At 41.1% G+C, this 61240-nt stretch overlaps 2 protein-coding genes and 1 long non-coding RNA gene across 5 annotated transcripts; 1 reads left to right on the top strand and 2 right to left on the bottom strand.

The window, feature by feature from the left end:
* Positions 1-1010: 1010 nt before the first annotated feature.
* On the bottom strand, positions 1011-22718 carry brsk1a (BR serine/threonine kinase 1a). The gene is made up of 19 exons (XM_017482789.3): positions 21620-22718; positions 18325-18419; positions 17995-18080; positions 17762-17902; positions 17440-17556; positions 15646-15679; positions 15429-15497; positions 15090-15236; positions 12419-12450; positions 11281-11445; positions 10559-10656; positions 9035-9185; positions 8161-8221; positions 7245-7500; positions 7091-7139; positions 6866-6989; positions 6346-6553; positions 6015-6104; positions 1011-2071 (listed from the first exon to the last, which is right to left on the bottom strand). The coding sequence occupies exons 1-19, from the start codon at positions 21726-21728 to the stop codon at positions 1890-1892; spliced, it is 2214 nt and encodes a 737-aa protein (XP_017338278.1). The 5' UTR covers positions 21729-22718; the 3' UTR covers positions 1011-1889.
* A 3641-nt stretch (positions 22719-26359) lies between these two features.
* Positions 26360-28986, bottom strand: LOC108274074 (uncharacterized). 2 transcript variants are annotated; one of them, XR_001814411.3, is made up of 3 exons: positions 28768-28986; positions 26789-26900; positions 26360-26639 (listed from the first exon to the last, which is right to left on the bottom strand). It is a non-coding gene; the product is annotated as an uncharacterized LOC108274074 (long non-coding RNA). The 2 variants fall into 2 exon arrangements; XR_001814412.3 differs by having other exon boundaries at positions 26802-26900; positions 28768-28983.
* A 4983-nt stretch (positions 28987-33969) lies between these two features.
* Positions 33970-59071, top strand: kansl1a (KAT8 regulatory NSL complex subunit 1a). 2 transcript variants are annotated; one of them, XM_017483921.3, is made up of 14 exons: positions 33970-33988; positions 39055-40343; positions 48511-48652; positions 49400-49536; positions 49693-49828; positions 49979-50147; positions 51317-51499; positions 52054-52218; positions 52482-52639; positions 53950-54068; positions 54152-54209; positions 54300-54412; positions 55305-55587; positions 56425-59071. In XM_017483921.3, the coding sequence occupies exons 2-14, from the start codon at positions 39121-39123 to the stop codon at positions 56554-56556; spliced, it is 3018 nt and encodes a 1005-aa protein (XP_017339410.1). In that variant the 5' UTR covers positions 33970-33988; positions 39055-39120; the 3' UTR covers positions 56557-59071. The 2 variants fall into 2 exon arrangements, with proteins under 2 accessions (XP_017339410.1, XP_017339409.1); XM_017483920.3 differs by lacking the exon at positions 33970-33988 and adding an exon at positions 34395-34943.
* Positions 59072-61240: the final 2169 nt, after the last annotated feature.

Consider the following 61240-nt stretch of genomic DNA (forward strand, 5'->3'; position numbering starts at 1 on the left):
TGTGTAATAAAGTGGAATGAAAAAAGTATTGAACACGCTAAGAAAAAGCAGTTCTCCAAGGCAAGGTAAGGCAAGGAACCAGATGAAATCCATAAGTAATTATACCTCCTATCTGTGCAAATTAATATCAGCTGGGTTAGTAAATTGATGGTCTATAAAAAGGCTTTTCGTTAGCAAGGTGTCACACAAGAAACATCTCATGATGGGTAAAAGCAAAGAGCTCTCCCAAGACCTTCACAACCTTGTTGTTGCGAAACAAACTGATGGAATCGGATACAGAAATATTTCAAAACTTCTGAATCTTCCAGTAATCACCATTGGGGTCATTATCTGCAAGTGGAAGCAACATCACTCCGTGATCAACCGGCCACGCACAGGAGCTCCTCACAAGATTTCTGACCAGGGAGTCAGAAGAATAGTCAGAAGAGTAGCCCAAGAGCCAAGGACCACTCAGAAAGCACTCCAGAAACACTTGGAGGCAGCAGGTGACATCGTCACAGAGAAAACAATAGGGAATACACTACACTACTCCATGCTCACCCTGCAAGACTCCATTACTAAAGAAAAGGCATGTTGAAGCTCGTTTAAAGTTTGCTACAACTCATTTGGACAAGCCTATGAAATACTGGGAGAGTGTAGTCTGGTCAGACGAGAGCAAAACTGAACTTTTTTGAACAAGATTTAAAGACAATATGTTTAGAAGAACGGGCCAAAATCACACCTGAATTCTGCAACCCATTAATTTCTTCATACAGGAAGCGTCTTGAAGCGTCATTACAAACAAAGGCTTCTCCACTAAGTATTAAATAAATTTCAGTTAGTGTGTTCAATACTTTTTTCCCCCCGTGTCATTCCTCTTTATTACACATAACTTTATTTACAGAGTTTAATGTTTAGATTTCTTTATATGTGTGGATTTCGTGAGTTAATACCAAAGTCTGGTGAAAATAGCATGTGAATAGCCTCATTGGAAATATATTTACTGAAAAAAATGTTGATGCGTTCGATACTTATTTCCCCCACTGTATATTTCTGTGAAGCTGATTTGTGACAATGTCCATTTTTAAAAGTGCTATACAAATAAAACTGAATGTAATTTAATTGAATACATTAAACATTGTAATTATTGCCGAATGCTATGGTATAAGCAGAAAAACACACTCCAGACTATGCAGTTATACGAAAAATAATCCACTTCATCCAGCCGCTGTGTGTTATTCCTTATATAACTATAACTACTTCACCTAAGCCTTGGTAGTGCTAACAAGATTGCAGATGGTCACTACATAAGCTCTTCTACAAACAAAACATGCCCATTTCCTACACAATGCATTTTAATTTTCACAATTATTTAATTTTTTTCTGATCTTATGTCTGCCGCAAAAGGAACCATTTAAATAATTGAATCTTTTAATAGTTGAATCATTTATCAAACTTCTTCTTAATACCCATCACTGACATAGGCATATGAAACCATGAACATAGGTTACTGTAGTTGTTTACATTGTTACCTGCTTAGTGTTTGAGGAGGATGTTCTATTAAAACAAATTACAGGAATTGAATCACTTAAGTGAGTCGTAATGCCCATCAACAGCACATATAGAACATTATAATATTACTCAGACCCTAGGATTGAAGATGACGCATCCAGTATCGCATTGCACAGTTTTTTTTTTTGTAATCTGGCTCTTTATCTTGTTTAATTTAGGACTGTGCTAGTTATTTCTGATGAAGTGGAACTGTTTGTTTGCTCAGAATTTAGTTTAAGAAGCACCCCTAAAAAATACACAAGACTTTACCATCATGCTGTAGTGTAGCAGGAGAACAAATGAAGGTTTTTTTTATGAGTGTTGTGCCATGGTTAATGATGACTGGTGTACTCTTCTTCTCAAGGCTGTGATTGGGTCCCATTAGATGATAGCAGTCGGGTCCTCTCTTTGGCTGAACCTCTTCTTTGGAGTAAGGCTCCACCCTCGCCTCGCTCAACCCATTCGCAGCGGTCAGCTCCTCCTTCTGAGCGTCGAGAGTTCTGTCTGGTTGGTGTTCCATGAGGACGGCCGTTCTTCTCATCTGTGAGAGCGAAAACGGGTCGTGTTGCTGTGTAATGAAAATACATATGGCTATTCAATACCTATTCAAATTGTTTCTAATGATAATAATTAAGATGAAGATAACATAAACTCGTCAGGCACCTTAAAAGGAATACCTGTACATCTGCATATGCATGCAATTATCCAATCAGCCAATCAGAGAGCAGCAGCACAATGCATAAAGTCATGCAGATGCAGGTCAAGAGCGTCAGTTAATGTTCACATCAAACATCAGAATGAGGGAACAATGTGATTTTAGTGACTTTGACCATGGCATGGTTGTATTTTCAGTATTTCAGAAACTGTTGATCTCCTGGGATTTTCATGCACAATAGTCTCTAGAGTTTATAGAGAATGGTGCAAAAAAAAAAGAACTTCAAAGTGAGCATCAGTTCTGTGGGCAGAAATGCCTTGTCGGTGATAGAGGTCAGAGGAGAACAAATAGACTGGTTTGAGCTAACATGAAGGCTACGGTAACCCAGTCATTCTTTACAATCATGTTAATCAGAAAAGCATCACAAAAATGGACATAAAATGGGTGATAAAAAAAAGTCACCTGGTCTTTTTCCACCTGTGCAGTCTTAGTGTTTGATGTGAATATTAGCTGAAGCTCTAGACCTGCATCTCTATGTTTTTATACATTGCACTGCTGCCACATCATTGGTTTCTAAATATAATTTATAATACTAAAAATAAGCTCAAAATATAGGGGGTGTTTATGCAAGATTCATTTAGCACCTGCTAAATTGGTAATTGTGCGCACAAATGAATACATCCACAGAGCATTTATTAAAGGAAAACTCCATTTTGAATGACTTGCATGTCAATCTTTATAATTAATAGATGATTTTCAGTAGTGTCCAATATCTATTTTTAGTCAACGTCTAAGTTGACTTTTTTCTTTTAAACTTTTTTCATTCGCATGTTGGTCTATTTTCACTTTGTTTAATGGTTTTCTATATGATCGACAATGCCGTTCTGCTGGTGTTAGTGGTGCTAATGGAAATTAGTCATCGCCTCATATCTAAAAATAATGAAATATATATCATATGCAAAAAAAAAAAAAAGCAGCCCTTGCATCTTTCAGTCTGTCTGGTTCTCTCACCTTCTTATATACTCTGCCTCAAACACACATGGTTCCAAAGATTCAACTTTCAACACAGGTCAACTGATTTACAAAACTGGATGATATGACCTTGCGTAGAAACCCCGGTTTCAGCCAGAAGGTTGATAAGGTGCAACCCATTTGTGAAACAGATTCCCCCAGAGGGGAATGCAAGACCTATGTAAAAGGGACTCATCTCATCTACTCACAAGTGTTTTGTCAATTTGTGTCTCATTCTGATTCACCAGAACAGGGGACCTGACCAGGGATGCCAAATCTCTCCTTCCTTTTGTGATAACATCTGCACAGTGAGCAAGCCACTAGGGTGTTCTGAACACTAGCAAAAGCAGCAGTGGAAAACAAGGCCTCGCTGGCCTCTGTGGTCTAGTTGCTGAAATCTTTGCGACGTGTGCTGAAACAATGGTAGAGGGGAAAGTAGAATGTAATGGTTTTCTGGCCCCAAGTGCTGTCTGGAAGTAACCACAATTGGCACTGAGTTGACATGATATCAGCAAAGAGGACCACCTCTCTCACCGTCCAGTGGCCACTCTTAATTCAATTGGCTGAACTGGCTGAATTCAACATGCCTGTATTGAGGTGACAGTGTGGCTAGAATTCTTTGTGTTTTTTGTGTTAGGGAGCTTTTTCTGAATCCACCAAGAGGCTGAGTATTGTCAGCCTCTGGTGGAGGTGGGGGAAGTGTTTAGGGCCTGTCCCGCTCAATGGATTGTGGTTAGTTGGGCATCAGCTAAAGCTTGAGAACCACATGTCTGGGTAATTTGGGCCATTTGGCCATGCCCATTTCATAATTCTGAAACCTGTGCTCTCTTCTCCAAAGCCTCTTTCTCAGGGTTTCTAACCATACTTAGTGCAAAACCACCGGCTAAGTGTTTAACTGATAGGGGCCAGGACTCTATCACAAGAATCAACGTCTGCAAACTATAAAGTTAGCAGAAAATGGCTACAGTATTGACTATGAGTGCATGCCACACACAATTCAATATAGTAATTTCTCACTAAAATGTAATGTCTTCAATGTGTCTGCATTTAGACAACATACATCTGGACATAGTGCTTCATCTGGTAAATCCACTTGTAGTGTGATACAGGCATCAATGTCAAGAATGTAAAGCAGGCCAACCTCCTCGTCAGCCTTCGTACTAGCTAGAGCACGAGGTACAAGAAGGATGACCAGTCATTGGGCCATAAGTAGGGCACTGTTGAAAGACATGTGTTTCCATACTGCACAGGCTCAGTTCCTGAATCATCAATTTTTAGCCGAGCCATGTCTGCTACCAGGTTGTCCATATGCTTAGAAAGTGTCTCAAGTTGCTTTCGCGGCATCTTGTTTTACAGAACTTTTCAGTCAGTGATGGACGTGGACGTTTGCAGCTAACAATCAGGGACCAAATCCAGCCAGGTGCACTGTGTTGGCATTCAGACACTAACTGCATGATACATTTGCTGCATCATGAGGGAAAGAGCGGTTTGTTATATGGAGGTGGGGGGAAAATGTTAACTTAGCAAGTGCAATGGTGGGAGTGTGCAGCATGGCTAGTGAGGACCAAGCATTTCACATCCGCTACCGTCTAGCCAAGCAGTGGGAGCTGTGAGTACATGCTACTGGTGCAAATGGCATAAAGGGAGAACCAGGGATTCCAAATCTTTCCTACCTTTTGGGATAATAGATCTGCTCAGGAAGGAAGCCACTAGAGTGTTCTGATCACAAGCAAAAACAGCAGTGGAAAACAAGGCCTGTGGTTTGCTGGCCTCTGTGGTGGAGTTAGCGAATTCTGCGTGACGTGTGCTAAATCAGTGGCAGAGGAGGAAAGTCTCTTGGTAGATCATGAGGTAAGTCATGGGCCAGTGCATCCTGTCCCTGATGACTGTCTAGACGTACCACAGTTAGCACTGAGTTAACATGGTATCAGTGATTTTGACTAGAGATAATTGTGGAGCAGGTGTACACACTCCAGTCCAGTTAGATGAGTTTCTCTCAGTGAGGCTAACTCTTGATGGGCCCGCACTTCCATGAGGAGCTTCCATGAAAGGTGGCAAGAGCCACCTGACTTTGTGACGCTTTGATGATTGATATCACTTTAACAACTTAACAACACTGTCCAAGCGGACCAACACAGCACTTTTAAGAAAGACTTGAGGGCCAGGTGAATTCCGCAGAGTTTCATCAGAAAGCCCATCAGAAATTTATGAAAAATACACTCAACAAAGCAGAAGACATGATTGGAGTCTATCCAAGCTTCAGAAGACAGGTTAGCTATAGCTCTGACCATAGTCACAAGCTGTTAAGTGAATAGCTCCACACTGGTTCATCTTGTCCAACATATGTACAAGGTGATAAGTACCTAAGAACTGTTGCTTTAATCATACAGTGTCTTGATTGTCCTGTGCTCATCATAGGACTATTATTCACAATGTACTCATGCTGAACATCATTTCAGCACACAAGTTATCTTCCTTGTGTCATCTTAGGGAGTTTTGTGTCGTCACTGTTGCTCGATCATCCGGGATCTAAATCTACATCCAAATTTCTGTAAAGCCGTTTTATGACAATATCTACTGTTAAAGGTGCTTCACAAATAAAACTAAATTGAATTGAACTAGAAAGGAAATGACGGCTGTATTTATAAAACAAATACTGCACCATATGTCACTTTGTGGCCTTTGAAACAAATCATCTGTGGTTGTAACATATTGCAAACCTAGCATAATCTCTCTATATGAAGCAGTGCAATGACGGTATGATATTTTGTTCGGATTGTGCAGTCCTGATGTGCCTGCAGTCTGAGCTGTGACTCACCCACGAGAGCTTGTACTGAGGGCTGGTCATGTGTGCTAAGCAGCTGGGCTTGAATCGTCTCCACCACTCTCTTAAATCTGCGGCTTGGGCCTTTTCCGGCATGCACACACATACACGCACAGATAGATAAATATATAGTTAGATAGATATAAAATCAGGGATGAGGATCAACTGAAATTTAAATGTTATATCCGGATTTCTGTAAAGCTGCTTTGTGCCAATGTCCGTTCTTAAAAGTGCGATATAAATCAAACTGAATTGAATTGCAATCCTATTTGGAAATACAGTAGCTACTATGCAGCAGATAATATGTCATGAAAGGGCTTCTCACCTGATATGAGGGTGAAAGTGACACTGTAGATTCCATAATTCCTCTTTCCTTCTTTCTCTCTTTCCCGCTCCCTCTCCCTCTCTCCCTCAGAGAAGGCAATGTCCACCTGAAACTTCACAGGCTTCTGGAATACAGACGGACCTCCAGAAGATTTATACTCTGCCCGGAAACTCGTCTGGGAGACCACGCTGTGGCTGAGGGACGGTATCTAACATAGCGAAAAGAAGAGAGAGGAAACTGGTATGTTTAAGAGCAGTGTTAATTTACTGACCTTGATATTTGGAAGACAGTTCTAGTCGATCAAGTTACAAGTTACAGTTACAATGATCAAGTTTTTTATGTGAAATTCAGAATGATCTGAGTCGTAAAACATCTCCTGGTCTATGAATTTACTTGTTACAGTATAAAAAGCATTTCTGGTCCATAAAATAACTTTCAAGGTGCTCATATATACCCATCAGGAAATGTGAGTATAGAAAAGTTAGAAATATAGAAAATCCTACATGTGAATCAGACTCACAGAGAGAAAGGCGTGTACAATATCCGCCTTGATTGAGCTGAGCGGTTTGTCTCTGATCACCACAAAGATCTGCTCCTCCTTCTCTAAGCTGATAAAGTTGCCAAACCAGGAGCGCTTTGCTAGCCTAGAGGCAAACAAATACACCCAATCAGTGACAGGCAACAGGTAACAGATCACATGACCCTTGATGGACGTCTAAACCATACTTCATTATCTGATACATACTCAGGGCTGGACTCTGGTGTAAGGCTTGACATGTCCTCAGAAGTGGGAACTACAATAACAGAACGTGACAAACGTATGAATGCAATTCCTTATTTCATCAATGCATAGTACTTATGTCATTACACAATAAGAATGTTTTCGGGCTGACACCCACCCTGCAGCTTGCGGCGGTGGAAGCGCGGCGAGCCGAGCAGGTTGTTCTTGAATGAATTGAATCTGGTCCTCCAGTGGGCGGAGCTGCTGGCTGCCATGCCAGCCCCACTTCCTCCTGGGCTAGTGGGCGGAGTCAGCGAGAGTGAGCCAACACCTCCTCCTTCAGCACGGGAGGAAGAGGAGGAGGAAGGGGGAGGGTGGGGGTGATGGACAGGGGTTCCCAGAGGTGTGGGCAGGGGCGAACCCTGAGGGGTCACCTGGGACATCGGATAGGAGCATTTAGTGATGGATTTCAGCGCGGCTGATGGGGCATGGGAAAAGAGGAAGCGAGGGAGCGGTGAGAGGAGCGGAGATGGGGAGGGTGAGCGTGAGGAAGAGGAGCGAAGTGGGAGGGATTTCATGGAGTGGAGACGAGGTCGCTCAGGAGGAGTTTTAGATGGCAGGGTCTGAGTTTTAGACTCGTTAGAGCTCGCAGTACGGGGTTTGGTGGCAGTGGCGACTTCAGATTGGCTGAATGTGAACACCGGGCTCTGATGACATGGGGTGGACAAATGCAGCAGGCAGTGTGGAAAAGGCAGCAGAAGATGGAGAGAAGGAAAGGAGTGGAAATGAGCGATGGGTGATATGACAGATGGACAGTCAGGCAGTGTGGAGAGTGTTTTGAAAAGATGTGTGTGGGCTTTCAGAGGATGTGAGCTGTCTTTTTATGCTGAAGTGAATTATGGAATAATAAAAAAGCATGAACTTCATGTTGAGCTTTCGCAAATATAAAGTGCCAAATATAAGTCATTCTACAGTTCGCTTTTCTTTACAGATGCAACCCGTTTAAACGTGCAACCTGTAGACTTAAATACTCCAACAAAACAAAACAAAAAATAAAGTGAGATGTCAAAATGTTTTGGCCAATATTCTCTTACCCTGGGACTGCTTAAAGGACTAGAGGAGAGACCAGTAGATGCTCCACTTACTGATCGTGATCTGGGAACCGATAAAACAGAGAAGTCAGATTCCAGACCCAAACTCCCACAGCACTTCAGAGTTTAACATTCTGCCTCATTTAACACACTGATTCATTTCACTTTCACATTTAAGATGTAAACACACTCCTGTTGGTTTTTTTTAAAGCATTTGTAATCAGAATAAACAACTACAAAATGTTGAACACATTTTAATATGTGACGGCACACACATTTTTCTTTATATAATAATGTCATAAATTATGTTATAACACAGCACTGCTAAATTCTTTGAATCTGATTGGTCAGAAGCTGCTCGGACACTAGGACTGGCTATAATTCAAACACGTTATCGTTTCTATAGCAACAACTCATTCCCTGGGACATAAATAGATTGAAAAGAATGGAAAAACCAGCACTTTACAACAGTCAAAGCTAAAGCTGTATTTTTAAGCTTTCCGATACACAAAAAAAGTCTTCAGGACAAAGCACTTTTTGTTTTGTAGTTTGCGATAAATGGACAAGCTGCTTTTTTTTGTGTCTTATTAATTATTATTTGAGAGAGAAGAAAAGAGAAGCTAGTGAAGGTATGAGTGTTTATAACAATAGTGATATAACAGTAAATATAACTAGAAGCAGTTGTGGTAGCGGCTATCACTTCATACGATCGTTGATTATATTCCTATAACAGCACTGCCCTTGGTGTTTTATTCCTTACATGATAAAATATACTGCAGTAAATACATGTTGCTATGTTTTGAAAAACAAAACCTTGTCAAAGTCACAATGGGGACCTCAGTGGTACAGTTGCATGTGTATGTGTGTGTGTGTGTACCTCTGGCTGTGTGCAGAGGTGTCCAGCGCCCTGCGGGGGGGTGTAGGGGAGCCCTGCTCCGTCACACTCAGCACCTCCAGACTCTTCCTCTCTGGCCGGCAGCGACCGTGACGGGTCAGCATGGGCGAGTCCACACGCTTCCGTGGAGGATCTGCACACATAAAATACACAGAGCATCGACAAAATCAACTCAAGTCAACTTGATATCCATTTACAGCGGAGCAAAATAATAAGCCTTCAGGATAGTGGAGGAGCATTTTTAAATAATAGAGAAAGGAGCTCCACATGGAGGGCAGAGTATAAGGGCACGGTAAAATAACTACACAGGACACCTTATACACTCACTACTAGGAACAATAGGAAACGGGAAAAACCACATGATGTAAGGGTGCAAAACTGACCAGTACATCTGTTTAAACCATGAAGTAGCAGCATATAAAGTATCCGATATCATAAACATAATTTAGCATTACAGTCCTGTGTGGTAAGTGGTTGCAGGTTCCATACACTGTTTGTTAGAATGCTGGTGTGTGTCATCATGATTTGGAGATGGGATCCAACACTACACTTGAGGTGTGATAATACACTGGTAAATAAAGACAAAGCAAAACATTCTGGGAAGGCTTTCCACTAGATTTCAGAGCGTTGCTGTCAGGATTTGTCCATTCAGCCACAAGAGCATTAGTGAGGTCACTGATGTTGGGTGAGGAAGGCTGTGGTGCAGTCAGCGTTCCAGTTCATCCCAAAGGTGTTCAGTGGGATGAGGTCAGGACTCTGTTCAGGCCACTCGAGTTCTTCCACTCCAACCTTGTCAAATCATGTCTTCAAGCAGCTTGCTTTGTGCACAGGGGCATTGTCATGGTGGAACATGTTCAGTCCTCTTAACACCAGTGAAGGGAAATTGTCATTACAGCATACAAAGACATTCGAGATAATAGAGTGTTTTCAACTTTGTTGCAACAGTTTCGGGGGAAACCACATATAGGTGTGATGATCGTGTGTCCACATACTTTTGGCCATATAGTGTATGCTATAGTAAAATGGAGAAAAAAAGCAAATGTAGTAAAATGAAGCTGGCAAAGATAAAAAATATTATTCCCAAAAGAAGCAGGTATCTTGAAATTTGCTATAATGAAAAGTCTCAGAGTATCTTACTTTATGAACAGTAATCATATCATGCTAAAGTCATTCATTCATCTTCAGTAACGGCTTAATTCTGGTCCGGGATGCGGTGGATCCAGAGCCAACCCCAGAAACACTGTGAGTGAGAAGGAAATACACCCTGGATGGCACACTAGTCCATCGTAGACCACCATGCACACACTCCACACAGACAGTAACCCAAACTCAGGATCAAACCGGGTATCCTAGCGCTGTGCAGGCTGCAGTAATCACTGTAAATAGTCTTCTAGCAGACTTCATACCCCGAGGTACATGTCATGTAATTTGAAGTTTAAGTAAAGGTGAAGTTATCATGCGGTGGATTTTTCATACCATTCCACCACGAAGCCATACTGTACTGACCTACATCATGTCTGGGTGGCAGGTCTTCATCCTCGTAGCTGGGATAGCGCTCCTTACGGTCCAGTAAGAGGTAATAGATCATCTTCTCTTGGTTGTCCCTGAGATAGACATGAGTGAAAGCGAGTGAGAGAGAGAGAGAGAGAGAGAGAGAGAGAGAGAGAGAGAGAGAGAGAGATACACTAATTTTCCTGTCATGCATTATTATGGTTATGACTGATGTGTGTCAGTGTCATGCCACTAAATAATAAAGATTTTATAAAAATGTATTAACTTAAATTTATTAAGTTATATTGTGCCTTTATGAAACCCTAGGTTGTTTTCGAAGGTTGATGTAGAAGGCCAGCTTTGTTTTAAGGGATTGGCTACAGGGTTCATTTGCATATAAAATATTTGTATAATGGTCAGGCCGATCACACCACACTATGGCAGATTTACGGACAGCCTCCTGTGATATATCAGTATCACAAGGACCAATATCAATTCCCGAATGATACACCGTACAGCCCTGGATTCACCTCAACATGTTGATGACTGTCTCTGGTGTCAGATCAGAGACAAATAAATAGGGTAGAGAAGAATGAAAGCTTTACAGCTGTTAGTTTATACTTATATTCTAGTTTACTGCATACGTAAGGATGACAGAAAGGCCAATAAGGTGCATTAGGTACTAATTCGGTGATGATTGTTCTGACTGGGTTGCAAGGATTTTAAATGGTGATCACTCTTCACACTGCAGGTCTTGGGTCAGTTTGACTCGATCTCGGAAGCAGCCCAGAGAGTGCATGCTCTCCAACACATCTGGATCCAGCTCAGTCAGAGAGAGAATCCTCCTCACACACACGCGCCTCGGCGGCGGCTGCTCGGGACATGGCTCGTTACGGCCTGACCTGACACACACACACACATCAAAATTTCATATACAAACATGTCAGAATCTACCGATCCATATACAAATCCACAGAGCAGGACAGACTACCCATTTGTTTCACATAATTCCAAATGGACAAACTGCAGCCTATTAGTTAAATGCACTGTATCCCTTTCCCTTAAATAATTCTTTCAAGCCACATTCGATAATGACCCCATTACAGCAATTCACTATGTATGTGTTGTGTGTTATTGCCGCTACTGACTTCAGCCAATAAGAACACTTATACCGCAGCACTGCTGAATGCTCGCAAGTGATTGGTCAGAAGGCGTTCATTCATTTTTAAAAATAGTTATTGTTTCTATAGTAACAATTAATTCACAAATTCTTGAATGACGCACCCAATCTAAGATGAACAATAAATGCATTAATTTACGTGTTTATGAAAACGTGTTGATTAACAACAAAAGGAATCGTTTGTGATTATGGTGATGCTTTATGTAAGGAGAATTTATTTAATGTTTCCGGAAGGAGTCTACAGTGTCAGTGTTGTCTAACTAACTGTAAATACACTTTCCAGAAAGGGCAAGTCTTCAGGACAGATACGTTTGCATTTTCCAGGTTCTCGCTAACATGACATGCTGCATTCTTTGTCTTAATAACTTCACGTACAAGAATTACGAGACGCTGGTATGGGAACATAATTTATAACATAAGCGATAACTTGTGTTAAATGGATAATAAGTATGATGTAAAAAATAATCGCTGGCAAGTTGCTGTGGTATAAGAGCAATAAAACACATAATTATATACGCCTACTGTTTATATAAATGAAGAAGTATTAAATTGTTTATAAAATGGTCTTATAACACAGGAGCTCATAATTAAACATGCATTCACACATGTAGCAATGCACAAATACATGCTATGCAGCTGAAATGCTTCACTACAGATTGACCACAGTGGCTCAGACAGAAACAATCAATACTCACAGATACCAGGCGTGCTTCTGGATTTGCTCTAGCTGCAGGGGAGAGAATGAGTGATGCAGTGATTAGAGTATTGAATGTTTGCAAGCAGATGGCGCTGTAGCTGAAAGTGTGCTATAGCTGACACACACACAGGAAAACATGAGTGCTCTTCCACCTCACTGTAAATTTCTAGTCTAAAAAGCATTTTGCTGTACTATGCAGCTGTGATTAAAAGTGCATATGTGTAAAAATAATAAACTAATAATGAACTGATATTTCCTGTAATTTGTCTGAACCGCAGTGATGAACACAACTGGAAATGAATGAGCTGTTGAACTAAATAAAGTGACAATTTTAGAATCTCACTGGTCACAATATATCTCAATATAGCTATGTCATTTAGAACACATGAACTGTATGCTCACTCATTCACTCTATAAGGGAGACAAGGGGACGTATTCAGAGCTGGCGACTTCGATCCAAATGTTGCATCAGTATTTACGGTTACACATACGCATATACAATTACGGTTACGCATATTCAAAGACGAGTTATGCACATGCATATGTCCATTTTCTGGGTGCATCATTTCATTATGCAAATGCGTTGTACACACCTCTAAGGTTGCCATATTTTTCTTGGGTATAGACACAAAAATTTGTGTGGGCTACACAGGTGTGGCCTCTCTGTCTATCACCACTAATGAAGGAGGTGTGGCCTCTGTGTCTACCACCACTAGTGAAGGAGGTGTGGCCTCTGTTTCTATCACCACTAGTGAAGGAGGTGTGGCCTCTGTGTCTATCACCACTAGTGAAGGAGGTGTGGCCTCTGTTTCTATCACCACTAGTGAAGGAGGTGTGACCTCCGTGTCTATCACCGCTAGTGAAGGAGGTGTGGCCTCCGTGTCTATCACCGCTAGTGAAGGAGGTGTGACCTCCGTGTCTATCACCGCTAGTGAAGGAGGTGCGACCTCCGTGTCTATCACCACTAGTGAAGGAGGTGTAGCCTCTGTGTCTATCACCGCTAGTGAAGGAGGTGTAGCCCCTTTGTGCCAGTCAATTGAATGGAGTGTGGCCTTTGTGTGTTAGCCCTAGTGAAGGAGGTGTGGCCTCCATGTCTATCACCACTAGTGAAGTAGGTGTGGCCTCTGTGTCTATTAACACTAGTGAAGGAGGTGTAGCCCCTTTGTGCCAGTCAATTGAATGGAGTGTGGCCTTTGTGTGTTAGCCCTAGTGAAGGAGGTGTGGCCTCTGTGTCTATCAATCCTAGTAAAGCAGGCGTGGCCTCTGTGTCTATCAATCCTAGTGAAGGAGGTGTGACCTTTGTATGTCAGCCTTATTGAAGGAGGTGTGGCCTTTGTGTTTCAACCTTATTGAAGGAAGTATGGCCTTTGTGTGTCAACTGTATTCAAGAAGTTGTCAGCTCTAAGCTTTCAGTCCTAGTGAAAGAGGTGTGGCCTCTGTTTCTATCAGTCCTAGTAAGGGAGGTGTGGCCTCTGTGTCTATCAATCCTATTGAAGAAGGTGTGGCCTCTGTGTGTCAGTCCTAATAAAGGAAATATGTCCTTTCTGTGTCAACCATATTCAAGAAGTTGTTGTTTATACCATATTTAGTGGTAACTCCACAGTCAAAGTTCTGTATTAGAGGCCAGAAGGGTGCAAGATCAAATCCAAGAACAAAAGGTGGGTCCCTGTAGCAAAAGACCCTTAACCATCAATTTTCAGATGATGGAATCTGAATTTATAGTGGGCTCCTATACTGGCACAACAGACAAGTATTCGCCCTATCATTGAGAGTTTGAATCCCGACAGTGACACAGTCTTACAATGACATAGCAAAATTGTATGCGGAATGTATGCAGAAGAGTGCAGTTAGTGCTTCCCTCTGAGTGTATTCAGTTGCCCGGTGATTCAGCATGAGCAGTAGTTCAAAAAGATGCAGAAACATGTGCTAGCCTTCATCCTCCCTGGTTGGAAGTTGTTGTGTGATATGGGAGAACTAGTTATTGGGTGGGAAATCACCAAATGGAGAACAAAAAACGCTTTATAATAATTCACCTTTGGGCAAGTGTTTAAGAGCAGCAGCTAAAACCATGAATTCCTATAAACCTACACTGATCTATTAGCTCAATAAAAATCCTCCTGAATTTAATCAGAATTTCATTCAGGATGTTTTCCTCAACATTTCATAGACAGGTAACAAATTAAAGTTAAAAATAACATAAAGTGTCTTATTAAAGTTTTGGGGCCACCACGACCCACCACAGCTTCAACACTCCTCGGCACAGATCCTACAAGTCCTACCAGCCGTAGCATATGATTTACAATATTTTCATCCTCATCAAACCATTCAGTTTGTGGATGGGGGCGGAGTCATCTTGGAAGAGACCGCACCCCTCTTGAGGATGGGAGGACACATTTGATCAGTCAGAATAACTTTGTATTGATTTGCAGTGATCATTCTATCTGAGGGGACAAGTGGACCCAAGCCATGTATCCAAAAATAAATGCCCTCCAAGCCCCTCCCAAAAGCATAACAGAGCCACCAGTTTTTACTTTAATTTGTCACCCCGACTGTAGATTCACCAGAGGCTGGGCAGAAGTTATCAGGCACTACTTTAGTCCAAAACCTTAGCGTCCAACAAATTAAAAATGATTCAATAAGAGAAGCAAATAAATGGAGTGAAATCTCACCGTAAGCCTTTTTTCCGAATCCACCTCAATCATGCCGCGTAGTAGAGACTGGCAGTCAGGTGGGATGAAGTGGGGCATGTGGAATACTCCACTCTTTACCTTCTCCAGAAGCTGTCGCAGGTTGTCGTGGTCGAAAGGGAGCGCACCCTGCATAGGTATTAACAAGTAGGGTTGAAATATATGATGCAATGGGTGCGTGTTTATATATTTATTTATCAGCATGTGGAAAGGTGTAATCTATGAGCACATGAGTGTGCAATCACCATGAAATGCGCAACAAAGCTACATAACAATGCAGGAGAGCTGCTGCAAACTGAGAGAAAGAGAAAGCGTCCTCACCACAAGTAGAGCGAACAGAATCACGCCGCAGCTCCATACGTCCGCTCGCCGACCGTCATACTTCTCACCCTGAATAGAACATAAGATGATTGAGATGATTCCTGCATCGCATGTGGACTACTGATGCTATTACGTCTATGTGAACTGGAGTTCTGGTAGAGGAATAAGCAACTTCATGGTGAACGGTACAACTTAATAGGATTTAATGGTGACTTACTCTGATCACTTCAGGACAAGCGTAATGTGGAGATCTGAGAAAGAGGCAGGAAATAGAAGTGATCAAGAGTTAAGATCAAGCTCATTCCTTGCCATTTGTATACTGTAAGATGTATTTTTGGGGCAAAGTGTCTTATAATTAGGTGCATTTAAAAAAAAAGAAAGAAGAAGCTTCGTGTACATCCAAATGAAAATATGTCGTGTTTCATCCTATCAAATTTGACATCAGCATCAAGAAATGGGAGGATCTTCTGCAAGTTTAGTCGAATTAAAATTTAGAACAGAACAACACTTTTAATAGACTGCAAACAACGATACCTTATTAAGTAAAAATATATTGAATATGGGCAAATTTATCTAATGAAATCTAATATTTATATATATTATATTTAAATCTTATATCATATATATATATATATATATATATATATATATATATATATATATATATATATATATATATATATATATATATATATATATTCTTATTCTATTGGCAGGTAATTTTGCTTCTTTCCAGGAATAACTGCTTGAAATCAGAAAAATGATATGCCAATAGACCAAGACTATTTCAGGCATGAAATTAGTAAGAAATGTCAAGAAATCAGTTTAATAATTTTATTTTTGGTCCATCATAATCGTATAAGGGTCAATACTAAATAAACATGATTATATTTATAATAGTTTCACTTGCAATCATTTTTTTGCAGTGTAATTGCTACTGCTAAGGTTTGTTCCTCTAGCTAATAATTACTATGCCTATTTTATTGTATATTTTATAACTTTAACTCCAAAATTGACAGGTTTATAGGATTGTGCACCAAGATGTTAAACACTAATAAATATTCCAAATAAGATCTCATGATTATACCAGTGTTCTCATGTTTCTCGTATTTGTGCTCTCAAGAAATGTTTGGATTGTCTTAAAATATGGATTGTATTAAATGTTTTAACATTCATCCAAAGTTAATCTCTTCACATGTGTAAAAGTCATGGATGCATGCAAAATAAATCAATCTGTAAGGTAAATATGGTGTTAAATATCATGACATGACAAGTTTCGAGTATAAAAATTATATAAACCGCAGTAAATAAACTATCACAGGATTAACGGGTAGGTTGTGCTACAGTATGTCTTATGTCACAGAATATTCCAGAGTTCTTCTTCAGACCTGTCTTTAACCAAATAATCATTTTTTTTTTTTATCTGTAAAGTGTTTTATTACTTAATATATTATTTCACATATTCTTTAATTGCATACAAACATCTCTCTGAAAAAAAATTCTGTATAATTTTTTGGAATCATTTTTTGGACTTGGAAAGTTGCTTTTACTTTTTTATTTAATTCGAAAGATAAAATATCTAAGACTACATTTATATATATATACATACATATATATATATATATATATATATATATATATATATATATATATATATATATATATATATATATATATATATATATAAATCTAGGATGCGTAAGACTTAAAGACAGAACTGAATCCAGACTTAAAGACAGATCCAAAGCAACACTGCATACATGACTCGTGATTTTTCCATCTCATGTTAAGTCTTTAGAATGAAAAATCTTTGGAATGAGACGCCATGATTTAACATGAAAATGAAGTTTAAATTATAATAAGTTTTTTTTAAAGCAGTTAGTAATGTCGCTAGTTCCTCCGGAGATAAAGAAAAAAATGGCTTAAAGAAAGCCTTTTCCCCCTATGGGAGAATTCACACACACACACACACACACACACACACACACACACACACACACAGCATACTCACCCACAGCTTGTCTCTAGCAGACTGTCCCCCACCTGTAGGGAGGCCATGCCGAAGTCAGCGATTCTGATATTATTCTTTTCATCCAGCAGGAGATTCTCTGGCTTCAGATCTCGGTGACTGCAGGAACACGCCACACAAATCCACACAAACACCACACAATTACTGTGCACATAAGATGACACTTACCATGGATCTATAGGCAAAAAGGACCAAAACAATCACATCACACTGAATATTTTACTGCAGGGGTTACAATCTCCTGACTTCTTAATCTTTTCATTGTATTTCTTTCTCTATTCACGTGGACCAAACCAGGCTTTACCAGATTGAGTGATTGTGGCAGAAATCCAGAGCTGAGATGATCTGCCTGAAGAACTTTCTGGCTTCTTTGGGCGTCAATCTTCCTTTTTTCACTAAATAGTCAAAAAGCTCGCCGCCAGACACATGTTCCAACACCAGATACCTGCCGGAGTACAACCATGAATCTGTGCACATACCGAAGAGCGGTCTGGAAATTAACAGTGACATGGAGGCCTCGGGACAGTTTGAACTCACAGGTACTTGTTATTCTCATAGACGTCATGCAGCTTCAAAACATGCGGGTGCTCGATTAGTTTTAGGATGGCGATCTCTCTTTCCACCTGAATTAAAGGAAAGAGAGAGAGAGAGAGAGAGAGAGAGAGAGAGAGAGCGAAAGGGAGAGAGACTGTCACAAGCTATTAACAAAACATCTAAAGAAATTTTCACACCATTAGCCAAATGTTTAGCACATCTGGAAGAAGGTCACTCGACTTTGCATATCCCTTACTGCGGTCGGGAAAATGTTTCACAAATCTCTAGTCCAGACAGAGAACTATTCGAAAAGTAATGCACAGCATCTCGTACCTTCATGAGCACAGACTCCGAGAGCTTTTCTCGGTTCACTATTTTGATGGCCACTTTCTGGCCCGTGATGCAGTGCACCCCAAGTTTCACCAGCCCTTTCAAGAAAACAGAGAAGGTCTGTTAAGCAAGGTATGTTCCATATTATTTCTAATCATTGAATAGATGGTTTTATATACTCATTAAATAAATGAACAAAATGAAATGTTTTCACTTACTTCAAATGCCCGATATTCAACCTCATGTGGCTAATAAATAATGGAAGCTTATAAGTTATAATCAAGCCCACGGCACGCTGCCACACACTCACCTCAAACCATGTGGTCTCAAATAGAGACACTGGGTCAATTTTATCTACTGGAATAAATAAAAGAATCCACTAGGAATCTTTGGAAGTGCTCATGAAAATGTGATTTTTTGAAAAGAAGTTCTTTTTGTCTTATTCATTTAAAAAAAAGATCGTTTATGCAGTAGATGGTATAATGAAAGTGATAACAAGTACTAAGTTGTTTCATGCGCATTCTACAAATACTGTATAACTACAGAGGGATCAATATATTACATCATTCTTTAATATTTAAAAAAAAAATTGGCGGTAAATTACTGTGGTTTACGGGGAATAAATCACGTTGTTATTGGAAATGAATCAAGTCAGGGTGGTAACGAATCACACTGTGCCAATCTTTGATTGTTTTCCTAAAACAGCACATTCTGGTGTATTCTACTCTTTCATTAATGCAATTTTTAGGGGGTTCCACCAGTCAGGCAACCCAAGGAACCTAGAACAGGGGTCTTCAAGTAAAATTTCTAAAGATCTAGTCACACAAAATTCTGTTTTCCTCATCGGCTTTTTTCAAACAATCCACACTGTCACTTCGGTAATCGGAACGAGACATGTGTAGCCAGCCAACCTTTTTTTTTAATCAAACTGCTTCATCACAGAGCATTCTAACACACGGAGGAAAGCGCTTTCTACCCTCTTCCTCATACAGGAGCTCACAGACACGCATGACTGGAAAGTGTTGCTGTGATTGACAGGGGAGAGAGTAATACTATTTACTATTTACCTAAACAATATTATTTAAGTAAATAATTGACATAAATGCATTCTGCTACAGTACTTTTACAAGTACTCTGTTTGGTACTACATTACAGTCAAAGAAGCTTTTGTTTTAGCTGAAAACTACCAATATTATTAAAAACCAATATTCAGCTGTGAATATATGACATCCTAGCCTGAATTACACTATATGATACCATTTGACGGTGGTGTGAAGTGATACTGCCATGCAGTTCGCTAAATGGTGTCCATAAACGTCCATTCATTGTTAGCTATGTCAGCCTCACTAAGTAAAAGAAGCCAAATTTGGCTACAGAGGAGGGACAACAACAATTGCCCTGACAGTTGGAGTCAATGTAAGATAAGAGGAATACACTGTATGTGTACACTGATCAGCCATAACTTTAAAACCACTGACAGGTGAAGTGAACAACATTGATTATCTTCTTACAGTGGCACCTGTGAAGGGGTGGGATATATTAGGCAGCAAGTCAGTTCTCAAAGTTGATGTGTTGGAAGCAGGAAAAATATACAAGCGCAAGGTTCTGCATGACTGTGACAAGGGCCAAATTGTGAAGGCTAGACGACTGGATCAGAGCATCTCCACAACGGCAGGTCTTGTGGGGTGTCCCCAGTATCCATGGAAGGAAAACTGGTGAACCGGCGACAAGATCATGGGCACCCAAGACTCGTTGATGCATGTGGGGAGCGAAGGCTAGCCCGTCTGGTCCGAACCCGATGAAAGAACTACTGTAGCACAAATTGCTGAAAAAGTTAATGCTGGCTATGATAGAAAGGTGTCAGAACACACAGTGCATCACAGCTTGTTGCAAATGGGGCTGCGTGGTCACAGACTGGTCAGCATGCTAACCCGAGTCCACCACCGAAAGTGCTTACAATGGGAACGTGAGCATCAGAATTGGACCATGGAGCAATGGAAGAAGGTGGCCTGGTCTGATGAATCATGTTTTCTTTTACATCATATGGATGGCCTGGTGTGTGCGCATCACGTACCAGGGGAGGAGATGGTACCAGGATGCACTATTGGAAGAGGGCAGGCCGGCAAAGGCAGTGTGATGCGCTGGGCAATGTTCTGCTGGGAAACCTTGGGTCCTGGCATTCAACTGGATGTTACTTTGACACGCACCACTAACCTAAACAATATTTTTTCAGACCATGAACACCCCTTCATGGCAACGGTATTCCATAATTGCAGTGGCCTCTTTCAGCAGGATAATGCGCCCTGACACACTGCAAAAATTGTTCAGGAGCAGTTTGAGGAACATGACAAAGGGTTCATGGTGTTCCCCAGATCTCAATCTGATTAGGCATCTGTGGGATGTGCTGGACAAACAAGTCCGATCCATAGAGACCCCACCTCGCCTCTTACATGACTTAAAGGATCTGCTGCTAAAGTCTTGGTGCCAGGTACCACAGCACACCTTCAGGGATCTTGTGGAGTTCATGCCTCGACAGGTCAGAGCTGTTTTGTGACACAATGGGGACCTAATCCACAATATTAGACAGGCGGTTTTAAAGTTATGGCTGATCGGCCGCAGAAGTACATATTTAACGGTGCATTGATCAAGATCAGTCAATGTTTTTAAAGATTAGGTCTCCAACAGTTAAGTAAATGGTAAATGGTGCACTTATATAGCGCTTTTATCCAAAGCGCTTTACACTGTGTCTCGTTCACCCATTCACACACACACACACACACACGCCAATGGTAGCAGAGCTCCCATGCAAGGCACTAACTTGCCATCGGGGCAACTTGGGGTTCAGTGTCTTGCCCAAGGACACTTCGGCATGTGGAGTCACGCGGGCCGGGAATCGAACCGCCAGCCCTACGACTAGTAGACAACCCGCCCTACCACCTGATCCACAGCCACCCTAGTGGGTAGATTTGATATTTAAAATTATGTTTATTTAATGTATTTTACTCCTTGAGCCCATTTCCCAATCCGAACCCATCTTCATGAAGCTCCTCCCCCGGTATCCACAGTGGCCTGTAGAGTAAAGTGTCTATAAAATGACTGACAGGAGGCACATGTAAACACTAACGGACCGGAAGTCAGTTTTCCAAAGAGGTTTTATCAGCCACTTAATACACTTGTGCTGAAGCCACGGGTTAAACATTTATAGCAGATCACGTCTGGCATATTTCCCAGGTTATGTGTGCAAGTAAGAAATAAAATACGCAAAGACTACTGCACCTTCAAAGCACTGTCTCCTTACCTGTCTGTCCTTTCCCCAGTGTCTTTTCCAGCCTGTATGGCCCCACATACTGAGCCGTCTGGCTGCAAATCGGGTCTTTTGACATGGCGGAGAGAGGCTTTAATGACATTTAACTTGTAACCTTCTGTAGTTATATCTTCAGAACATCCCTGTGTGGTCTACAATAAGTGACAAGGCTATATAGGTTCTCACAAGGGTCCCGTAACGTTGTTGTTGAAGCTTCTGCATGTGGCCAGGCCTGTACACAAGGATGTTGTTGCACGTCCCATGTCTGTGCTGTTCATTCCGATCTTCTAAGTTTGCATAACAATCCTACTGATGATCATAATCACAATGACATGCGTGCACACAGACTAGGCTATCCTTTACGCACAGTGCATATAGTCACAGTACAGCGTGGATGAGTTGATATCGATCGCGTTTCTACACGTATGCATCAGCTCTCCTACACTCGATCACTTCAGCACCGTCCTTCCGGAAAGTCATCACCTGCTAGGACCGACCACGGAAAGGAGGCTGTTTGGAAACATAAACCGGATCCTCAATGCGCAAAAGGCCTGTGATCACAGGTGAGGGATGCAGCGTGTTCTGCTTTTTCAAAGCACACACACACACACACACACACACACACAGACACACGCGCGCGCGCGTCCTATACAGAAACACGACTCTATTGCATTGTGTCCCCAATTGAACCAGAATGAGGTTTGCTGTTGAAATCTGTGATGTGCATCGTTGTGGTGATTAGCAGGCACAAGTAAACAGCAAACATCCGTTGTCGGACAAAACAACCCTCTTTAGATGCCCTCCCTCTCCCTCCATCCCTCCCTGTATACGCGCATCACAGCATCCTTCTCTCCCTCCCTCTCCCTCTCTCTCTCCTCCGCCGTGTCCTCCTCCTTCCTTCGCTCATGCAAAGCTTTCGAGATGAAAAGAAGATCAGACCGTGCTCCGATGCTGGATTGTAGCTTCCCATTCGGATATTGCGAACTGTCTTTTAGATGTCCGTCTTTTTATTATTTTTTTCTTCTCTCCTTCCAGTAAATCGCTCTATCCAGCCTCTCTCTCCCCCTCTTCCTTCTTCTCTCTAGCATCAGTATCCGGGTCCTTCTCTCTCTCTCTCTCTCTCTCTCTCTCTCTCTCTCTCTCTGTCTATTCCTCGCTCCACAGCAACAAGCCAAATTAACAGGGCTGAAATGAACACTCTCTCTCTCTCTCTCTCTCTCTCTCTCTCTCTCTCTCTCTCTCTCTCTCTCTCTCTCTCTCTCTCTCTCTCTGTTTGGCTTTTTTTTTGTGTGTTTGTCTGATATGTTCCTTCATTATCACAGGAAGCAAATATGTTCAAATAGTGTTCGTGAAAATATGAATCATACGAAAGCAAAAATAAAGTTCTTCCTGTCTGAACATTATAGGAAAAATAATCCACAAATTGAAGCATGGTGGTGGGGGCGGCCTGATCTGAAGCTGAGTTACTGTTACCACACTAAAGTTGATTATTTTCCACATCCAAAAGTGTTTTATTCCCCTTATAGCCTACCATGGAAATTTACCAATGGTTGCGCTTTTATTCATTAAATTAATTTAAAAAATGACACGCTTTTTTTTTTTTTTTAAAAAAGGGGGGGGGGGCAGTGGTGGCTTGATGTTTAAGACTCGGGGTTGAAGGTCAGAGGTTCAAGCTTCAGCACTGCCAAGCTGCCACTGTTGGGCCCTTGAGTAAGGCCCTAACTCTCTCTGCTCCAGGGGGCGCTGTATCACGGTTGACCCTGCACTCTGACCCCAATCTCGTAACATGCTGGGGTATGCGAAAAAAAGAATTTCACTGTTCTGTGATGTATATGTGACAAATAAACACCCATTATAATTATATGTAATGTTGTGGAACGACAGTGAAACAAGTTATTTCCTGATATCACTTACATTATAGCAGCTATAAACAGTTTTTCCCTCACCAGCCCTGTTTTGTTTCTCTCTCGTCAGGGTAATAAGACAGAAAAATGCAGCCGGTCATGTTACTGAGAATCCTGAAGACTTTCCCATGGCGGAAATGCCACAGGAAAAAATGACAAGGAAAAAAGTATAGAACACACGAAGAAAAAGCAGTTCTCCAAGGCAAGGTAAGGCAAGGAACCAGCTGAAATCCGTAAGTAATTATACCTCCTATCTGTGCAAATGAATATCAGCTGGGTTAGTAAATCGATGGTCTATAAAAAGGCTTTTCGTTACCAAGGTGTCACACAAGAAATATCTCATGATGGGTAAAAGCAGAGAGCTCTCTCAAAGCCCTTCGCAACCTTATTGTTGCAAAACAATTCTATTGATAGAATCAGATACAGATGTATTTCAAAACTTCTGAATCTTCCAGTAATCACCACTGGGGTCATTATCCGCAAGTGGAAGCAACATCACTCCGTCATCAACCGGCCACGCACAGGAGCTCCTCGCAAGATTTCTGACCAGGGAGTCAGAAGAATAGTCAGAATAGTAGCCCAAGAGCCAAGGACCACTCGGAAAGAACTCCAGAAACACTTGGAGGCAGCAGGTGCCATCGTCACAGAGAACACAATAGGCAAAGCACTCCACTGCTCACGCTTACCCCACAAGACTCCATTACTAAAGAAAAGGCATGTCGAAGCTCATTTAAAGTTTGTTACAACTCATTTGGACAAGCCTATGAAATACTGGGAGAGTGTAGTCTGGTCAGACGAGAGCAAAATTGAACTTTTTGGCTGTGATACTACACACCATGTTTGGAGAAGAAATGGCACTGCACATCACCCTAAAAACACTACACCAACAGTGAAGTTTGGAGGTGGACGCACCATGGTGTTCGGCTGTTTTTCATAGCATGGTACTGGCAGACTTCATATAATTGAATCTGCTGCCATGCACCAGGATGATGAAGATGAGACGTGGGTGGACTTCCAGCAGGACAACGATCCAAAGTATACAGCAAAGGAACCTCTCAATTGGTCTCAGAGAAAAAAATCAAGGCGTTAGAATGGTCCAGTCAATCACCTGACTTCAATCCAATTGAACAAGTTTTAAAGACAATATGTTTAGAAGAACGGGCCAAAATCACACCTGAATACTTCGGCCCATTCATTTCTTCATACAGGAAGTGTCTTGAAGCTGTCATTACAAACAAACGCTTCTCCACTAAGTATTAAATAAATTTCAGTTAGTGTGTTCACTACTTTTTTCCCGTGTCATTCCACTTTATTACACATAACTTCATTTATGGACTTAGACTATGTGTGTGTACGTATATGTATATATATATATATATATATATATATATAAATATATATATATATATATATATATATATATATATATATATATATATATATATATATATATATATATACATATGGGGGAGTCAAACATAAAAGCTCATCTGAATCTTGCCAAAACACACCTTGATCATCCTCAAACCTTTTGGCAGAATGTCCTGTGGACTGAGGAGTCGAAAGTTTAACTGTTTGGAAGACAGAGGTCCTGTTATATCTGGCATGAACCAAACACAGAATTCCACAAAAAGAACATCATACCTATCGAGCATGGTGGAGGAAGTGTGATGGTGTGGGGATGCTTTGCTGCTTCACGGCCTGGGCAACTTGCAATAATTGAGGGAAACATGAATTCTGCTCTCTACCAGAAAATTCTAAAGGAGAATGTCCGGTCTTCAGTCCGTAAGTTGAAACTGGTGGAAATGGTTGCACAACCAGATTTTATGTTTAAGGGGGCAATGGAAAACAAAGTTCTAGTCTAACAGCCAATCAGTTATTTGTTGCTATGCAGTGTTAAACTGGATGCGTGATACCATTGGTTGATGTCTACAGGCTCTCTGTGATTGGTCAAAATCTCACTATTTTCAAAGAATTATGCAGTTAGTCAGTGTCAAATGCTGAAGATATCCTATTATGCACAGGAAAGCTATAGCTCTTCTGCTTTATATGTGTTTGGCTCTCCAAACTAAGGGCCCTCTATTTTCATATACCATAGAAACTACTTGCCAGTGCACATATTCAATAATAGAATAAAAATCACCTAATTAAATTTGATTCTGGAAGGCTATATCTACAAACTATATAAGGTAGATATAGGCAAAATGTGGAACAAAAATTAATGATGGAATTTGTATCTGTAATCTGTAATTCAATATTTGGCTGGGTTAAACAGGGTTCAGTGAGCAGTTATGACAGGTTGTCAAACTAAGTGTGTATTGAATACCTAGACTAACAGTTGCATTTCTGTTGTTGAGACATTATTGACTGGTATTTCACAATGCACATGCCTATCCATCATGTTCCACTTTTATTTTATTTGGCCGATCTTTTATCAAAAGTGACTTACAAGTAAGACAGAATTGGTTCAGCGTTAAGGCTCTTGTACAAGAAGTCAACAGTGCTTCTCTAGCTGTTCTAAGATTACAACACTTTCAAGGCACCCGTGCTTGGATCATCCGCAACTTGTAAAAAAAAAGTTGTTTTTCCTCTTTTCCGTTCTTTTCTTCCCTCCTTCCTTGGTGTTTGTATGAATTACCACTAATAGCAAGCAAAATTGATCTTTTATATAACTTTTTTCATACGAGCTGTTGATACTGTTACCATGCATGTGTCAAGGAAGGTGAACATACCTGTAAATGTGCAAATGTACAGTGCAAAATACTGCTGACACGATCATTGCATGTCTATAAATCTATAATAAAATCCAAAAAAAAATATGGCGACCACAATAATTAAAGTATATTTTATTCAAAAATAATTTATATTGACTGCATTTTTCTTAGATAAAGAAATACTTCTTCTGACATAATGGATCTAAATCCTGTGGGCTCTTGATGCTACATTTGCGTTGGACATATGACAATAATATCAGCAGCATCTCTGATCCAGACATGGCAAATCCAGGAATTCAGCAGTACCGACACCCCTGGCCAGTCGATGTAATGGTTCAGTCAAACCCAAAAAACAGTAGGAATGCAGGTGTACTGAAGGACCCGAAGAAGGAGAACCTGTGTGATACAACATTTCCTTAAAGTTACATTTTTTGAGCACTTATCACCATCACAAATTACACTGAACGTACTATGCACCAATTATTGACATCTACGTGCCGCTGATCTCGACAATGTTTATTTAAAAAAGTGACTAGTGACTGAACCTTAGATATGAACCTGAAGCTTTCTGCTCATGAAGTTTGCACAGCGCTTTTCACACAGGCCTCGAAAGCTTCCATCAGCTCCTTACAGGCCTCGGCACCCTTCCCTTGGACACTACATAATAGATTAGACACAATTAGTACAGTGTGTACTGAAATGAAGCAAGCCCATAACAGAATGCAGTCCTGCTACTGAGCATCTATACTACAAAAACAAAAAGTGAAAAGGTTTCCATTAACTCAAGCAAAGACAATTGGAGATCAATGACCTCAGGCACTGGGACTGGTCTCTAAAACAAAAGTTCAGGGTTCAGTGAAGATACAGTAGCTATTACGTTAGCATTAGTACTAATCACTACAGATATACACTTAACCCAGGTTAGCTAAAATGCCAATGTAGGTCGTTTAAATTTTTTACATTTTGCCATTTGAACAGACGTGACTGATGCAGAATACAATCCAAGCACAGGCTTCAGCAATGAAGGGTCTTACGGTGGTCCTGTGGCAATCTCGGGATTTGAACTCTCTGATGACTAGAACAGAACCTTCATGGTGAGCTATCACTGTCCTATCATGAGTTTCCCAGTTTGCACCCTGTTTGTAAATAAATATGCTTCACTTAATAATTCTTATGTGACAAAATGCTATTCAACACATTTTTTCAGTCTTTCAGGAAGTTATATTAGTTCTACAAAGCCACTAAATTCCTCTGGGAGGGAGAACGGTCACTCCTGTAATGTAACCTCCAATGATATAATCTAGGACACAAGTCCTGACCTTTAGCATGTCCTACGTGTTCAGAATGGCTATATTTAAATTGCAGATATACATTACTTAGAGTCGCTGCTAAATACAGCATTGTGCGGGGACAGCACATTATTTAGAATGCCCGAACATCTGAGCACAGCACATACAGTAGCGCTGAAATAATGATAATACCACTGTATTTTTATGTGTGTACTGGGATAGAAAAATCCAACATACCCCCACATATAATCTCACATTAGAGACATTGTTACTGTTTTATAGATGATCTGGGAGAAATGCTGAGTTAGAAACAATTCAAAAAGCCATTATATTTCAATTGGAACCAATTGTAATCTATTTATGTCTCCTGTACTGCACCTCACTGCGCAATAAGCTCTTAAACTATTCAGTACATAATATCATGGATATAAACTGCTGACAAAAGGTAAAGCACTGAGGGTAATGTGTTTCATTATGGCTCACAGCATGAAGCTGGAGTCACAAACAAGCAACATGAACACAGTAGCTTTAAAGTAATTCAAACTCTCTAAAGCTTTCTCTAAATATCTAGAGCTTTTTAATCTACAGATGAATGTTCTGTTTGTATTACAGTGTGGATTTATATGAAGAGTTTATGCTTAAAGATGTCGTAGATGAAATAGCAGTATGGCTGCATATTGTGTTCTCTCAAGCAGGAGTAAAAGTTTTCATAGGTGTGACCTTTAACCTCGGTCCAGACAAAGGGCAAATTAGCCAGATATGGCTTATAAGGGTAATTACGACTGTAGGAGCAAAGCAAACTATGATAAATCTCTAATATACCCTTGAAGACATGTACACATGTACATGAAACTTAGCTGCAGGACATGGACGATTTTCCGCTGGCATCATCAGTTCCATATGTACCAGACGCCCTTCAGGGGGCTACTCTAACACACATTCCTAGTTAACATTCAACCCTTGCATTGCTTTGCATAAATGAATTTGTGTCCGATAGTGCACGACTGATATGGCGATGTGTATCAACTGTTGAACTTGTGCTGTTGAACACAGGAAGTCTAGAACTGCAGTGAAATACAGCACAAAGGTCCAAGTATGCATTTCTAATGCTTTTCCGTATCTGAGTAATGCGTCTGGGTAAATAACAACTAATAAAAGCACGGTTAAATATAACCTGATATAGTCAGTAACCCCATTGAATTAGCATTGTTAATCCGTATTAAAATTGTTCTCACCATTTGTCCACGTCTTCTTTGAGGACTTGGCACTGAGCAGGAATGTCTGCAGACTCAGGCATCTCTGGTTTCTATCTGTTTGTAAAAGCGAGAAAGACTGCAGGAGACTTGGTGTGATAGGAAATGTTCTTCACAAGAAAAAAAAACACGAGAGGACACATATTTATACAGGCAGTCCATGGAGTGGGAGGAGAAACGGGAGGTGGTGGGCGGTGAGAAGGAAAGATGGTAAAGGAAGAGGGCAGCAATGTGACTACACTAGCAGGGAGTTGTGCGTGAGCTGATCACATTTGTCATTTGGAAAAATGAGCCCGTTACAGAACAACTACATGGTGTCAAGCAGCAGTTGCACATGGAGCCAGCTGAGTCTGTGTCTGAGCTGGAAGAAATGCTTCATGACAGCCACTGTATTGAATGGACCAGATACTTCCATGAGAATACCCAGGACGGCACACGGGCCTAATGTCAACCTAACCAAATTTACAATCTAAACTAAAACTAAAAAAAAAAATATCTGAGCTTCAAGATTTAGTCTATTTAAGAAACATTTAAAGTGTTAGGGGCCATTAAATAATAATAATAATAATAATAATAATAATAATAATAATAATAATAATAATAATAATAATAAAGTTTAGATCATGTGTATTTTTTTTTACACTGTCGAGATTTATGTAATTTATAAAGCTCTCTTACGTGAAATAAATAAGTAGAATGTTCTTAAGAAAACTGCTAGAAAAATTTATTTATTATTATTATTATTATTATATATTTTTTAAATAACAATAATCCTTGGTGCCATGTAAAACTCACTTAAAATATTCTTGGTTAAATTTACTGGCTTTATGTGTACAAATCTTTAGCGTGCTTTTTACATTAAAAAAAAAATAAAATAAATTTCATTCCAATACTTTTTTCAGTATATGATCAATACTATCAACTGGAGCTATAGAGCTTTTTATCCCTAAAATATTCCTCTGACAGAACAATTGATGAAATTGTCAATAGATTTAAGTCAATGTTATTGATATGACTATGTGTTTTGGAGTTAATGAGGTTTCAGATTAAACCGATTTAAATGTCAACGGTCTAATTAACAGAATATAATAGTTTGATAATGGTGGCTTGTGATTTCCCCTACTTTAGTCCACCATGAGAATCTTCCACCATCATGGACACTTGTATAAGTTTGTATTAATTTGATATATTATAATAATGATCCATGATTATGTATATGTGATAGGATTGTGTGTTGTGTGTGTTTTTTTTTCATGTCCTGCATCACTATATGCCTATATGAACTCTTGTTTGTAATAATTTACGTTGATAATTTGTGCCAGTGGACAAATTTGATTTACTGTCAACTACAGAATTATTGTCATCCCTAATAAAGATGAGCAAACATTAATATATCTACATTTATATTTGCAGCATTCGGAATTTGGCCCTTATACAGAATGACACATTATGAAAATACTGAACAATGCCAAGCGGATAGTAGCCTAGCCTAACAAAGAAAGAAGAAAAACAAATGTGATATATACATTCAGCTTACACATATGCAAATGTAATTGCAAAACACTGATTTAATTCCCACAACCATTTCTGTGCTGATCTGGATGTATGTTTAGGGTCAGCATCTGATTAAAGGATCCATCTTTGGACCAGTCTTAAACTCCTGGCAGGTTTTGAACAACAATATTCTGGTGCCTAGTGAAATTCATGATGCTGGCAATCTCTACAGCAGCAGCAAAACAGTCGTGAGATCATTCGGCACTTTTCCGTATAAGCCGTCCCAAACAAGGCAGTGCTGTTTACGGCCAAAACGTTTCTGGTTTTTCTCGGATTTTGGCTTTCATTTGGTCTCATCAGACCCCAATATACAGTTGCAAAAACAACTGTAGTGTCAATGACACAAGGTAAAATGGAGTTTCTTCTTTCGTGGAGGGGCTTCTTTCATGCTTCTTGTTATGGCAGTTGATTTTGAAACCTGACAACCACAAGAACAAACCTGTACAATTCTCTGACTGTATTACATAATATTTGTAATATATATATATATATATATATATATATATATATATATATATATATATGTAATATTTGTGTTTTCTCGCCTGCCTCACCATCCTCTTCACTGTTTGAAACATTTTCATTATGGACCTGAGACTGCATATTAACGTATGTAGGTCAACATTTATCGGTCTCTCATTCTAATGGTGAAAGAAAACAAAAATGACTTTAGATGTGTGCAACCCAGTGGTGGCTGGTGGGTTTTAAAGCAGGGTAAACACAGCTGTGTATCGGAGGAAAAAGCCAGCAGTACATGTGCTTGGTCACAGCACTACCAGTACCATTTGTCTAAAGCTGTTATCAACTCAACTGCAACTCAGAGAACTCTGTGAGTCTAACTGGTGCCGTCTAATATGTTTACGTTTGAAATAAAACCACCCGTGATACTCTTATTGACCCGTAGTTATGTATTAAAAGCCAATGAATGTTAATCTTTGCCCTATTAGTTTACAGCTCGTTCATTTTACAATGGATAAATTCACCTGGATATTATAGACTTAAAAGCTGAAACTCTACTGAAATAATTTTAAAAAATGACCCTGATGCTTATACTGAACATCTTTCCAACGTACTTAGCACTGCTTAATTCTATACAGTTGCAGAAGAGGAAATATTTATATTCGCACTATCCGGTGTCACACAGAAGACGGTGGGTTCTTTTTTGAGTCTGGTTTCTCTCAGGGATTCTTCCTCATGTTACTTCAAGGAGTGTTTCCTCGCCATCATCACCTCTGGCTTGCTCATCAGGGATAACTACAATTTTTTTTTTCTATAGCCGGATATCTGTAAAGTTGCTTTGTGACAATGTATTGTTAAATGTGTTATATGAATAAAATTCCATTGAATGAAAAAAACAAAGTGTACTTAAATCTGTCATAAGATCCCACTGAAGCTGTGCATCAGTGGTGTTCTACTGGCTTCGATGGACATTTTCATGCAGACTCCAAAACAAAAACATGTACACCAAAAACATTTGAATGAATGAACAGTGTGATATTGCCATGTGATGGCTGATATTTGATTCGCTATCATATTAAATTTCACCAAGAGTGAGGAATAATATGGACCCATCGGTAAACATATCATTGCCGCATTTGAAATGCAGGCAGAATTCCATTTGGAGATAACGGCTCTCACTGTGGTTCTTTGGCGTTCCAGAGCCTTTAACCCAGAGCCTTGTAACCCTTCCCAGACTGAAGTATTTCAATCACCTTCTTCCTCGTCATTCCTGGAATTTCTTTCAACTTTGGCATAGTGTGTTACTGCGTAAGACCTTTTAACCAACTTCATGCTGTTGAAAATGTTCTATTTAAGTGTTGACTTGATTTGATTGAACAGGGTTTGCAGTAATCAGGTCTGGTTGTGTCTAGTCCAGCTGAACCCCATTATCAATGCAGTTTCATAGATTTGGGGAATTAGTAACTACGGGGCAAATACATTTTCACACAGGCCCAGTTGATATTTGATAACTTTTTTACTTCAATAAACATTATCATTTAAAAACTGTATTTCGTGTTTATTCAGGTCGCCTTTGTTTTATCTTAGATTTTGTTTAATTTCTGAAACAATTTAGTATGAGATCTACACAAAAACAGAAGAATGATCAGGAGGGGGCAAATACTTTTTAATAGCACCGTATTGACACCTTCACTTATAGAAGAATCTTGGTCAGTGCCTCCATGCACCTTTTAAACTCTTTTAAATTCTTAGGTTTGTTCATGTGGACCATCCTCTTCAATTCAGACCACAGATTCTCAATAGGGTTCACGTCCAGAGACTGAGAATGGTACTGCAAAACATGGATTTTGTTTCTTTAACCATTTCTGTGTTGAGCTTTGATCATCACCTTGTTGAAAGCGCTGTCTATGGCCAATCATGAACTTCCTGGCAGAGGCAACCAGATCTTATTGTGAAATATCCTGGTACTTGAATTCATGATGCTGTCAATCTTCACAACAGCCCAAAAGCATCACTAATCTATCTCCATATTTTAAAGTGGGTGAGTTTCCTTGTATGCTGCCCTCTTTATATCCATGACCAAAACGTTTGATTTTGTGAAGGGGTTCTTTCTTACAATGCTTGTGAACAGCTTGTTGTTATAAAAGCCACCTTTAACAGCTGATTGTGAAACTTGACGAATACAAGAATCCAACTGTGCAGATCTACAACGTTTTTTTTGTGCTCATGAGTGCAGTGATTTCAGAAATTGGAAACTTAAATGAGCTTAATGGTATGTTTAACTGCGTATGTATTTCATGTCCATTATCTGAATTGTGCGGGTCAAACAACCACCTGTCTCTGTGTTGTGCTGAAAGTTCGTTGGTTGTTCCCATGGTAATGGATGAAAGGGATTTTACACTTGTACGCTGAGGAAACATGGTTAAAGGCAACAACAGGGTTCCTGGGGGACTGAGCAAATGAAAAATATGAAAAATAAATTTCCAAGAATTGAGTTAAAATATTCATTATGGGATGTTTCTATACTATCCTAAACTATTTTGTAATTTATTTCATTAAAAATGATCTCATGTTGCTTGAAATTCTATTTTATTATACACTATAAATGATTCTATTGTATTTTATTATATAACATAACTGATTCTATTGTATTTTATTATATAACCTAACTGATTCTATTCTAATATATAACCTAACTTATTCTATTCTATAACTTATTCTATTCTATAATCTAACTTACTCTATTCTGTTATATAATCTAACTTATTCTATTCTATTTTCTGATCTAACTTATTCTATTCTATTTTATTAGACTATCATTTAGCGTGCAACATGCTGCACATGACTGTAACAGAATTAGTGCAGAGTTGAAATAACAGCTACATCCCAAACCATATACTACACTACACTATGCGGCCATAACTATGTGGACACTTGACCATCAAACCCATATGTGGTTCTTTCCCAAACTGTTGCGGCAAAGCTAGAAGCACCTAATCGTATATGTTTGATGCCTTTGTGCGCTGTAGCGCTACTTTCCCTTCACTGGAACTAAGAACTCCGTGAAGACACGGTTTTGCCAACGTTGGAGTAGAAGAACTCGAGTGTCCTGGACAGAGCCCTGACCTCAACCCCACTGAACACCTTTTGGATGAACTGCACCCCAGGCCTCCAACAGTGTCTGACTTGAGTAAGTGCTCTTGTGGCTGAATGAACACACACACACACACACACAGCCAGTCTGAAATATCTAGAAGAATGGAGGTTATTATAAGAGCAAGGGGGGAGTAAATCTGAACGGACATATGAGTGTGATGATCGGGTGTGCACAAACTTTTGGACATCTAGCGCGCGTCAAAACAGCATGGCTGTGCTGTGATATGGTATGGTGTAGTGTGGTGGTACACTATTGGGTAGGGTAGAGTGCGGTTTGGGATGTGGCCAATTTCACAACGCGTATTTCCGGTTTGAAGAAAAACAAAAAAAGAAAGAGAGAGAGAGAGAGAGAGAGAGAGAAAAAAAAAAAAGTAAGTGCACGCGCGCGGGCGCGCCCTCTAGCGGCCCATGTGCGTGCGTGCGCTTGTAATGTGGCGGCGGCGGCGCGTGAGGCATGTCTTCTCCCGCCTCTGCGTGCGCTGTTTGGCCAAAGCAGTGGAGTGGAGAGGAGAAGACATGAACCGGCCGCCATCTTCCGCGCGCTTCTCCCTCTAACGATGATTCAAAACTATTCCAAAATCGGTGATCTGCAGCACAGCAATCCTGTCGATAAGGGCGCATAGTGACGGATCTCACACCCCGAGGCGCAGAACGGTGCTTCTTTGTCGTATGGAAATTCGCATTTTGTTGTTGTTCGCGTGTAAAGACGCCGAGCGGACGCCGAGCTCGCAGCCTCGTCAGCTTCGCCCATTTCGTGATCACGGAACCAGACCGAAAGGGCGCGTGAATGAACGCGGGTTTTTACACAGAAGCGGATTTTACACGCAGCAGGACATGCTCCAGAAACCTGCTTGTTTTGGCCTAGCGTCGATTTCTTTATTATTATTATTATTGCTGTTGTTATTGTCATTTCCCCTCGTTTAAAGTGCGCGTTTTAAACTGAAACGAGTGCGGAATCGCTGCCGAAATTCCCTCGCGCCCGTCACGTGGTAGGTTCCTCCTTTTTTCTCTTTGTGTGTGTTAAAGACTGTAGTCAGTGTTCGAGTGCTGCTTAAACACGCACACTCCTACATGTATATACAGAAATATATTTAGAAAATGTAGATACTAAACTGTTAGTATATGTAATATGTGTGTGTATAAAATATTAGTGTGTGTATAATATATTAGTGTGTGTGTGTGTAAGTGGAGGTTTATGGATTATGAAATGTCTGTTATAAGTCCAGTATGAGGAGATACTGCAGCTCTTCTCATTTTAAAGCACTCCCAGTCTCTGGGAAGAGTGTGATTAGTGATATTAGTGATTAGTGATATTAGTGGTATTAATAGCTATAGCTAGTTTTAATGCGCTGAAACGAGACGCGTTGCGAAATTAAGGTCAAGGACTTGCCTGCTCTGGATGTTTATTACATACAGTTCAAACAGCGTGTGTTTATCACCCACAGTGTGTTTGTGTTGTTGTGGGCTGCAGTAATTTCACATATAACGCGGTGTGTGTGTGTGTGTGTGTGAGAGAGAGAGCTAGCTAGCTTGTATCTCAGTGGTGTTATGGCTAATGGTAGCCCGTCTGAACCTCGCCTTGGGCTTGGCCACACACACACACACACACACTCTCTCACTCACTCTGCAGCTAACGCTAGCCGTTTTTCTTCCTCCCTGAACTCAGTTTTGTTAGAGGCCTGACCAGGCGCCTGAAGGAGCTGAGCTGCAGGTTTGAGGTGAAGGTGTGTGTGTGTATTGAAGATAATCTCCTGTAAAAGTCTGGAGCGGAAACAGACGCGTAACCAACTTACCCCTCTTTCTCTGGGATTGATTTATTTATTCATTTATTTATTTTTACACGTGAACATTTGCTATAATTCAAAATTTGGCACGTAAAAACCTCCTCGACGCACTTCCTGTATGTGTGTGTGTGTGTGTGTGTGTGTGTGTGAGAGGTTTTTATTTAATGAATTTTCCGCCACGTTAGTAAGGGAGCAGATGTGCAGGCTGTTGCATAAGTTGAGCTGATTGAAATGCCGCACACGGCCATAAAGCTGCATGGCCTCCTCTTCTCTCTCTCTCTCTCTCTCTCTCTCTCTCTCTCTCTCTCTCTCTCTGTCTCTCTCTCTCTCTCTGTGTCTGTGTGTCTCTCTCCCTGTGTGTGTCTCTCTCTCTCTCTCTCTCTCTGTGTCTGTGTGTCTCTCTCCCTGTGTCTCTCTCTCTCTCTCTCTCTCTCCCTGTGTGTCTCTCTCTTTGTGTGTTTCTCTCGCTCTGTGTCTCTCTCTCGCTCTGTGTCTCTCTCTCGCTCTGTGTCTCTCTCTCGCTCTGTGTCTCTCTCTCGCTCTGTGTGTCTCTCTCTCGCTCTGTGTGTCTCTCTCTCGCTCTGTGTGTCTCTCTCTCTCTCGCTCTGTGTGTCTCTCTCTCTCTCGCTCTGTGTGTCTCTCTCTCTCTCTCTCGCTCTGTGTGTCTCTCTCTCTCTCTCTCGCTCTGTGTGTCTCTCTCTCTCTCTCGCTCTGTGTGTCTCTCTCTCGCTCTGTGTCTCTCTCTCGCTCTGTGTCTCTCTCTCGCTCTGTGTCTCTCTCTCGCTCTGTGTCTCTCTCTCGCTCTGTGGCGCTGTGCTCCTTACTGTATACTGCTCCCTTTTGTTAAACGTTAACCTGATTACCCCTCCCCACCCATTACCCTGACTATTAGCGCTAGCCCATGGAGGGGAATATTCCTCTTTTTTCTAATCTTTCAACAACAACTCGAACACACCAGGGTGTTTTTGTTTTTTTTAATTGAAGTACATCATATTAATGTAACGCACACCAGCTCCATTATGGCATATTGTTGTTATTAAAGAAATCAATCACCATAAACTTCATGTTTACCAATCTCTATAATTAAATAGTAATGTTTACTTTAGTTAGTTTATCCTGTATTCAGGAGAAATATGTCTTGAGCGATCGAGAGAGCAGGTCAACATACAACAGTATACAGTTACACTTCATCTACACAACATACAGTATTTCAGTGTACCTACACTTAAGACATAACACACTACCCCACATATTACACATTTGCTCTCTCGCACACACACCCACGAACATCATTCGTTATTATTCAGTAATTTAATTTATGGTGGAATTAGAGAATTTATATCAAGTTTATTAAAATTACAGATCAGTACCAATCTGTAATATAGTGCTTTTCCAGAGCTCAAGGATGCTTTACGATAGCAATGCAATCATGTACACACACACACAAAGTTAGAGAGATTTGAACTCGGAGGTGGGTGTGATGAGGGTGTGAAGTGCAGATCTCAGGTGCTACAACACTGAAACACCCTTGGTAGACCTTAATAGAGAGACTAGATCTAGGGACAGACATGTGATCTTCAGTGGCGTCCAATGTTTTTTTTTGTACCCAATACCAAATACATTTCTTTCATCGACGTGTTGGTGTATTTTCACTTTTGTTTAAGTTTCCTGCATTACCCACAGTGCTGTTCGAGTCTCCACTCTCAGTGGTGCGGTGGGTTTTATGCTATGCTGCGTTCAGGAAATTAGGTGCACTATAGATACGAGTATTGGCTTTAGATCAGACAACATGCAGCGAAAACATTGACTATTGTTCGCTCTTTGGGGGGGTAAATATACATCTGTAGTCACAGTTAGCCAGCTGTGTTGTTGCTAACAAAAGATGAACGCAAAAGTGTCCTTTTTTACATTTTTTTTTTTATATATAAACCCCCCATTTCGCAAGTTGAACGCACCAAGGTGGAAAATTCTCCCATTCCTATTTGCAAATTACCACTCGCTGGGCAAGTTGTAGACAGGGTGTTAGCCGTCAATTCAGCTCTACCTGAAGAGTGTGATGCAGCAGTGCTTTAATGCTTTAGTCTGTCCAGCTCCCTCATCTGCTCGAATATCTCCGGTTCCAACGCTTCAACTAATCCCGGCCTTTATTAGCCTAGCCGAGCCGAGTGTCTGCGCAGCTTCACTGTAGAGGTGCGTTGCTTTACAGAACACAGAGTCCAATGATCAATGTATTCAACGTTTTTATGTTGCGTTGTCAATAATATGACGGTGCGCACTGCTGGAAAATAGTGAATGAGCAGAGAAGCTTTTGTTCGTTCAGTGTTGGGCGCTAATAGCAAAAACGGACCGTTACCACTATATACAATGCTTTTAAATCCAGTGATTTGAAAGCATTTGTAATTGCACTGGCAATGTGACCTCAAAGTGGCACACAACCATTGAATTCTGGCAGGAATAATGAAAATATAGCACCAACCACAAATTAGCAGAACCGTCAAACACATCAGTCTTTTCAGTATAAATGTATTTAACGCGTTTCAGGGTGGAGAGCTCCTTTAAGTAGCAGTGACCGATGAAAAGACGTAGCTGTGTGTGTGTGTGTTGCAATGCAAACATTGCCCCCTCATACATCTAAAGGCCTATCCCTAATTCCATTAACACAGATGGTCTGCTAAAGAGGAGATTGAGGGGAGGAGGTAAAGGGGATGACCCATGCTGATATAAGCTTAAAGAGTAGGAGTTCCCCCCCTACTTAACGTTCATCATACACAAGACCCCTCAGCCAGTTCTTTGGTTTTAAAGTCAATGCGTTCTTGTTCTGTGCAAGTCGGGTAGGATTTTATGGCCAGCTGAAGCCACCTTGCTTTGTCTTTAACTTTAGACACATGATTTCCATTTGGTCCATATATATATATATATATATATATATATATATATATAAGTTAATAAGGTAATCATTTAAACTTGTTGCACAAGTTCATTTAATTTATTTTGTCAACCCCAACTTTGAAACCATTAAAGGTTCAGTAATTACGTGATTGAGGGTTTTTATTTATTTTTGTACGTTGCCAGTTATTTGGACTTTTATGCAGATCATGTTTTTGCTCGTTGTTACTGGGAAGTTCAGTTCAGCTCAGTCGTAAACTGTCCTTAACTTGCTGCAGTTGACCATGAGAGATAAGCAGGATGTAATGCGATCGTAGTGCTACATCACTAACTGATAAATGGTTCTTTTCAAAAATGCTGTCTGTGATTATCAAATCTACGCTCTCTTTATTAAAAATCCAAGCCTTTTGCCTTCCCCTTCCCGTTTTAGGCTCTATAGGTGGGCTGGCGTTGGCGAGTGCAGAAGCAGGCTGCTGTGCCCTTACTGCGGCCCTGCATGGCTGCGATGGCGCCCGCTCTGACCGACGCCCCGGCCGAAGCCCGCCATATCCGCCTCAAACTGGCTGCAGAGAGCAACGGAAACTCCACCAACCTTCTCCTGTCTTCATCGATCTCCCCATCTGATTCAGCGGGAACTAACGGCAAACGTCACCACGAGGACAACTGTCGTCGCTGCTGCAACGGCAAGGAGTCACTGTCTGAGCCACTGAGTCTGGGCAAGTTGCAGCCACTGGTGGCCTCCTATTTGTGTTCGCATGTTGGTCCAGTAGATGAAGAGGGTGTCCTGATCAAGCCATCGGTGCTCAAGAGCCGTGGCCTGCTGAACGGAGATCTGCTTCTACGTACTGCACTGAGTGGCGGCCAGCCAAAGAGTCTCGTCAACGGAGGAGGAGCAGGAACGGGGGCAGGAAGAGGAAGCGCGATGGTCCCAGTCAACGGACTGGCCAAGAAAGCTGCTGTGCCCAGCACCGCACTACCTGAGAAGGGCAGTGTGGCCCCGTTGAACGGAGACAATGCTAAGCCTCCTACCTGTGCTGGAGCTTTGTTACCTCAATCGTCCAAGTCTGGAGAAGTGATACCAGCTGTATCTGTACCGAGGGCAGATTCCAAGCACCTGAGAGAGCTGAGTGATTTGCATAGCAGGGCGCCAGAAGATACAGGTGTCAATGGCTCACAAGAGAATCCACAGTTCAAATCTGAAGCGCCCCCTAGTGACTGGCCCCATGCTTGCCGGGCTGGAGCTCTTCTTGGGACAAATAGTAAAAATGTCCCACTTGATGCCCCTCAGAGCTCAACCTTGTGCCAGCATGGCTCTTCTCCATCCTCCCCTTCCCCTTCTTCTGGCGTAGAGGCGCTAATCCTTCGCGAGCGAGCGCAGCAGAGCCAGCGCAGGCAGGCTGACATCTCAACACGGATGCAGCGCCTATGCAAGAGGCTTCAGGTGGTTCAGGCCAAGCAGGTTGAGCGTCATGTCAAACAGCAGCTCACGGGCTTTTTGCGCCACACCTCCGCCTCCATACAGGACTCCGTGGCCGAGCTCCTGAAAGACAGCTCCTTCTCCTCGGAGCTGGAGAAACTGCACTTAAGTGGCACCACCAGCTTGCATGTGGCGGAGGCGCAGTTTGACTCTGATGCCACAGAGAGCAGCTCCGGTGGTGAAAGTGACATGGAGGAAGAGGAACTTGCCAGAGTGGATACTGAGCAGCGGCATGTCAAACTGTAAGTCATTTATTTATTTACTTATTTTAAGCCAAAATCCAAATCGTGTTGGATGAAGCAATTAAACGTTGGACACCGTGTTCATTAAGACCATTATCTTTAACATATTATGGTTTATATTATAAATGTTTTTATTGACTTCATATGCATAAATTATACTACCCACTTCAGTTCTAGCTAATATTAGGATAAGTGATGGTGTGTTAACCCTAGGTAAACCTTTTTATATTGTAAACAAAATGTCACTTTCAAAGTCGGGTTAATGGGGTGTTCGCCATCATGCTCAATTCCCCAGTGTGACTTTGTGATATTTAAGATTAGAATTAGAACGACGGTCCTTAAAGGAATTGGTAAGTGAAAGAAATTTCCCAATGAGCAGCTCCAAATAAGTGGTGTTCAGATGGTACTTTAGGTGCCGTCTTTTTCTTCATGTTTGCCATGAGCTTAGTTGGGACTCTTATTTCAGAGAACCGCCCAATGAACTAGCGTATACATAGCTATAATTTTGTTTCCTGAATGCCATATGACGGGGTATGACTGGGTCTGCTCTACACTGAACTTCGTCATGGACCTCTGTTAATTTCCACTCTGGCCTTGTTTGCACAGTGAGGTCACAGATCTTGTTGTCATAACATGCTCTTGCCTAAAGTTGTGCTCGTTCTTCTTCCCTGGCCCCGATTATTACTCCAAAGCACAAGGATAAATTTCCTGTTTGCTGGAAAAACAGGGAAGCATCTCTCGCTGTAGAACGACTGGAGAACAAAGTAAACCACCAATCCCTTCCAGCTGGACAGAACTCCATTTCGGGGATTGATCTTAATTCCCTCCCCGGCACTCTCCTCATTCGTTGTATGTCTCGCAGGCAAATTTATGAAAAGCGTACACTTCATATTTATATTATGTCTCATTGAAAGGCAAATAGATATTTAAACGGAATATTTGATGACCTTTGAGATCCCAACATGACGAGCATGTCAGTCGTATCTGAAATGTGTTCCCTTTTAAGCCCAGTGTTTAGGGAAGTGAAAAATGCTTAAAGCAGCAGGTGCACAGTGCTGACGTGGTAAGCGGGCCAGCATTACATTGTAGGCCGATTATTAATGAAAACCTTTGCAAAGGGGAGAGGCTGGGACACAGACAGGCTTCCTTTGAACATTTGACCTAAATAATCAAACAGCCATGCATAGAGAGTTTGGATGGCAAATTTGATCACCGGGACGTGTCCCTTTTGTAACCAGACCCACTAGATACTGCTTAGCCGTCTCCACTGGCGGTTTTTGAGTCATCACTAAGTCTTCTTCTTCTTCTAACACCCCTGGCCATATGTCACGGTCCTTGTGTTTATAACTAGCTAAAAGAGGTACGTGTGGTTCTTTTATTTTATTTTATTTTATTTTTTGAATCCCGTTCCCGGCCTGCAATATTTTCTAACGAACGTAGTTGGCTCTATTTGTCAAAATAAAACCAAGTTAGAAATTTAACGCGCTGGAATGCTAACCCGGACGAAGTGGTTGCTTCTGATGAATGAGTGAGAGCAGTAAATGTGTCGCGGTGCTGTGTAAACACGCTGTACGCTCGCATGTTAATGATTGTGGCCTTTCTTTATCCGGCAAGCTTCATACATGACCCTCCCACAGGAAAGTAAAAACTGACATGCCCATGAATGACACCAGATTAGGGCTGTTGAGGTTTCATGCTTAGTCACAGTGTATGAACTGTTGGTTACCTCACCGCTGACTTAAATACAGATTAAGGTGCATTTCTGTCTATTACTGTCTGCCCATTAATCTTTTTAGGACCAGATCAAGGTCCTTAGTCCAGCGATCGTCATCCCATTTCCTCTCTGGACTACACGCGTCGACGTGCGCATGACTGCACCGAAACCCTTCTGTCTGTTTTAAACATGTTGCGTTGCTGCCTGCGTTGCCATTCCTCGTGTTCGCAGTTTTATCACACACAACGGCGCAGAACAGGACTAATCTTAACAGCCTATTTTTGGCTATGCAACACTGCGTACCTTTTTATATGCTGAAAGGTTTTATTTTTTTGGTTTCTTCTTCACTCAGTGATCTTATCCCTGATTCACACCTCCGTTAGCTACTGAGAAGTTGCTCGTCTCACTTGAAGTTTGGCTGTTTGTCACCTCCAACTGTTGTTGTGGGTGTGCTCTGTTCAGCTTTTAAAGTTGAATTTTTTTTAATATATTTGTGTGTGTGTGTGTGTGTGTGTGTATATATATATACACACAGTAGTTAACCCAGGAAAATGGCTTTTCTTCTATTTTTGACTGTCTCATGCAGTTAAACGAGGGCTAAATGCAAGCAGGCGATAAAGCTAGAAGACTAGATTCAGCTTTTGGTTTCGTCATACCTCAGTTTAAAAAAAAAACAAAAAAAAAACACTAAACTAAAATCATTTAACCGTCACTCTGCCCCCCAGATATGTAGATAATGAATGTTTGCTTGTTGCTCTGTGTCTTGCTAGTTTGAACGTTGGATTAGTGCTGAACTGGTTGCGCTTCATGCTGGTTGAACTCTTGCCCAATGTTTGTGAACTGACTGTAGATGACATCAGCCTATCGGGCAGCTGTTCATAGGACCTGAAGCCAAATGAGGTTTGGGCGTCATACGACATACATTTGGTGGATAATAACTCTAATTACTAGGATTTTAAATATCCCCGAGAAGATTTCGTAACAAGCTCCGTTTTTTCGTTTTCGCGTTCAGCTTCCTCGTCAGTGTGAGGACATGCTCCGTTTATTAAAGGTTAGTGCTGTAGGCTTGGCTGCTCCCAGGAAATCTGAGATGAGTGGAGACGGAGGCTGAGAAGGACGTTCATTGTTGCGCTGCTTTTCTTACAGTTCAGTGTCAGTAGTTTATTGTGGTCTCGTTCCGAAATCTGCCTACAGACGGATGACTCATTGAAAGTGCATGCTTGGGGTTGTAGCACATCAGCAGCACCGGGTCGTTTGCAGTGGTGGATTCATGGGTGCTGGGAGAAAGCGCAGTGTGATATTGACAAAGAGTGACTGCTTGCCACAATGGGTGCGAATATACTTCACATTCACCACGTGTACATGTGGGCGCGCTCACAGCTGTTACGCAAGTGCCATTGTTCACGTATTCCCGTGCATATTTGGAGGATTAAATGCAGCCTCCACTAGATGGCACGTCAGAACCAAACCATCTCTGTCCATCTGGTTTGTAAGTCACGCTGTAATGTGTAGGGATTTTATGCTCAGCGAACGTTAAACAGACTGACGAGCCTTGTTTCTCTTTATGCCATCAATGACGACGTTTACATGGACAGCAGTAATCTAATTACTGACCTTATTCTGAATAAGTATTCTGATTAAGGTGTTTACATGAAGGAGTTTTCTAAAAACGACTCGTACCCGTTTTACATGTTCTAGAACATAGTTCGATTAATGTCACACGTCATCACGTCACCGTGCCATGCCGTCCGACGTTCCCTCCAGAATTTCACGTATCGACATGCATTTCGTCTTCGTTATGGAACCGTATAGCTTTGGGTGTTTTTTAAATTTTATTTTATTTTTACGAACGCTTCAAGTGCGGTTAATTATTTGATTGCTATACGTGCTAATAGACGACTGCTTGTACACGAGTATGCGATTTGAGACACATTAGTTTGTTTAGTTACGTATTTCACCACAAGGACGCGTCATGTAAATTCATACGAATGTACCGAGCGCCCGCAGGGCGCGCGTGACGGCCATCTTAGATTCGCGTACGTGTCCTTAAGAGCAAGTATAAATCGTCCTTACTTCTCTCTCTTTGCCGTTTGAACTTGACCTAATCACATCACATAACCTTTTCCTCCCTTCTTACTCTCCCACCAATCCTCTCCTCGTGTTTGGCGTTTACCACCCCCCCTCCCCCTTCTGTTTCCCATGCTCCTCCTCAGTCACTCATTTGTATATAATGATTCAGTCAGTCGAGATAACTGTAGGCGTGACCCTTTTAGACCTCACGCCCATGTCTCTTCATTGTCTGTCTCAAACGTAGGCCTTCCTGTGTGTATCGCTGCTATTCTTCCAGATCTACACGACTACTCCGAGCTGAGGCTCGGCTCCGTATTAAACATTTTATTTCCACGTGTGAGTAACATGAGTGAGACGCACAGCGGCTGGCCCTAAATCCGAGATCCGCGCTGAATTCAGACACGTTCAGGCGGAGATGCAGTATTGTGTTCTCCTCTTATCTGCAGACAGCTGTGAAGACGCAGGGAACGTTGCTGTAGATGAATCTGTCTGCTGCCAGCCCGGTGTGATCTCCGAAGCACAGTTTGAGAGACGATTCAGTGCACGGTTGAGGGCTCCTTTTGTTCTCTTTATGAGCTCTCCTAATCGCAGTAATCAAATACGCAGACTGCAGTCATAACCCGAAGGACAGTTTGAGTGCCGTAGCTTTTTATTTTAAAGTACTTTAAATTCAAATATCTTCTGTTGTTTTTTTTTGTTTGTTTTTTTTTAATGCCAGTTCAAACCTACATGACTTACCTTGCTGCTTTTGTGTCCCTTTGTTTTTGCAGCTCTGATCGTAACGTTATGTAACAGTGTTAGGACTCTACAGTGGATCAGATCATATTCGATACGAGGTCCTTGATTTGAACATCTGTGTGTTTAATGAATACGTTCAACAGACTGCATGATAAATTCAGTCAATTCGGCGTAAAATGCAGCTTGTGCATTTTTTTTCTTCTCAAGCCCACAGTCGCGCTGGAAAAAGTAACCTCCTCTGTATCTCAACTACAGGAGTTTTTATATTAAAAAAAAAAATGAAACAACCTCCCTTTTTCAATTCAATCCCCCCTCCCCCTAAAGTGTCAGACTTTCTAGTGCAGTTTTTGAGTCGAGGGGCGGAGGATTTGTTCGAGACCTGGCAACCCCGTACACCAGCATACATTAGGTCTCTTGGCTGGAGAATTAATGTTTAATTAACCATGCTTTAATTAGGTACATTCTGCTAAGAGTCTGAATGTTTCACACAAACATGGTCACTGAAATCTTCATTATTGTAGTTGTAATATCGTAGCGGGATAATATCATGGGATAAACGGACGAACGACTGGTAATACACTTGCAGTAATGTTTAGTACAGCTCTATTAAAAGGCTTACACTCGTTAAACACAAATCAGGTACATCTGGTTTGCAGATTAAATCTATTTTAAACCTGAAGTGACTCTGCGGGCGGACTGTACCATGACACGTTTCATTTTATAGCTGCTCTTACGGAGCATTCACGTGTAAAATATCCGTACAAATAGGGGTGTAATGATGCCTCGAGAGGCGACGCGTAAATTTGTCAGCGTACGTTACAGGAATGTCCGATTCGCATCGTGTATATTGGCGTTCTGCTAATTATGCGTCTAATGCAGTTGGACGTTTGAACACCAGGGGTACCCATTCTGTCTTATCTGTAAAACGTATCGCAAGCACACTGACCTTTAACCTATAACGTATAACCTATAACAGTTATAAAGAGCTGTCCAGTAGCTTTCAAACGACACCAGGCCTGCACCGCAACGATCTACAGGGCCTGAGAACAAGTTTTGGGAGAACTTATAAATCGTATATTTTCTTAAGATGCGTGTTTCTGGAACACTTAACGCAGTGAGTAAACGTGTCCCGGGCCACGTGGGCATGATGAGCAAGCCCGAAGTGGCTCGTAGAACCAGTTTGACAATAATGGAAGACTGTTTATCCATCCGTGGTGTTCTAGCACAACGCTGGAATTGTGAATTTCATTATGGATTAGTTGGTCTGCGTGCGGCACGTGGGAGATTTACTCATTACGTTACTTCTGTACTGAAAACACGCTTCAGAGAGTAAATACTAAAGTTTTGTCCCAATTGAAGTACTGTATACTTACAATATGCATTGAGTACTGTTTAGTGTGTGGATTTTAGAAAGGTAATATCGTCCCGGATATTTCACAAACTAACCGGAAGTATAAGCCACTTCCTAGTCAACGGCGCATGACGTCATACGCACGCTAGCATTAGCAGACACCCAGAGTCACCGATAATAACTTTCTTTAGTTTACTTTCTGTCAGCGTTACCTTTTTTCCCCCAACATGACCTCAGTCTCCATCAAACAAAGGCGAAATCATCACGTGACTGAGCAAGAAAGTCCTCTAAGGCAGGGGAGCATTTTATATTAAACACCGCGGAGGTCAAACAGTGCTGCACCAACACAAGGCTATGTTTTATATCCAAAATGCTCCACTGTGTGTAAGGGGCAGGGGAAACTGGTGCAAGCTGCTTAAGAGGTTTAGTTTAATTTAAGTATATTGTCTTTATATGCCGTATCAGTGTAACTTATGATGTTTATTATAACAGAAGTGATCTATTAGTAACGAGACCGCGTTGCTCCTCACACGTGACGTAGACGCGGTGATACAGTGCAGTGCGAGTAAGATCTGTAATGTCTAATTAAAACACTATGATCAAAAGTAAACACAAGTAAAATAATATTCCTAAAGGCAGCGAGGAACAGAAACCACAAGGTGCAGAGAAAGAGTTATTATTATTAATTTAGGACCGTAGTTTAATTCTGTGCTTTTTGTGCATCCATAAAAAGTAATGCATAAATATTTATATACAATATAAACTAAAATAAATACATTTTATGTATATAAGTATTTATGCGTTATTTTTATGGATTCACAAAAAGCACCGAATTAAACTACAGTCCTAAATTAATAATATATATTCTGTGTGTGTGTGTGTGTGTGTGTGTGTGTTGGGTTCTTTTCTATTTTGGACAAACAGTTGTGTAAAGTTTTAGTCTGAAGTTTATATTTGTAACACTTATTTTGTGGATTTTATTTTAAATAAACAAAAAAAACTGTACTGAAAGTTTGCCCCGCCCCATCCGATTAATCGAGAAAAAATGATCATCCAACTAATGGATTATGAAAATAATCATTAGTTGCAGCCCTAAATATTTGTTGATGTTTGAGTCCATGATGCCATGTATCCTAACAAAATGTCCAGGTCCTCTGGCAAAAAAAAAAACAGCCCCAAAACATTAAAGATCCACCTCCATATTTAACCGTGGGCATGAGGTACTTTTCCATATGGCTACCTCTCTGTGTGCCATAGAACCCGATCCCATTTGAAGTTCCAGTAGTGTCTGGCAAACTGAAGACGCTTGAGTTTGTTTTTGGATGAGAGTAGAGGATTTTTTTCTTGATTTTGGTGACTTCGGATTGTAGTTTTGGAGACTTTCTGACCAAAAGACGCGACTAACGTCTGCAGTTCTCCAGCTATGATCCTTGGAGATTTTTATCCACTCGAACCGTCCTCTTCACAGTGTGTTGAGACGATATAAACACACGTCCGATTCCTGGTCGATTCATAACATTTCCAGTTGACTGGAACTTCTTAATTATTGCCCTGATGGTGGAAATGGGCATCTCAATGCTTGTGCTATTTTCTTATAGACACGCCCCATTGTGTGAAGCTCAACAACCTTTTGCCGCACATCACAGCTATATTCCTTTTGTCTTACCCATTGTTATGAATGACTAGGGGAATTTGGCTTATGCATTACCTCATATTTATACCCCTGTGAAACAGGAAGTCATAGTTGAACAATTATGTGTGCCAATCACCCAGGCGTACAATTTATAACAAAGATTTATTTTTATTTTTTTTGGTAAACCTGTTTTGTTTTGCAATTGTTCATCCGTGAGAGCAGAGTATTTTTGTGAATTTCTTTAACAAAAGGTTAAAAGAATAAAGACCAACCATCTTTCTTTGGTCATGTTTAGTAAGGGCGTGACTTTTAGTGGAGGGCACTGTAGCAGATCGTTGGCCTGGGTGTCCAAGACAAATAGGTAATATATCTGGGCTATTAGATTTTTGTTTGTAGTTGCTTTGGAGACCAGTGGATTTAATGGGTTTCTGATAACGCCAGAGTTTTTTTTTTTTTTTTTTTAGAAACCTCCTATCCACCAATCTCATCTATTATTGATCACTTTTTTTTGGTTCTTTTGAACATTGCTAATGTTTTGTCCATCTTGTCCTGCAGATTTTCTCTTTGACCTCCTGAGAATGCAAACTGCTAAGTCATTGTTTTATCAGCTGCGTGTACCTGTCCTGCTTGTGTAATAAATGTCTGTGTATACATTCCTCAGGTGGAGAAGAGCGGAAGGCCGCTTCGCACTAGAAAGGGCCTCAATCATAAGCCGTTGGACGTGGCTGCAGGCGCACATCTCGGACCTGGAGTACCGCATCCGCCAGCACACGGATATCTGCCGGCAAATCCGCGCCAACAAGGTGAGTCAGTGTGTGTGAGGGAGACTGTGTCTCGTAATGCGCGAAAGAACGGAAGACCCCCGACAGCTAGATGGCAGCAGTGTCCCGCTGAAATCTGTCTTCGAGTCATTCAAAGATTATTAGGAGTACAAGTTGGGTCACAGGTACTACAGTACTCCAGAACCCTGGTGTCGGAGTACACCTTTATCCCGCACGTTTATTTTTAAATGTTCTTCCTGCTCTACCGTCCTCACTTCAACTCAGGCAGGGCAGATCATTGGCTAATTAATGTTGTGAGGAGCAGGAGACTCTAAAATATGCAGGACGGGGTGGACTCCAGTAGTTTGAATATGCTGTGTGCCAAGTTAAGATAAGATCTTATTGCATAGCTAGCTAAAAACAGTAGAGCGCCTCAAAAGCATCAGCCGTGTGAAGGAGATGAGCTATAGTGATTCAGCAGCTAATATACTTCCAAATGAATAGATGAAATTCTTCTGCTGGTTTATAAAACTTTGCGCGCGCATTATTGAGATGACTTTTGAGGAAAGTGTGGGGTTTTTGTGAATGCAGCTTGCAAAGAGATCAACTGAAGGACTATAAGCTTTTAGTCAGTCTCATAACGAAGCCATTTTTGTCCGAGTTGCGCTTATTTCCGAGAGATGAATTTATGCGTGCTTCACATTTGCGTACCGAGACAAGTAATCTTGCACGCCGCTATTTGCGTTTGTAAACTTGTGTCTGATAGTGATGTCTGATCAATTTCCTTAGGGATCAGTGGAGCTGGGAGATTCCTCCCAATCATACCAAACCAAGACAGAAAAGGTGAAGCCCCAGCATGCTACGGTGGACCTCAGCCAAACCAGCAGATTTCAGAGTGACAGATCTATGAATGAATTCTTCCACAGGTACTAATGGCTGAAGGCTTTATGAAAAAGAAAAAAAAAAAAGGAAATGGTTATAATTTGTGTATTGACAGGAAACTGGTGCATGCCTCTAAAATGCCTCGAGTGTTCTTTTGACTGGAGGAAGTATTTAGCCGATACCTTTGTGATCTCTTGTAGCTCGGCTGATGTATCAGATGCTAAGCATTATCCGTCACCGGAGAGTGGCTATTCAGCTGCACGCGTTCGACCTCTGATCAGCTGTAAAAGACGACGTCTCATCCAACCCGGCATGCTTCAGAACCTCAACAGGAAGGTGTGTGGAAAATGTCTGATAGTAGGACGTCAAAAGTCATTTCAGTTTGGTATATAATTACCTCAGGTTTGGTTTTACTGTTCTTAATGACATTATAAAATGACGCACATTTTATTTATACATGGGTATTGCGATCTCATCCATCCTCAGGTACAGAGAGTGTGTTCCCTAACAAGACCGTGTGACGTGAACAGTGCGTGTGTGATGTGTGGGGGCAGTCAGCTCCACCCTAAAGCAGAGCGACAGTTCGAGTGCCCTCTGGTGGAGGCTGTGGCCCTTCAGGACCCCAGCGTCCATCCTACACTGTCCCTGCAGTCAGGTACACGCACACAGGACTGGTGTCCTGGATGCCAAATACAATTCATCATCTCTAGTATTTGACCGGCGCGATACGGCTAATAAGTAAGGGAGATTTTGTTTTGGGAGAAACCGTTTTTATTCTAAATAAATATGCTTGATTTCGGTGGCCTTGTATGGTGCTTGAAAGCTGGTGAAGAGCTCTTTAACAATTCTAACGTGGTCTTGTAAGCATATTGTATCATTTGTGTGGGTCATTGCAACCCAAAGCTCTCAGGCAATTAGACTTCATGGAAGGAACGTGATCACGTGACCAATCAGCTTGTATATATTTCAACTCTATGCATATGTTGGGACCCCTGGTGTTCAAACATTGCAACTGCACTACATGCATAATTACTAAAATGCTGATTTGCATCAGATTTTTGCATTGTGTAATTCACTCGTTAAACAACATGAGCATATTGTGTAAAACTGAAGAAGCAAGACCGTCAGACGTTATTTTTGTTGAAGGGACAGCATTGTGATTTTATTCCGGTTGAACGATTCCATGATTGACCCTGACTATGTTTCCACGGACAGCAGTAATTATTGACCTTATTCTGAATAAGACAATATTGTGATTAAGGTGTTTACATGAGTCGCTTTTAGAATATTCCATTCATAGATCAATTAACAGCACACGTCATTACGTCCCCACACCACGCCGTCCGACGTTCCCTCCAGAATTTCACATATCGACAATAAAGTTCATCTTTGTTATGGAACCGTATACAGTTCTGTATATGATTTTTTTAATTTTAATTAAAAAATTTTAATTTTACGCACGCTTCAAGTGCGGTTAATTATTTACCTACTATATAGAAAAACATGTATTTCACGTATTACCTGTTTACCGTAAAACGGTTGAGCGTTGCCGTGTGTGTACGTGTCCTGTCGCAACTCCCACGCGACGTTAATAGTGTGATTAAGGTGTGTACATGTCTGTAATGTGACTAAAACAGGAATACTCATGTTTTTTAATCTGCGTTTACTTCGAGTATGACTTTAGTCGGTTTAAGGTCATCAGAAATGGCTGTTTACATGCTAGAGTCGTAATCAGACTATCGTCTTAATCGGGTTCATATCAGAATATCGTTGTCCGCGTAAACGTACTGATCGTTAGTATATGTGCTGGACTCTCTGTTTCAGACATGCATCTCAGTATACAGCTTCAAAGAGTGCTGAAGTCTCACTGGCAGAGCCGGCACATGGAGAAAGTCAAGCCTCTGAAAAAGATGTCGCTCAAACACAAGCTCTCGCACTACTCCTCCTCCTCATCTGCACTAACCAAGCACAAGTTTAGGCTTTCCAACTCGCCCATGGCTGCCATCAGTAAGTATAGCGTTAAGTGGGCACACATACACTTCGCAAATACACCAAAGATCTATGTGTAGACACCAGCTGTGAAACAGGATACAACACATCATGTGTACATAACAGCGTTACATGTAAACGTAATGTTTTTAGAACAGTACCACATTCCACAGCCAATCGTTTTTGTTGTTCTCTGTAGCGTTGTCTGTATTGCATTAAGGCGGGCAAAGTTCCGGCATAAACGTAGACGTTGATTTTATTAGACCGTGGCTTTGATTTTGCAAAGATGATTTGAAGCATAGTGCCACTATTTAGTGTAAATAATTTAAATTCAACACAGCAAGAATAAATAAGGTAGATCAATGTGATATGATGACAGATAGCAGTGACGTCCATTTTAGTGTGTAAGCAAGATAGCCCAGCTTAATTAATTAATTAATTAATTAATTAATTAATTAATTATTTATTTCCTTGGTTGCCGAAGGAACTCTCCCTGCAGCCGTCCATATCGTCCCTGTTATATGTTTTAAATGAATTTTGCTATATGTTACGTATTCACTTTGTCTCTTCAGGGTTCGCCAGCAATAAGAGCCGAACAGAGAGGGCACGAAAACAGGGTGAGGCTGGCATCCGCTTGCCCAAGGTTGACGCACACACCCCCTGCAGGACGGGGCGGCTTCTGGACAGGAGCCTCAACCGGAAGAGGGCCAGGGAGAACTCGCTGGACCGAACAGAGTGTGAGTCCTTCATGAGAATGCATGATGAATGTATACATTCTGTCTAGGGCTGGATGTCAAGTGACTAACAGCTAATTGATGTCTTTAGCATTAGTTAAACCTGAATCCAGTAGCAGTGTTGGAGTCTGTCCAATGTACCATTTGGCACATTTATGCACGTAATAAACTATCAAGTAAAATACACGGTACTTCCTGTCTAAAATCAAGCTCTTTCAATCTGTCGTTTGCTCATTTTGCTCTCCTCCTGCTATATTACTAAACAGCCCCAAAGCTGCAGTTTGATACAGGGAGCCCGTATCCGCCCGTATCTCAGTCAAGCATCCAACCATCCACCCCCAGCACCGTGAGCAGACAGATGTGTCTGCCCAGTGACAGCTCCACACCTCTGGGCCCCAGCATTCAGACTGGCTCCTGCTCTATGGTACATGCTTTTCTCGATTTAAGATGTTATCTAATTTCACATTGCAGTAATTGCTGTGTATGACAGTGTCCTAACACAGTGGTTCCCAAACTTTTCCAGGGCAAGGCCCCCGATATGGCATTAACATTTGACCGAGGCTGCCCTTTTGCAAGATGTCTTTAAAACACATTAAAAATACAGACTTCTGAATATATCCCCCCCTTTTTTTTTATTAATAATTACATCTTTACATTACATTAGGAATTGATTGTGTGTGGTTGTCTGAGAGTGAATTTATTTTTCAGACCAAATTGTTGAGGCCCCCCCAGGCGGCCCCTAAGGTGGCCGCAGCCCCCACTTTGAAAACCACTGTCCTAACAAACTAATTAATCCCAGTAGGGGAGATCTTTCCACCGACTGCCACGTTGTGCCTTAGGCGGTGTGTGTAGTGCAGCAGTAGGTTGTATTCGGAACCAGGAGAATGCGCTATTTACAGGGTTCGTACGGTCATGAAAAACCTGGAAAAGTCATGGAATTTTAAAACAGCAATTTCCTGGCCTGTAGAAGACGTTTTGTGGAAGTCATGGTAATTTGCTTCACGAAATACCTGTATAGTAGAATATATGTTTAATTGTTAGTATGGGTTAAACAGTACGTGATGTTCAGGCGTTCAGCCATGTCGTGATCAGTAACGTAACGTTCCGTTCTCTGCGTGGGGTCACGTCTGGCACAGTTACGGCTTGTACTTTGAATCAAGGAAGGTGAGCTTTACTATTCACGGAAGCCACGTGACGCTTCAGTTTTAACCGTGAAAGAGTGCGAGATAAAATGTAAGCTTAGGAGCTAAAGTTTAATATATGACAAAAGTTTAACGTCTGACAGTAATATCCAGGGGTGCAAACGGTTACCGTATACACGTAATGGCTCGTTGACCAGAAAGCGAGACGAACATCAACAAAGCCGTTTTCAGTATATTAGGCGGAAGATTGAGAATGGACGTGTGCGTATTGTGAAAGAATTTAACTAAGTGAATTGAATTTAAAACATCGGGAAGGCATTCTGCATGCACAAGTCTAAGCATGTGAATGAGGTTGCTATGAGGTGTTCTCTAATCATGCTGAAGGCTCATTGTTGTTGTTTACTCCATGAGAGGAGACACCCAAGTGAAGCGGGGTGAACCTAAAAGCTACTTTCAATGAAAACTTTCATTTAGCCGTAGAATGGCGTATTACCTTGCTACCTTGTAAACATGACGCATCTTTCATTGAAGCAGTAAGTCTAGCTCCCCCCCCCCCCCCCCTTTTTAACTTAGTGTTGCTTTCCTTTTGCAGCCAATTAGAAAGCGGAGAAGTGAAAACTCATTTGATATCAACAACATAGTCATCCCCATGTCCGTGGCTGCCACTACCAGAGTGGAGAAGCTTCAGTACAAGGAGATCATCACACCAAGGTACACAAACCTGTGTATCTGCTTGAGTTCACAGTACCACAACCGCGACATGTTTCTCTAACATGGCTTTGTTTTGTTTTTAGCTGGAGGGAGGTGGACGTGTTTTCTCAACCCCTCGCCGAGGAAGACGAGAATGTAGAGGTACAGTGGCTTCCTGTCTTTGCATTTCTTCATCGCATGCTGCTCAGCCCCCCATTCTTCAAATGAATTTGTGAGTGTGTCTCTCTCCAGGTGGAGGACTTGTCTGACGCTGCGTTTATGCAGCTCCATCAGAAGTGTGAGGACCAGGAGCGCAGCCGCTGGAGATGGACCGCCCTCACTCCAGCCAAGAGGAGAGGCAGCAGGTATCTTCTGAATAATTCACCTGCATCCTACAAACTGAACCCATGCTGTTTTTAATTGTAGTATATTATGAATTGGTCTAGTGTATATGATCAAAAATTCATTATATGAATGCGATACAAAAGTCTCTTCTCCTACTGAGCTCAGTATGTTCCAAGCATGCTTTCTATTGAGTAATTGATCTTCATTGTTATTCAATCCGTGCTATGTGGTGGTGTTTTGTGAAAGGGACTCTCGACGGATCAGCCACCCATCGAACATGTTTGTTGTGCAACTAAAGCATTCCTACTGCGGTGTTATGACAAACGGCTTAACAATTGCTGTTGTATTCGTTTAATAACTGGCCTGTTATAAAAACTATCATCAGATTATATGTAATCGCTTATTATTGACTTTTTTTTATATGGTTCTTGAATAAACAGTTTGTTTTCGAGGCAAAGCCAGACCTGCCAGTTTTCACACATTTTGCGTAGGAGATCGATCAAAATACGCTTAAAGCACCGTCGTCTGCTTTTCCTCTGATTAAAAACAGCTGAATGATCGACAGTTACGTAGGTGTTTAACACTCTTATATTAACTGAAACCTCCTGGAAGCCCCGCCCCCTTCTGCCATGACACTTAATCGATCTATTGACCGGTGCTCTGGTCTCAACCCAGTTTTCCTGTATGAAATATGCCTTGACGTGGCACCCTTCATTTGTGTGAAGGTAACATGGGAAATGTTTCGAGTCTATTAATACGAATATGGACGCATTTCGGACTTAAAAGTATGTAGTTAGAATCAGTTAACTACACTGATTGGGATCTCGACCGTGACGTAACCGTAATGTTGAGACGAGCCGGAACTTCCAAAACGCATACGTGATTTTACAGCTCTTCTCGTGTCACCTGCAGGTCGTACAAGTCTCTGGACGGTCGGACAACTCCGTCTCTGAGTGGAACGAACCCATCCACTCCACAACCGTCGTCTCCAGACACTGGACACTTCCACCTGCTGCAGGACTACGGGCCTGTTCCATCACCCCTCAGCCCTCCCAGCCCTGATACACCCTGCTCTCGTGATGCACACACACCCTCATCAAGGGACTCATACACACCTCACATGAGAGATACACACCGGGCGGTGTACAGCGAAGACACGCGTTGTTCGACACCAGACTGCACCTATGAGGAGAGAGTAAGTAAATCCCGAACACAGGCAGGGCAAATAAATGGATCAGTCAGTTCCTGTTAGGGAAGTCAGATAGAGAAAATAGGACTGGGTGTTTTACCACCTGTTTTTAATGCACACATTTGGTGTCGGTGTTGCTATGACGGCCAGGGGCGTGTGAGTGAAGATTGACAGCTCGCATGCAGACTGCAGTCACCTTGTGTTTATTTAGAGCAAGTCCAAGCTCATGTCAGTTCACTATAATGTCGGTAGAAGATACCTGCATCGTTCTGCTTCAAAAAGATCATTGGATGCCATCTTTCATCCAGCCACTGTGTGTGTGTGTGTGTCTAATTGTGAAAGCGATTGGGTAAAATTTTTAATTTATATAGCACTTTTAACAGTGGACATCATAAAGCAGCTTCCAAATATAGATTTAAATTTGATGCAACAGATTATCCACTTGATTTGTTGGATAAAAATGAATTGTTCATTCCAGTTGGTTATTTCTGTTCAGATTCAGGTATTTATACTGTAATTGTATACATTTATTTATTAAAAAAAAATAATAAAATAATTTTTTTCCTGATTCATTTACATTTCAACAGATTATTAGGTGGATAATGAGTCCAAATTGAATCAAATACATTTCCTGTAGATGAGTAGTCTGTGCTTGTTGCAGCAATCGGATATGAATCAGGAAACTGGGTACTTTGGCAGCAGGAATGATGGGACAGATGTAAATTACTCCATATGTCCTGCTGATTAAATCCTGAGCATGAAGTGCTAAAGCTAGTAGGCTAGTAGCTCTAACTGTTTTTTTTTTTTTTTTTTTTTTTTTTTTGGGTGTTAATGTTTCTGTAGACGGTGCAACCATGGGAGCGCAGGAGCTTCCCCCTCTCTGACGACCCACTGCTGGAACCCAAAGTGGACCCACGACCACATCAGAGATTTAGCTGCGGGGCCGAATCAGAGAGCGAAACTTCATCAGCCTAACAACAGTCTCCAGCACACAGCCCCACCCAAACTGCGGGGGGGCCCATAAAACCACACCCCTTCTGGCATTAACCGAAACGAAAAAAAGAACTCGTATTAAAACAAAACAAAAAAACAATAAATAAATATATTAAAGAACTTCTGTTGTTTGATATTCAAACATCAGCCAAATATTTTCACAGTTTTTAGTGAATATTAAGGAACGTAGAAACTTAAACCTGTCTCATGAAGCTCTTTTCTCACAGAAAAACTTTAAATGTATTAAAAAAAAAACACACAAAACAAACAAACAAAAAAAAACATTAATCTTCTGATAGTCAGCTAAACTATGTTCTTGGTGTGGTATTCTAACCTGTCAGGTGAACACTTTGTAGCGCACTATGTAGCAGACATCTCGAAGGGGGCTTGACCAAAGGGTGTTTCCCTGCTGACTAGTTTGTGTATGCTTGTAATGTGGAGTGATGACCAAAACCAGACAAAATAGGTTTTTCTCATTAATCTTTACTAATAGACACATCAAATGTATCTTCCTCAATAGAGTACACATCGTCAACTAGAAGCACTTCGTAGGACGTCTCTATGTATCACACAATTCCCATCCCTGTTGCACTCACGACTCCGGTTTCACTCCAACATGCTCTTGTACACTGATCTGTCCCCAGTCTAAGATCATTTATGTCTGGCAAGTCACCAATTATACGTTAAAACCATACATACTTCCTCTGTAAATGGAAGTCTTTGATACATCATGTAGAATATTTACAGCTGGGCTTTTTAATGATACTTCAGTCCAGGATGTGAAAAGATTATTTAAGCAGAATTTCAATATCAACTGTGTCTTCACCTTTTTTTTAATATTTGCTCAAAATCACTTGTGCAGAACGTTTCATTTCTGGTCTCCATTTACTCTCAGGTTTTACAGTAGGTGAGGTGGTTTCTCTTGAAATGTATGTCTTTTGCTTAATTGTTCCTGTATACAGCAAATCTGGCCTGAAGTTCACACTTCTGTCACACAAAAGCCATCACACTTCCCCAGAGTAACTACTGGCTATGCAAATCAACGTTATGGTTATATCATCTCATCTCCATGTTCTTTCTTTCTTTGTTATTCAATCGCAATGCTTTTTTCTTTTTTCTTTCCCCTCTCTCCCCCCCGTCCCGTGATCTCGTTTCTGTAGTTACACAAGACAGGCTCCATTGTAAGTTTAAATTGTTTGAAAAGTTGAAATCATTTGCAAAAAAAAACAAAACAAAACAAAAAAAGGCTTGTAAATAGTACCATTAAAAGAAAATCAAACCCCTCCAACTGTTGCCTGTTAATGACCTGTGCACAATAGTTTCTCTCATGTGGTTTGATGTGATCACTGGGGCCATAGTGATTTTTGCTCTCCAGAAACATATGGGAAGGCATCGAAATACAAAAAAAAAATTCCTCAATTCATGTTGCTGTAAGAATAAATGCACAAAAAAGAAATTAATAGAATAGTAGTGCTTGGCAGTTAAGGCTCTGAGTTACTGATCAGAAGGTCAGGGGTTCAAGCCCCAGCACTGCCAAGCAGCCACTGTTGGGCCCTTGAGCAAGGCCCTGGGTGACCCTGCACTCTGACCCCAACTTCCTAACATGCCGGGGTATGCGAAGAAAAGAATTTCACTGTGCGTATGTATATGCGATCAATAAAGACTCATTATCATTATTTCAGAATCATAATCAGTGTAAAAATGCTTCAAAAATGAATAATGCGATTCAATGGCCCAAAAGATGTTTGAACTTATTTGCAAGGTCTATTACCAGTTTTCGTTCTAATTTCAATAATAATGTTGGTAAAGCCCAGAGTCCGAGTGCGTCATGCAGAAGTATTGAGCCCTCAGTATGTACTATAAATGACCATGGGTAAAACTGGAAGGGGGTTGGGACTGGATCTGCCTGGTGGTTAAAGAAGGCCCCAGTTGCCCCTTGTTTAATATCAACAAACTGCACATTTGGAATGAAAAAACAAACAAAACAGAAGCAATGCCTTGATATTATCAAGCTATTTCTAACTATGCTAGAGGTAACCAGTGCAGCACAGTGTACCTTCATCATAATAATTACTACATAATTATTAGCAGCCTTCATAAACCTGAGCTTAAATGTTTGTATGAAATAAACATAGATGTTCTGGAGTTCTAAATCATGGGTCAGTGAATGAACAAACAATGGCTTCTCTTGAAGAAGAGTTCATGAGGGCTTCATTCATGGCAGTCTGCAGTGCAATGCTCAGATATTTTCAGACATATTTGATAATCTTGCTTATGAACTTTACAGCAACCTGCACGCCAGTGACATGACTGAACGTTCAAACGTGGACGGTGTTATTTACAAGCCTAACGGCATGGTTTAAAATTCAAACTTTCCCATGGAATGCTTACCCACGGTTCCTTTTTTTGCTTTCTTTTTTAAACAGTCGCATGTATTCCAGAGTGGATGTGTGCAATCAAATAAATGCATAATCCCCATTAAATTACTTTCATACAGTGTGTGCATGGAACAGGTATTTTTTTAAAACTTAAACAATACAATACAATTAGGAAATATTGACTGTGGTCTCTTTCAAATACGTTAGACAGAGACAATATCACAGAACACTAAAGTAAGCAATAAAACACTTGCTGGGGTGGTGTGATGCAACCCAACACGAAGCAGTTACCTCTACCACCCTTAAGTTTAATATTTCCTACCGAATGTCTTAAGTATCCCACAACAATTTGCCATTGATTACAATTTTAATTTGCTAACGAATGACATAACCATTTATAGTTATATTTAATGTTGTGGAATGTCCATGAGACAAGTTAGTTATCACTTATGTTATAGCAGCTATAAATTAATAATAAAAAATGTATAAATAAAAACCCACAGGTTCTCACATTACCAAGAAACTGGGAAGTGTCCTATTCATTCCTCTGTCCTGAATAATTTCCCATGATGTAAAGCGTACTGACTTTTATAAAGTTCTGACACTGACGTCTCCTTACGTATGTATCCTTATGGTTTTTCTTTGTTAACAACCCATTTTTTTACTCCATTTCTTATTAATCTCAGATTATGCGGATTATGAGTTGTTGCAGCAGAAATGAGCACAGGTTTAATATAAACCTATGTGTTTTGAATTACAGACAGCGTTAATATGAAAGCTGCTGTTATTGAAGATTAATGAACACCTGCTGACCAATCAGATCTGAGAGTGCAACACTGCTGTGGTATAACTGCATATTATCAGTGTGGTGATACTTAACAGCAATCCATTCTCCCATTGTGCCTTTATTGCAACATATACTATACGGCCATATACACATATACTAAACGTTTGGGGACATCTGACCATCACACCCATGTGTTTTTTGAACATTCCAGATCTAGTCAACCTTTGCTGCGATAATAACCTCCATTCTTCTGGGAAGGCTTTCCAATAGATTTTTGAACATGGTTGTGGGGATTTGTGCTCATTTAGACAGGAGGAGGCCCGGGGTATAGTCGCTGTTCCAGTTCATCCCAAAGGTGTCCAGTGGGGTTGAGGTCAGGGGTCTGTGCAGAACACTTGAATTTGTCCACTCTAAACATGGAAAATTACACCAGCCAGCCGTAATATAAAAAACACTGGCAGGTGAAGTAAATAATATTGATAATCTTGTCACAATCGCCTGTCAAGGGGTGGGATATATTAGGCAGCAAGTAAACAAGCAGTTCTTGAAGTTGATATGTTGGTAGTAGGAATAATGGGCAAGCATAAGAATGGCACCCTGTTCAGGGTGTACCCCGCCTTGTACCCCTTGCTCCCTGGGATAGGCCCCAGGTTTCCCCGCAACCCTGAAAAGGATAAAGCGGTATAGAAGATGGATGGATGGATGGATGGGCAAGCATAAGGATCTGAGCAACTCTGACAAGAGCCAAATTGTGATGACTAGTACGGCAAAATGGTGGGTCTTGTTTGGTGTTCCCGGTATTCAGTGGTTTGTACTTACCAAAAGTGGTCCAAGGACGGACAACCGGTGAACCGACGACAGGATCATGGGCACCCAAGGTGTGAAAACAGTGCATCGCAGCTTGCTGTGGATTGGGCAGACCAGACAGAGTGCCCATGCAAACCCCTGTCTACCACCAAAAGCACCTACAATGGGCATGAACTAGAACAATAGTTCACCAATTTTGAGTAGTAAATGTAAGTTAACAAGGGCATGTAAAAACAATATTGGAATGCAGAATTCTTAGATGTTCACCCTGGAACAATACCGAATTAATGAACACAGCTGAAATATAGCTGCATGCTGCTCAGGCTGTCTCTTTTTTATGTCCAGTTAATTGCATTTGAAGAACAACAACTGCCTGTCGATGTTGGACTGCTCACCTCGAGTGTAATTTCACTTTATGATGATGAGTGACATTATATTTATTCTGTAGTTTCCATTCGGCAAAAAAAAAACAAACAAAAAAAAAACTTATAAACATACAGTGGTTGCATTATGACATTTTACATTTTATCATGTTACATTACATTATTTCACGCGTTTTATTTAAAGCAACTTACATCCTGAGACAGGACGCAATCCAAGCCATTGACTTCTTTTCTTTGAGGAACTTTTCAATGCTGTTTCCAGTTCCAGTGGTCTCATAACCCAATAATCATGATGAATAAAACTCACGGTT

The sequence above is a fragment of the Ictalurus punctatus genome, chromosome 13 (genome assembly GCF_001660625.3).
Source record: "Ictalurus punctatus breed USDA103 chromosome 13, Coco_2.0, whole genome shotgun sequence".
Lineage (NCBI taxonomy): Eukaryota > Metazoa > Chordata > Actinopteri > Siluriformes > Ictaluridae > Ictalurus > Ictalurus punctatus.

Coding starts and splice junctions, on each gene's coding strand:
- brsk1a (XM_017482789.3), bottom strand. CDS start 21,728: ATGTCATTAAAGCCTCTCTCCGCCATGTCAAAAGACCCGATTTGCAGC. Junction 17,557..17,761: donor TGCCACAATCACTCAATCTG/GTAAAGCCTGGT, acceptor GTGTTCCTGCAG/TCACCGAGATCTGAAGCCAG. Junction 15,680..17,439: donor CTGCTAGAGACAAGCTGTGG/GTGAGTATGCTG, acceptor CCTCTTTCTCAG/ATCTCCACATTACGCTTGTC.
- kansl1a (XM_017483921.3), top strand. CDS start 39,121: ATGGCTGCGATGGCGCCCGCTCTGACCGACGCCCCGGCCGAAGCCCGC. Junction 52,219..52,481: donor CTCGCTGGACCGAACAGAGT/GTGAGTCCTTCA, acceptor ATTACTAAACAG/CCCCAAAGCTGCAGTTTGAT. Junction 54,210..54,299: donor AGGAAGACGAGAATGTAGAG/GTACAGTGGCTT, acceptor GTCTCTCTCCAG/GTGGAGGACTTGTCTGACGC.